Below are 60,948 nucleotides of genomic sequence, written 5' to 3'. Positions count from 1 at the left end.
GTTTTTCTGATCTGAAATGAGTGCAAATACCTTGGTGTCAGGAGGAAATAAGGGTCTCGGGGTTGGAGAGAGATATGGACTCTTTAACAGGGTACACTTAATGATGTGGAATTATAAGTCTTGGTCTCGCTGAAATTTAATAACGGAGATAAGGAGAGGAACAGTTGAGAATGGAGGAGAGGGTTTTCTTTCTTTTATTTTATTTTCGTTTTGTAAAAAGACCGTTGGGAACTGGGATGAAAAGGGGCGGTTCAGGTTGATCAAATTGGTAAAATTTACAGGCACGATAAATACTGTTGCAGAAAGGGAAGGAGGCAGTGGGTATAAAAAAGGGGGCTGTCTTGTTGGTGGGATTACAAATGAGAGGATTGGATGGCGGGGCTCTTTCTTTCTCACAGAGGGAGCGAGAGAGAGAACAGAAGGTTAAGCTAATCAGAAAGGTTTAATGGAGGACCACTTAAATCCTCTAGCTGTGACTCATCTTCTCCAACACACACTGAGGAGCCTATGTATTCATGAGAACTCTCAATGGGTTTATGCTGTCTTTTGGAGAATCTTGCCCCGAAACTACCCACCGCCCAAGTGAGGAAATGACATAACAAGATATACTGTTTCTAGTAAACATACGAAAGTTCAAAGCAGAGATGAAACTAGTGTTGCAAGCGTTGCTTTTGTTTCATTATAAGCTTTTTTATCTGTTTTCCTTCTTTTTGCAGTCTAATTATTATATCTTCCTCTGGCAGATGGGATGCTCCGGGAGGGGCGTTTGACAGGTCAAGAGGGAATAGGAGGAACTGGTATTTGATCTGATTCCCTTGTGCAAATTTTCTTAGTCCTTTTCGTTTGAGATTGTACTGCATTTAGGACCATTTCAATGGTGCGTCAATGCTAGGATACTAGTCTGGGAAGATGGCTTTTGCAATTTTGCTGCATCTTCTGCCGACCATGCCGCCGATATGGATTCCAACCATTGTGAAGGATCAGCAGTTTATGGCAACTGTGAATTCCAACAGCTTAGGGGGCTGCAACCTGAGCTCTTCTTCAAGATGTCCCATGAAATCTATAACTACGGAGAAGGGTGGGTTCGAAGCACTGTATCCACATAAGCAATTATTGTATCTATGATTTTGATGGATTGATTCAATTTGTTTCCCGGAGCAGCTTGATTGGGAAAGTAGCAGCAGATCACAGTCACAAGTGGATATTCATGGAACCCCATGATCATGAAATAAATTTCTTGTCCGCCTGGCACAACCCAGCAGATTCAGTGAGTGATACATACTTCTCTTAAAATTTGGCAAATTTATGTTGCGGTTCCTAAAATACGGTCGGTTACTGATTTCAGCATCCAAGAACATGGGAAGCACAGTTCCAGTCTGGTATACAGGTTCGATGCGAAAATAACTCTTCCGCATGTTCGTTCTTTTCTAATCTCTTAACAGCATTCCCTAATTTCTTAGCTATGAATTCTTTCAGACGATTGCTTTGATTGCTGTTAGAGAAGGTGTCGTTCAGCTGGGAGCTGTTAACAAGGTACTCTTCTCCCTCGTCCATATTTCCTTTTCTTTATGCTTTTTTCTGTTATTCTTCTGCCCCGCTGCTTTCATTTTTCGTTCGGAAACATGCTGCGCACGTTTTAGTAAATTACTTGGCATCTGTAATAGTATTAAATCCGACCGAGGATATGACCCTATCGATTTGATGGGAGATATCGCTCAAGTTGGGATCGATACAGTAGTCTCCCGTTCCATGATTTCGGGGAAATGTTTCAGAAATTGGATTCGTTTCTTCCTGTGATAAATAGAACAAGTATGACGATTGGTTGTCCCTGCTATGTCCGTGTTGTGTAAGAATCTCTCCACGCTCATGATGAGATTCTTTTCTTTCATCTCTCTCTGTCTCTGTTCACTAAATCCTTCGCCTTCCATGATGGAATATGGAGTTGAACAAAACTATAAGGTTCCTGATGAGAGAATACCATCAATGGGAACCTATTGGTACGAAGAAGATTCCCTCTTGGTACGTGCATGCTTTGCGAGTAAAAACAACCGGCGCACAAATCATTGCATCCATTAGTGAAATTCAAGCATTAGCCTAAAAGATCATGACGAAGGTTTACATTTGATTCGGAGCGACAACTGAAGACTACAGTGATTTCTCTGCTACATTTCCATTACGTGTTAGGGATTTATTTCACATAAATTTGCTAATGAGACAATTGCCCTGTTGCTTTCTTTCGATACAAGGTGATGGAAGATTTAAGCTATGTAGTTTTACTGCGGAAAAAGTTCAGCTACTTGGAAAGCATACCCGGCGTCCTACTCCCCCATCCATCGTCTTCAGCATTCCCTTTCAAAATAGACAACTGCAGCACATCAGACAGTTGGACTCTCCCTGCAGCTCTTGCAGGATCAGCCGAATATCACCAATTCGGTCCACCGCCCATGGCCATTACGCCATCAATGACTAGCCTTGAAGCTTTACTATCCAAGCTTCCTTCTGTAGGGCCTTCTCCATCTTCTTCATCATCGGGCTTCTATGAATCACCACCAGCTTACCTATCCGCTCAGCGACCACTGGAGCAGATCGGCTACGGGAAAATTGCTAAGCAGGAGGCAGACGAAGAGTATGGACATGGGGAAAGCGGTAGCTCCATGTCCTCCTATCTTAATGTAACCAAACCTAATAAGGGATTTTAGACTTCGTGTAGATGGGAAGTGATATCTAACTGTAATAGCTTTTTACTACTTAATGAAACTATCTCTTAGGCACTCAGCCCATCCAATCTGAATATTGCGATCTATGTTACTTGCCGTTCATCCACGCTTTACGTTCATTCTAAGATGGTAAGCAGCACTTTTTCGAATCATAGCAACCTTTTTTTCCGTATAACAAGCAGTTTAAATGCCGTGTGGAGATTTCCAGAATTCAGTCAAGCCATCACGAGTCAGAACTAGTGATAGCTAAATAGGTCAAAAAAGATAAAGACTACCTTAATGAAAGCTTTGTTTATACAGAATTTGTCACATATCTATTTCCACTCAACAGTGCATAACGCGAACTATCAGTAGTTACGACAATTGTTGTGCATACTTCACGGGTCTCTCTGTCACGCCTGCACAGCTTCAGTTCTTGTGGTTGTAGTTCTGACCTCGTCAGTTGGGAAACAGCCTCAACATCAAAGGCCAAAAGACAAATTACTTGTAAAAGCAAAATCTGGTTTTGTAAGTTATCGTTAAATCCAGTCAAAAATGACGAATACATAACAAAATCTAATTAAGTCACCCCATGTCAGGGCAATCACCACTTCTGAATCATCAATCATTTGCATTATGCAACTCTTCTCCAAGTCAAGTTTAAAGAATGGGGTCCTTGATGTTCAACGAAAAGCTGCTACTTCTTCTCTTAAATGAGCCAGAAGGTCCTCCATAGTCTTAACAGAATGATCTGCCTTGTCCCTAACACGAACACTCACCTACATACAGACAATTGAAGAATTAAACAGGTCCAGTCCCCCCTTAGATTCGCTTTGGTAAATTTAATAACAATTTTCAAGCAAGTACTATACCAAGCATCTTGTCATGTTATTTTAAAGAAGATCAGCGCAACCAAACTGATAATTGGACAACATAAGAAACACCAGCAATAAGAAATTAATGTACACATAAAATGGAAAGAAGAAATAGCAATTGTCGAGATGATTCATATATTTCTAATACTTGGTTTGGAACTTTATTGGGAGTTCACATTTATAGGAATACAAGTTAAGACTGATATATATGACAAAACAAGAGTTTATTTCATTGAAAGACTACAATCACCAACCCGTCTAACAATTTCTATCATGCTCTAGCTATTTAAAAATTTCTACCATGATCCATTTCAAATAGCAGATCACGAGTTGCAAATTTTCAGGAGGTTTGACATGGGTCACCAAATACATAACATGGCATGTATTAGCTGTATGTTTTGAGGGATTGGAATTCAGGGTACTCGACACAGCTATCCTAATTTCTTGGAGCAATATCTGAAAGAACATTGGCATAACATTAGGGCATAAAAAATGAAAGAATATTATGGAGTCGTTCCCTCCAAATAAACCTAATTCTAGATACTCAATGGATCAAAATCTGTTAAACACCTGCTTATAGAACAGTCTGCGCCAAATGGTTGCCTTAAATTGCATAAAAAGTCACACAAGGGACAAACCTTACTACTTGGGTATTTTCCAGATTATTCACATGCCATGTAATGACATTTTTATGCAAAGGAAATTGAAAAAAAGAAATATATTTGTAATAGAGGGAGGCTAATCGAGCATGCAAGAGAGGCAAATAAAAGAAGTAAAAGAAAAAACTAATCATGGTTATTAGATGAAAAATAAGTGTTTAGCACAACTTTGCTTTAGAATTTACTATTTTACATAATATATAACAGAAAAATAGCCAAATCACTGTGGTATTATAAGAGCAAATCACTGCCATCTTGATCCTCCGCAGGACAGTAATGCCAGGACCGCCACCCATTCAGTTGGTGTGGAAGAGGATCCACGATTTCCACTAGATCAGTGCAACCCCTCCATGCGATCACAGAGCCGGGGTACTATACCTTTTTGTATCCTATTCAAAGACTAGTGCAATAAAGTATGAGAAAAGATTAGTAAACAGACCTGACCGCTCTTAGCTTCCTCCTCACCAACCACCAATATGTAGTTATATTGTGCTAGTTGTGCCTCTCGAACCTGTAACAAGAGTAAGAAGCAACATGAGGACATCTTTGCAGTATTGTAAATATAACTCTTCTCCACTTACTGCCAAAACAATGAAGATGTCTTCTTTATCCTCAATAAGAAGGAACGCAACATGAATCAGACCTCGGAGTACTCAATGAAACCAAGCAGGTTCTAAGCATTTTTTGTTCTTTTTCTTTTTTTTCAGATTACAAACTATAAGCGGGACCTACACTGTGTAAAGACAGTTTAAATCAGGCTACTCAGGTTCTGGAGGTGAATTCAGCTGTTACAAATGCCTGATCCAGTGGCACATAGATTGAGAAAGACAGGTGCGAAAGCCGTTGCTTGTTGGCTCCACTAAAGAGAAAAGAGCTTTCCTGCACTCTTGATCTCAGTGCTATCGGGTATGAAATGTGAAGCCCTTCCATAAAAGAATTCATAACAATAATGCACACAGAGACTTCATAAACATAAAAATAAAATAAGAAAGATCAGAGAAAGAAAATTAAAAGAAATAATCAAAATGTGCTATGAAGACAGCCTCATCACGATCCCCATCATATTTCTCCAACAGCTAAATTTCTTCTCCTTGTTCTTGTACAGGCAGTGATGTACCCACTTGCACTTTCTGTTTCTTAACAGAACTATAGATCATTTGAAAGAAGAAAAGGTTACACTCAAGTTGTTAAATGCTTGTCCACTTTCTGCTTGTTAAATGCTTGTCCATAACAAATCATATATGAAACTCTTGCTTTTACAAATATTGGATCAGCACCTCTCATTTGTTTATTAACATCCAGATAAATGGCTACAGCAAACACTAAGAAACTTAAGGAGATCATACTGTATCTAAACACACTGCTGCATGAACTGTCAAAGTGACCAGCCTTTTTTTCCCCCACATTGTGGGTAGATAAAGCAACAAATGAAGACAAGACTAAAAACTAAGCACCAAGATGCTCCATAAAGACTCTGAAGTTCATATTTGGAAAATTACATAAATTAGATTCTACTCACTTAAGATAATCCTGATAAAGAAAAAGGGAGAATAAGAAGTGAACACAATAAGCTACCTTCTTTTGGATCTTTCTGTCTGTAGTATCAACATCAACATAGTAACCAGCTTGGTGAATCTGATCTCGCACCTATAGAAAGGCAAACCATAAGTACATTCAAACCCTTATATGGAAAGAAAAGAAAACTTCAAATACACCTTCTCTTCTCATATCAGAAAATAAAATAAAATCTTACGCCGACACCCTGTAAATAATTTGAGGCAGAGCAACAGTACGATCTTAAAAGCAACATTTTCTGACATTATGAGTTCGAATACTTCTCACCATAACGGATAACCAGAAATGTGTTGCAGCACTATGTGTACCAGTATTCTCACCAGAGTTCATTAATTTCCCTTGATGTGTCAATCAAAGAATTTATACCCAAGTCAAGGCGTTCTAAACAAGTATTCTGAAGTAATAATTATACATTAACCAAGATAAAGTTGCACAGCATCAGTGTCATGCCATCAATAGTTAACATTGAGGTGACAAAGAAGTGAAATTTACAATATGAAGAAATTTTCATTCAAACCAAACTGAATTTTTTGGTTCAGTGGTGACCAAGACCAACTATGAAACAAATTTTACACATCTTAGATCATAACATTGCATTTTTCAATGGCAAGGTGCATTTAATTTAGAAGTACGCATGATGGCAAGATCACCATTACCATAATCAGAGCCTTGTTCCAAGGACATTCTTGCTGGCACATGAGTTAAACATGAGAACTATTTTACATTGTGATAATGAAATGGATTATTCAACAATTAAGAACATAAGAAATCATCAGAAGCATCTCCAGTATTTTGAACTTATAAGAAGCTGCAAACTAAAAAAGTTCTGAAAAACCTTATAAAAACAAATGCCAAGTTGATAAATTTGCTTCACCACAAGGATTTCAAGGCAAAACTTAGTAGCAAGCTTGAATGACCACTAATATTATTGACAAAATTGAAGACTTGTTGGACATTAGATATTTGACAAAACCATGGTCACTGGTGGATGATAATTGTTAAAGAGCAAGTAAAGACGAGTCTTACATAACTCTCACAACAAGAAGTCTCACAAAGCCAGAATTAATATGGTGGAGTCTTACAAGAATCTCATGGAAAGAGGTCTCACAAAAGAGTCTCAGTTAAAAATGTTTTAGTTATATTAGTGTTCTATTTACGTTCAATTGTTCAATTGTCCAAAGACATATATTTTAGTGATTAACAATGGGTATAACTAGGACAAAGGTAGTTTAATTGTAATTGGATTCCACTAGTTTTTTTATTATAAATAGAGACTCATTATACTCAATTATGAAAAAGTCAGTGAAGTATTTTTCTTTTCCAAAATTTCAACATGGTATCAAAACGAGGTTTTGTGAGTTAATTCAGTCAACCCATAGAGATAATGTGATCTTTTTTCTAATTTATCATCTCTAGTAGTTTAGGTTCATATTCTTTCTTTTTCTTTCTTTCCTATCCCAATACCCGTTGTTTCCTGGGTGTTTGCTCCTTCATATTGAACTTCAAAAAGAATTTTCATGAAAAGAATTTTGGTAATTAGAGTTTTCTACAAAGAGAAATCGGTACATGAAGCAACAAAGGTTAGATTGCTAAAGAGGTTCGAGCAACAGTAAAAAGCTTCCAACTTTCAAGGCGTTTTATCCCATCAAGAATAAGATTTCATATGGAGAATTATATGTCAAAAAGAAATATTTGAAAGTTTATTTTCTAACCTATCAAACAAATCCTAAATATTAAATGGTCATGCAGGCCAAAGAAGAAAGAGTAATCAGTTCGGTTAAATTGTAGATTTTTTCTATCAGATTTTTTTCTCTCAAAAGAAATATATTTCATGAAAAAATAATATACTTGAAGGAAAGATATTGAAGTCTAGTTTCAGAAGGAGTAAGTTTCATGTCAATCTGACATATATGTCAGAAGATAATCTTATCGGAGTCTGGAAGAGTCATGCTACAGAATGAAGCAAATTAAGAGGTCATAAAAGATTCAATAACGAAGTTTTTATGTCAAATTAGGTATCAAATTAAAGCTCTTGACGTCTAGTTTTGTTAGCAACAAATCGTTCATGATTCTAAGTTATATTGTGGGACATATCAATATCAAAAGTACTAAATGATGCAGGACAGCGTGATTTAACGGTGTTGATGGTGAAATTGGGGAAGAATAGAGGAAAATCAAAGAAGGAGAAGGGAACTGAGAAAAAGAAGAAAGAGAAGAGTAGATAAGCAGAAGAGAAAAATTGGAAAAGGGAGAACATAGGATAATTTCAATTCATCAATAATTTGTCCCTCTAATCTGATTACAATCCCATAAATAAAGAAAAAAACTGAAAGTTGGAATTCAAAAAAAGAGATAAATCACTAACTAATAAATCTTGTAAAATCAGAAGAATTAAAAACCAAAAATAAAATAAATAAATTACAAAAATATGGGGGTGGTGGGTCCTATGGAGCCTAACATCTCCGAGTGTAGACACATGTGACTAGAGGCACACTGGTGCCCCCACCACTAAATATCAGTTTTGTCAAAAATCCGTCTTTTTTCCTATTTTCTCTCCTATTATCTCTCCATGCATTGACATGAATTGAGTTTCCTTTTCTCTTAGAGTCCTAGTTTTGTTCAAGGTATCGACATCCTACTTCGATGTTGTTTTTAATTTTTTGCGTTTTTGCTATTTGGTTGTGTATCTTTTGCATTGCTTTTTCCGAAAGATTGTGGTCACCCCCCAAAAGTAACACTTAGTCAAATTTGTTAAGTTATTTCAGTTCTACAATTGTAGTCTCCCCTAGTTTTTTTAAGAAAAAGGGTAGATTCGTTTAAAAGGTTGAGAGTTGCATAATCGCCTTCTTCCGATTAAAGTTGTTTTCCTCTACTATTTCTTCGGTTTATCATATTGTATTGTCATCACTTCAGAACAATGCCTAGACCCACTACCTAAAAAGTATAAGAGTGAATCCAACATCCAGCTTGAGTCAAATCTTTTTATTCTTCCCCCAAGAGATAATTTGTGTTTAAGCTACCCTTAAAAAAAGAATAGTCTCTTTGTTGAGCCCTAAAGTAGAATCGTTTTTCTGCCTTTTAAAATTGAGTAGTGTATTTCAGACTATGACCGTATTGACTGTATATGAGGCTTTGTTGTACGACTAAGAGTGATTTTTTTCTCCTATATTGTGATTTGGTCAATCTAGGTCTCAATGTCCTTTTTATCCCAACTTGAGTGGGAGAAGTAGAAAAAGAAGTATTTCACTTTTTCAGAAATCCAACAATAACTGATATGGAAACTAATAAGGAAGAAGCAACAACTACTTTTAGGTTCCAATGTCCCTATCCATCGATGCTTTATTGGAATTATTATTATTATTTTTTTGAATGGTTGGGATGAGATTTTATTAAAGGGAAGAGTGAATAAAATAAAAACCTCTCGAGGAGGGAGAACAATTATAAACAGAAACTGCTTCTAACAACAAAGAAACAAAAATGCAACAATACAAGGCCTAAAGAATAATTAGTTCGGAATTAGTAAATAAAAAAATAAATAAGAATTCAAAATGAGTATTTTAAATTCAAACAAGTATCTCCAAGATGAAGCCCTAAACAGATATAGCTGAAAGAAGAAAAATATGTACGTCAAAATAGGAAAGCACTTAGAATTACCGACAAAATATCCAGTTAGCAAGAAGCAAAAAGAAATTTTTGCTTATATTAATTAGAGAGGATTCAGAAAAAGCCTGAAAATGTTTCTTCCTTAGCATTTTTTTAACAATATCATTAACCGCTAAAGTGTTTTGCCATAATTAGAAGCATGACACTACCATTTTATTACTTAGTTTTAACTGACTTGCATATTTTATTTGACCTTTCAGTAAGCTTCCTCACAAAAACCAATAACAACTGCATCCAAGACAGTATCAAGTTGGAACCCATTTAAGAGCTAATTCCATTGTTGTTCCTAAATAAATGTTACCAGAATATGTGCCCGCGCACACACACACATATATGTCATATTTAAAAAAGGGTACTGTTATATGGGCTGCCATATAATTTTCAAATACCAGTTACCTGTAAAGCATAGGCTTGAGATCTCTCTGAGACAGGGCAAACAATTGCTTGCCGTGGACTAAGCCAGAATGGCCATTTTCCTTTATAATGTTCTAATAGTATTGCCAGCATTCTCTCAACGGATCCAAGGATAGCCCGGTGTATCATTACAGGTCTCTCCCTCTTTGCTTCATCTTCTGCTGAATACGTTAAGTTGAAACGAGCAGGAAGCTGAAAATCCAGCTGCAACCACAGACTTTAAACTTCAGATCATAAACTAAAACCAAAAGTGAGAAATTCAAGGACCATGCTATGAAATGAATAAAAAACGACAAAAGAAATTAATTCATCCTAATAACCTGTAGGGTTGCACATTGAAACTTCCTCTTGAGTGCATCAAAAACACCGATATCAATCTTAGGCCCATAAAATGCACCATCTCCTTCATTGATCTTAATATGAAGGAATGGACCAAATTAGTTCCAAGTGACTTGGTCCATATGCAGTAAACAATGAAACATGATAATAGATGGTGACGTTGGAGGTGAAGAAGTCAAAATACCTGCCATGGTTTGCCAAACTCATTCAATGCTTCCGAAAGAGCAGCCTCTGCTTTATCCCATGTCTCTATGTCACCCAAGTGCTTCTCTGGTCGCTATTTTCAGCAAAAGAATCCAGTCAGATATGTAATACCTAAACATGTCATTTTTTGCATCTAAATAGAAAGGAAAAAAGCAACTTGCATATCATGATTCATACAAAATTAATTCCAAAAGAATTATTAACAACTTATAGTTCCTTTTTGTCCTACCAAAACTGGAAGAGACAAAAGAAATTGAATTATTAAAAAACTTATTTATGTAGTTCATGTAAAACACAACAAAACAATTATTAGGGGTGCACACTGGGAGGGGAAAGGGTTGGCCCCTTGCTCCACAGGGCAGGAATGGATTGAGGAGAAAATTCCCATGCAGGTTCAGGGCAGGGAACAGATTTCCTGACCTTGACCAGCAGGAACTTATTTCCTGACCTTTCAGATTTTCAGTAACTAACAAGGCTAGGGAAGACAGAAAAGGCCAATGATAACTTATTTCCTAAAATTCATCAAACTCATTAAAGAAAAAACTTCTAACTTTTCACAAATAGCAATATTCACACCATTTCACCATATCTTGGCCTTCTGCATAAGGATTCAGAGATATCAGACTCATTACATGCCTCAAGTAGAGGCCTCTCTTTAGCCTCTTGTTCTTATTGAAGGAGACTCACTAAGCCACTCGGTAGTGTTGGAAGATATTAGTTCGAGTCAATCAGGCTTTGTTAATTTTCCAAGAAAACTATTTATTGTCGAAAAGTTTCCTAAGTATTATGGGGAGAAAGAATATTGATGTAATTTTGAATGTTTTTAAATTATAAATAGGGGAGAGGGGTCTGCAAACCCTAATCTCACCCATCTTTTTCTCTTGAAAATTTCAACATGGTATCAAAGTCAGGTTCATTTAATTGGCCCATTGTTCTCGTTGTCTCATTCCATGGCACTCGTACAATGATTGTTTACCAATGAAGGTGGATTGAATTTTATGATCCGATGGGTATTGGATACTGTCTTGCCCACCAATTAGCTGGAAGAAATTATAGCAGAGAACAAAGGACCGAGCATACAACCATTGAGAAATTGAAGGGGGCAATATTGCAATTGGCAGAAACTCACCAATCATATACATTGTAAGCACAGTCAGAGGGTCATCAGGACTGCACAACTCTGCTTGCCAGGAGACCTCGACACAGAGTAATATGAACGCTCATGTCAGAGGGTCTGCTCTGCCTCATTGGTGACCCTCTTTGGGTCATGAATGTGGTTCTGATAGCCAGACCAGAATGACAAAGAGGAAATTCTTATTTTGGTCTTAATACTCAAGCTGGAGTTCTGAGTTTATTTGTTACTGCAGAATCAAACACGGAACTTAGCATCGCGAAACATTCAAATTATGAAGTTAGAGGTGGCATTTTTTTTTTTTAATGAAAGCTGCAGTAGTTAGCACAATTTCAACAAAAAGGACCCTGCTGGATAAAAGAGTCCAGCACCGCATCTGCTCAAAACTGGTCTTCAAGGTTCAGCAAATTACAAAGGATGGAGAAATTCAAGCATCTACATACTGCTAATTGTACAGTTTTCTGGGCCAATTACTTCAAACACCTCTTCACCTGTTAACATCCATTTAATCTGTTATTAAATATTTGCTCCTTTCATGGATTGATCGATTACTTTGGTGGCCCTATTTCTAAGGTTTCTAAATTTGGAAACTTGGTTTGGTAGTAATGAATGTTGTTGCCTGTACTTACTTCTTCTAAGGTTTCTAAATTTAGAAATTTGGTTTGGAAGTTATGAGGGTTGCTGTCTTTACTTATTTCTTTAAGTTTTGTGACTTCTCTAAATAGTATTTCTTCAATTAGATATATTTTTTATCACTTAAAAATGCCTATAGACCCATTATATGACAAGAACAAGAGTGTGCCCAATATCCAACATGAGTAAAATCAAGTTAGTTTATTCTTTACCCTTAAAAGTGGTGAATTTTGATCTACCCTTACAAAGTGAGTAGCCACTTACAAATATCCTAAAAAATGGGCTGGTCCATTTTTTATATTGAGAGGGGTTCTGTGAGTTTGAACTATTTTTTTATTAGCGCATAGAATCTTGTCATTTGGCTACAAGTGACAATTCTTCTCTTACATTAGTGGTGAACAAATCGAGTCTTTTTGTTTTTTTTTTTAAATGATGCCGAATTTTATTATGAGAGCTCAAACGAGCAGATTACAAGAGGGAAGCCTTCCCAAACAATGAGAAATTGCTGAGAGGTTCCGAATTTTGCCAATTTATCAGTCAAAGAATTGGCTGATCTAGGAACGAGGTTCCAGTTACAATGAATGGATGACACAATGTCAGCAATACAATCAGTGATTGGCCAGTGGCGCCAAGGAGGGGAGCTATCTTTTGAACAGCAGCTGATGACAGTCGTTGAGTCACCTTCATTAATCAGTTTGCCATGAAGCCGTTCTTTAAAGATTTGGAGGCCGAATAGAAGAGCACTCACTTCAGCAGTATTTGAATCAACAATACCCACCTGCCCTGCATAGGACAAAATAGGGTCTCCACTGTTGCCTCTGAAAACACCACCAGCTCCAACCGGCCCAGGACAGCCTAAAGCACTACCATCAAAATTGAGTTTGGTGCAGTCGTAAGGGGGAGGATCCCAAGTGGCCATAACCGGATTCCTACAAGGGCATGCCATGTGCGCGATCAAGCCCCAATTTTCTTGAAGGGAGACGCCCGATAGAGAAGCAAACTCCTTCCTAGAATGTAGCCAACTCGAGATAAGGCCCACTACCTGAGAAGCTATATTATCCGAGTTGATAGCCTTGGAGTTAAATCTTCGGTTGTTTCGCTTAAAAAAAGAAAGAATAATCCCCATCTTGAGGAGTAGAAGTATAAGGAGAAGTATTAAGAAAGAGGTGTTTGGTAGAGCCAACAATGAAGAATTCCATGAGTTGCGATACAAGTTATTGAATGAAGACCAGTGTCAAGTTTTCAAAGGACTTCCATGTAAGGGGGAGAATGGAAGATGAAGAATTTCAGCCAAAGGTATTGAAGACAGAGAAAGATTGAAGATTGCAAACCAAGAATTGTTTTTTGTATTTTCTTTTATGCTTAAAAAATATTTCTAAAGAAAATTGAGAGAAATTTCTTAACAAGTTGAAGCTATATGCTCCAGCTTGAGGGAGATTGCTGGAAATGTTAGTTTGAGTTAATTATACTTGATTTATTTCCTAAGAAAGCTAATTCTTGCAGAAAGTAGTTTCCTAGGTATTATAGGAAGCAAGGACACTGATGTAATTTTGAAATTTTTCAAGTATAAATAAGGGTGATGGGTTTGTAAACCCTAATCTCAGTCATTTTTTTTCTCCTACAAATTTTAACAAGTAGGAAATAGAAGCTTTAATGTGAAGAAATTAATGATTGGAACCCCTGACTGAAGATACAGTTATAAAAAGAAATTAAAATGGTGGGTGAGCTGCTTAAAAAATGTTGCCAATCAGCTCTCGTTTTGCAAACAAATCAGCTTTGGAGTGAGCTGATCTAAGGTGGTGCTCCAAGTGAGGAAAGATTACTGGAAAAATCAAAGAGTTCCTCAAGGAAATCATAGTTCAATTGATTCATTAGTTGTAAAAATTTTCTAACAGCTTATAAAAGATGGTTGAATTAACATAAATCACAACAGATACTATGAAAAAAGATCACTCAGTAATCCTCACCTCAGAAACCTTACCGCCCTAGGGGCCTATTTGGAACCCACAGGAAAGAAAAGAAAATAAAATAAAAAGGGAAAGAAAGTTATTTTCTGTTGTTTGGCAGTAGAGAATCATTGAGAGAAAATCACTTTCTTTCTTAGTTAATAAATTTTCTCTCACAAAATGATGGAATTTGGGGGGGGGGGGGGGCAGAAATAGAAACTTGAGAGAAAATATTAATCATCAAAATTTTAAAATATTGCTAATTTTCTTTTTTTTTCATGTGTATCCAAACAAAAGGACCTATATTTCTTTTTCACTTACTCTCTCATTTTCCATGGGCATCCAAACAAGAAAAAAAAAATTCTTTTCTTTTATATTTCTCTTTATTTTCTCTTTTTTTTCGTTTCTCTCTACTTTCCATGTCCCAAACACAACCTAGAGGTTTCAATAATGTTAATCACAACATAGACTCCCCCCCCCCCCCCCCCCCCCCCATGGGATAGTAGTCAAAAAAGTTGGAATTTCAGTTTATTAGGTTTCAATAATGTCTGTGATTTCCTCTTTTTAATGTTTATTTAATTTTTCTAACATTACTTTCTGTTTACAGTTACTCTTTTCTCTCAAAAATACAACAATGAACAATCCAAATCCAATTTATGATTACCAACACATTGGCATGAGTCCTTGCAACAATGAGAAAGAAGAGGAAATAATTTACTCTCACAATGAATACGAAACATAACTGTAAACAGTGGAAAGTTTTGGCAGAAACAAATTTTCCTTCCCAGTCAATTGGATCACTTCTTGAAGAAGGCTTTCAATTCAGGAAGTTTCACATAATGCCAGAAACCATTCAACAAAGTCCATGCTAGTCACAAAGAGATCACTGGGAAAATAAAAAGTAACCACACATGTAAGTCTCTCCAACTCACTTGGGCAAGCTTGGTTCGCCAAAAAGGGTCGGGACAGGACACTTACCTATTAATGGTGTTTGGCTAATTACTCCCAATACTTGACTGTTAAAACCACCAGTGCAGATCTTGATAGGGCACAGTAGACCATTGCCTGCTGATCGCAGCCCACCAAATTAATTGCTTTACTAAACTCACATAGAGCCACAAGTAAAAATGGCCCCAATACTTTCATTGGTCAAAGAAGGCCAAAATGGTTTCATTTATATCTGTTTCTGCTGACATAACTTCAACTGGTGGAAATTTTTTCAAAGGCTGTATACATTGTCAGTTAGAAAAAGGAGAAGTTCTATTTCTTTTCTATTTTTTTATTTCATTGCAATTCCTTCTTTCTTTTTCATTATGTTGAAAAGAATAAGGAGATGACTTTGCCTAGACATGCTGAAAGAGGAACCTGAAAGAAATTTTCACAATGAGTAGCAATCGATATCTACCTTGACTATGTGCAGAATCTAGAAACTTAAATACAAATGATTACCGTTGACAATTCCAACTCAAATGTGAACCCAAATTTGTCATATGCATAACTAATGAACTCCAAAACACTCTTTACTTCATCTTTGATCTGGACATAAAAAGAAACAAAAGATAATATAAACATTAGGAAAAGAAACACAAAAGATTACTAATAAATAACATCCCATTGACCATTAGAAATCAATCAACTTAAAAGAAGTACTGCAAGTAAATAGAAGTAAAAAAAATACTTGTAATTCTTGTGTTTTTATATATTAAAAACAAAGATACACACAAAAATTTAAGCTAAAGATACACGGGACAGTGGGATTAAGAATACACCAAACTTGACAAAGATTAATTAGCTTTAGGAACAGTTATTTATTATGGTGCAGACTCTTATAAGATAAACTACATCCTTTAGCTTATGAAAGCATCATCTGAGAAGTGACTTGGGTCTTTGGCTCAATGGTAACATGGGGGGTTTTCTAGTGTAAGGTCTTGGGTTCAAATCTCAACAGGGGATAAGGGAGTGTGTGCATATGTAATCAACAGTCCCCCCCCTCCCAAAAAAAATAATAAAAGCATCATCTGAGAAACCTATAATAGACTAGGCAGTACAGTAAAACAATTAAACCTATTCTTGATGAACCCTCATTGATGATAAGGGCAAAAATTCCTACAAATTTGATCAACTAAATTTCTGATGAATGGTGATAAGATTTAAGTATAAGGTTAAAATCAATTCTAAGAACCACAAGAGTATGTTAGTTCAAAAAGTGACTCTTGAAATCCATTCAAGTGGCAGTAACTGTCATGCAGAATACCAGCATTTTAGTACATGACTCAAGATTACAGAAGATTGATTATATAGTCCCTAAAAAAAACTATTATTCACTACCCTATGCAACAATGACTAAGTGCCCAGAACCAACACCAACAACTTTATGATGGAAATTGTTTGCCTACTTCCTTGAGATACTTGGTGGGTAAATAGACATGTCGAGTATGAAATAGGCGAATTTTCTAAGTAAGGTCATAAATACCATTTTCAAGAAAAAGCTCTTAAATACTGTGATAAACAAAAACTTCTATTAGTAAATGTATTGGAGCTTCTATATTTAACCATAGCTAACAAACAGCAAGAATTTCTTTACAAAAAATACAGACTCACCTGGCTCTCCCGACAGAAGATATGGGCATCATCCTGACAAAAAAGAAAAAAGAAACGCAAAAGTTGACAGAAGATCACTGGAGGACAAAGTAAATTCAATTCAACAAGAAAAAAAGGAAAATATGTCAAGTTACTTCTAAGCATGGTTTGGTCCAAAGCAGGTTAGAAAGTTCATAGGACAGTAAGGTCCTCACACTCATAGACTTGGTCTGTCAATAAAACTGCATGACACTCCAAGTCAAAATGGACTGATGCGTCTCCCTCACAAGTGCAACAATATAGATTCTTCAACTTTTCATTTCCAGTCAACCCAGTAGATTTGTTGACATTAAAAGAGAAAAGAAGAAAGATGCATCATTAGGAACAAGAAGAACACCTGCTGAAACCTTCTAACACGAGTTAAGCCAGTAAGTGCACCACTCAGCTCATTCCGATGTAGAACTCCAAAATCAGCTAACCGGAGAGGCAGTTCTGCATTATCATCCTCAAAATCATGAGAAAGATAAAATCCAAGCAGCATGCTTGAAAACATCAACACAGTTAAATCTGAGAGGAATTTTGAATTAAGAAAGGCAAATAGAGAAAACAACTAGAAAACAGGTCTTCGGAATTAAAGAATCGGCCTCGCAAAATAGGCTTGGAAGTTCAACAAGTTAGATTTAACTAATAAAATACACCGCTTGGGATAGTTGGAGAAGCTTCCGTCATAAGCCTATCTCCTTAACCACCTGGAAACCACCCCCTCCCTCCCCTCCCTCCCACTCTAATTGGTGTCTTAAGCTAAATTTTGATGAATGAACCCAGATCCTTCTGGGTATGGTGATCCATGATGACCACAGCTGCATCCTTCTACCCCATTCCGGTTCCCTTGATATTTCAGATTATACCAGCATAGAGGTTTGCTGCTTCTTGACTGGTTTGAAGGCCTATAAGAGACATTTCTCCCAACTGGTGATTGTGGAAAGAGATTCAAAAACTATCATCTCTTGGACCAAAGGAGAAAGCAAATATGTCAGGATACACCAGCTATTTAGTGGGCCCAACACTAAAATAGCAGGTAACAAGCCTGTGTTATAAAAGTATACTGGTTAGCTTACAAGGATATTTTTGTCTTTTTTATTGTCCTTTTTTATGAATTTTGGTGATTTTATTAAGAGAAGAACACAAAGGATTACAAAGCAGCATAACAGAAGACAAATACATAATAAGAAGTGTTAAGTGGGCATAGTCCAACATCAATAAGTGTTAAAAAGTGTTATTGGTTTATAAGGTTGCACAATAGGCCTTCTAAGTGGCCAGTCATTTTTGGATGGAACTAGGCTCAATCCTAACAATAGTATAAAAGTAGGATGTTGCTTGAGCTTAGGCCCAATTTGTGTTACATGTACGTTGTCCATGTCTCAGACTCATTATGTGTAAGCCTGGACGTGACTGAAAATGTTAAGTGGGAGTGTCAAGTGAAAATAATATTACATTTATAAATATTAAAAAGTGTTAATGGTTTGTAAACTTGAGAAATGAAATAGTCCTCCTAACTAGCTAGTCATTTTGGGATGGAATGAGACTCAATTCTAACAAAACGCATACATAACTTATTGGGAAGAGATGGTGTCACTAGACAAATGGGAGAGATTTTTTTTAATGGGTAAGATTCCTTTCATTGTTGTATTTTAGTTATGTTGATAGACGTAAAGAACTGGGTAAAATTGTAATTAGTCAGATATTATAAGCTGCACTTGTCTAAGGTGGAATTAGTTAGTTTGTTTATAAGTTTTTAGTTCGTAGTGGTAAATAAGGAACATTAAAGTCTTCTGATTGTGGCCAATGTAATTAGATACAGAGGGAGTGATGTTTAAGATCCAAATCTCAAGTTCTGGAAATAAAACAATAGCTGGGTCTTCTCTCCCTACTTTGTGTGACTTCTTTCTCTTCCCTAAAACTGAAGAATAGAAGACGGATAGTTACACAATTATGTCTTGGCTATTTAGTAGTCTTTTTTTTTATAACCTCAGATTTTAAAACAAGTGGTCTGCAACAAAACTGCAAAAGGAATCGGGACGTCATCACGAAAGCGTTTTTCTAAAGATGGGAATATGTCTAAGGTTTTTATGAATTGTATCTCAAGGCCTTTACCTTTTAGCAAGGAGATAAGTCCTTAACAGAATATATCTGTGAGGTGGATAATGTATGCCAGGAGCTTCTTTTGTATTATCTTCTCGATTGAAACACATTAGAATTGCAGTGAGAAGAGTTGCAAGTTGTAAGCTTATTGAGAGGTGTTAGACCAGAATTTGATGGAGTCCAATGACAATTATTGGCTAATTCTTCTTTGCAAACATTTGAAGACATATATTCAACTCTCTTGACAGCAGAATCTTCAGAGCCGTCTCCCACTGATTTCTTACCAAATAGCTCAGCTGCCTTAAATGTCTACAATAACCAAATAGGCAGAAGTTATGGTGGAGGTCAATGAGGTCAAGGCTAAAATCGAGGGGGAAGTTGTGGTCGAGGTCGTGGTGAAAGAGTACCATGCGTCCACATTGGAAAGATCAATCACATTTTCGAGACATGTTGGGACAAATATGGCAAACCAAGTGAGAAATGACGGTGGAACCCCAGTCAGGCCAACCAGGATTTAGAATTGATGACAGTAAGTAGAGATTACTTGAACAAACTATTTCAGAAATTTGCTCAATCCAAAAGCATGCAATCCACAATCTCCACTTTTGCAAGTGCTACCTAGCTTAGATAGGTATGTCCTCTAATGCCTGTAATCCTCAGTCTTGGGTCATTGATTCAGGTAGGTCAGCACATATGACAGGTTACTCCAAATTCTTTTCTTCATTATCTAATTGTAAAACCTTTGGGTCTATTTCATTAGCTAATGGATCAGAACCCAAGGTTTGTGGACAAGGTGTAGTTGCTATACATTCTTCCTTATCTTTAAAATTTTCTTTACATGCTCCAAAGTTTATTGTTAGTTGAGTCAATTGACAAAATCAATTAATTGTTTTGTAACCTTCTTTTTCTATGTGTGTCTTTCAGGACCTCTAGACAGGAAAGATGATTGGTAGAGGACATAAATGTGACAGTCTATGTTACTTGGATGGAGTAGAAAATTGGTGAGGTAAAGCCTTAAAAATAGATTCTTCTACATAACAGTGGCATTTCGGTCTCAGTCATCTATCTCCAACCAAGATGCACCATCTCTTTCCTGCATTGAAACTGGAAGTTATGTTTTTTATTTTTTTTTAAATGATGCTGATTTTTATTAAGACAAAAGCTCAAAAGAGCAATTTACAAAAGAGGGAATCTTTCCCATACAATGAGAGATTGCTGAGAAGTTTCGAATTTTGCCAATTTATTAGCCAAAGAGTTGGCTGATCTAGGAATAAGATTCCAATTACAATGCGTAGAAGATATTATGTTAGAGTGTGAGGCTTGTCAACTTGGCAAACATCATACGAGTTCTTTCACGCCAAGAGATTTTGTCTCCTTTTGATCTGATTCAGTCAGATATTTGGAGTCATACTCATGTCAAAGTTTTGTTTGGGCACCAGTATAGATGATTAAGTAGAATCACATGTGTGTTCCTCTTAAAGGAAAGATTAAAGCTCTTGGGTGTATTCAAAAAATTTTATAATGGAATAAAAGTGCCCTTTTCTTTTGATATTTGTGTGCAATGTTCAAAAATATCAAAGAATTTTTTAGTGCTTCATTTAAAAAATTTTGTGCCTTTCATGGTACTATCCAACAAAGGACTTGTGTTTACACTCCACAATAGAATGGAGTGGGGAAAAGGGCAAGTCGAGCATTTACTTGATGTTGTTCGGTCTTTGTTATTTCAGATGAAGGTACTGAACTTCTATTGGGGAGAAGTTGTCCCTACAACTGGTTACTTGATAAATCGAATACCTTTTCTAGGGGGAGACAGAAAATTTTGTGCCCGGATAAGCCCCTTTTGTTGTTGTTTTCAGAGTTTTCAGGTGTGTTTGCTTTACTCGTGTTCTTAAGCTTGGGCTACAAAAATTGTCTCCTCGAGCGATTAAGTGTATCTTTGTTGGTTCTTCTCGAGTAATGTTTTGACCTTATCAATAAGCCATTGTATATCTCTATTGAAGTAACATTATTCGAAAATACTACCTATTTCTAATGTGTCCTTTGATTCCCCTCCATCAGTTCTTATTCCAATTCCAATTGTGCCACTAACAAACCCACATGAAGAGAGAAATCAGAAACCTTTACAAAAAAGAAGGGAAAAGATAATTGTCTAACTAGAAAATGTAGTTGGTGCAAATGATCAAAGTTTCTAGAAGAATAGTGTTTATGATCCTTCTCCAACATCTGACTTGCCTGGAGGTCCTTCCCAACCTGCATTTTCTGACCTCAATCTTCCTAATGCCTTTCGAAAAGTGGTAAGGTCGTGTACTCGGTATTTCATTTTTAAATTTTTGTCATTTGAACTCTTTTTTCCCTCATAAAGGAATTTTATAACCTTGCTACCATCTTCTACTATTCCTATGTCATATCATGAGGCTAGAGACAATCAAAAGTAGGTAAGTACTATGCAAAAAGAAATGGATGCATTGCAATCTCGTAAATCTTGGGAGTTTTGTGATTGTCCTCCAGGGGTAGACCTAATAGGATGTTAATTGTTCTATATCATGCAAATGGTTCCATTCAAAGATACAAGGCATAGCTTGTTTCAAAAGGATATACTCAGACTTTGGGAGTGGATCATTTTGATACATTTTTCCTTGCAATCCAATTGAATTTAATCTCGATGCCTGTTAATGGATGTAGACGGATCTATATCATACGAATGGTTCCATTCATAGATACAAGGCATGGCTTGTTGCAAAGGGAAATACTTTGACTTTTGGAGTGAATTAATTTTATACTTTTTCCCTTATAACCCGATTGAATTCAATTCGAATTTTAATCTCAAGACCTGTTAATTGAGGTTAGAGTTGAGGATTTGCAGGAGAAGGTACATATAGAGCAACCTCCTGGGTTTGTTGCTCAGAGTAAAGAGCAAAAGGTATGTAGATTAAGGAAGGTTATCTATGGATTAAAACAAAGCCTTAGAACGTGGTTTGAAAAATCCAGCAACATTGTTATGGGATTTGATTTTCCATGAAGTCATGCAGATCACTTAGTTTTTGTTCAAAGAGAAGTAATTTTAATTGTCGATGTGGATGATATTGTGATATCTGGAAGTGATCAGGCTGGTATTGAGAGACTAAAAATCATCTCAAGAAGAACTTTTAGACTAAGGATTTGGGCAAGCTAAGATATTTTCTAGAAATAAAAGTTGCACGACGTTTTAATGGGATAATTTGTTTATTTTATCTTATTGCAACAAACAGGTTTGTTGGGATAAAAACCTACAAAAACTCGTAAGGATGTTGGCCAAGATTTGCATGGTGTGGATAGTCCAAACCCGAAAAAATAAGACAGAATATCAACGATTGATGGAGAAATTGTTGTGCACTAAAGTCACACATCTAGACATATCCTTTGTTGTTGGAATGGTCAGCTAGTTCATGCAGCATATAAACATCTTGATATTGTTAAAGATTCAAATCTGGATTATGCAAGTTCTAAACTTGAAAGGAGATTGCCTAGAGGGTACTGCACTTTGTTGATGGAAATTTGGTAACATGGAAAAGCAAAAAACAACATGTAGTAGTTAGATGAGTGCAGAAGTATCAAGACATGGACTATTTCCCAAAAAAATTATCAAGACAAGTCACATACTCCATGTGACTTGATGTGGGAGAAGATGTTCATTGTAGAATTTGGTTTTGTTAAAGAGGAGCCAATGAAGATGTTTTGTGATAATCAAGCTGCCATATTTCTAGTAATCCTGTTTTCCACAAGCAAAAAAAGCATAAAGAAGTGGATTGTCATGTCATCAAAGAAGCTATTATGTCTAGTAAGATTGTGACTCCTTATGTGTAACCATTTGAACAACTCCAAGATTTATTTACCAAGCCTCTTCCGAGGAAGGAATTCACTATTGTGTGTAACAAACTCGGCATGCATGATATATATGCTCCAGCTTGAGGTGGAGTATTGCAAGATGTGACAAAGTGGTAAAATTGTCATTCGTCAGATAATAAAAGCTGGCACTTACGATAGATTAGTTGGTCTATTTTTAAGTTTTTGGTTTTTAGTGGTAGATGAGGTGCATTAAAGTCTTTTGAATGTAACCAGTTTAATTAGACAGAGAGGGCTCAATGTTTAAGACCCTAATCTTGAGTGCTGGAAATAAAATGACATTCAGAACTTCTCTCCCAACTTTGCATGACTTCTTTTTCTTCCCAGGTGTCCAATTTCACAAGTTAAATAGAAAAAAAATATAGTAAAGAGGGCACGTTTAATTTTCTTCGCTTGTCAGAGGGTTTGTATTCTAGGCAATTGATGATATGCTATTTCTAAGCAGTGCCTATAGAAAAGCCTTTCTCAAAGCAAAGACATCTTAACAATTGCAAGGGCTTGATCACATGTCCAATTTCACAAGTTAAAGAGCAAAAACAAATGTTGAAGAGGGCATGTTTAATTTTCTTCACTTGTCAGAGAGTTTGTATTCTAGGCAATTGATGATATGCTATTTCTAAGCGGTGATTGTAGAAAAGCCTTTCTCAAAGCAAAGGCATTCTTGACAATTGCAAGGGCTAGATCACCCCACAGTTCATGTAAACTCACATCAGCATGATTATGCATGAGATAGAAATTAAATATTCCAAAATATACAAGTTCTCTTTCTCTCACTTTGGTAATAGCATACTATTCCACTTCTTAAAAGATGAATATTGAGTACTCTATATCTTCCTGTACATAATAGAAGAATTTTGCCTTCATGGATTCAGGATACTTTGCTCAAGAGTTATAACCTGTCAATCTTTTATGCATATGGCACCTTACCTCTATATGATCGTACTCTATGTTCAAACATTAGACAATGTCCTGGGCAATTCATCGGCTTAAGCCCAAATTCCTGCTTCTCAATCTGCATGAGAAAAGCAAATTGTTGTAGCTAAATTAAAATCCATGTTCTATTTTTTTTAAATGATGATTTTAGTGAGCTGAAGGAATTAATAAAATATTATTACTAAAACTAGGGAAGTAATATTGATAGGACAAAAATTGGAAGGTAATACACTTGATTCTTGCATGCTAATTTTTTTTGCCCCATCAGAAATAAGTTTTCTTATTATAGTTGATAGTATGAAACGTTTCGAACAACATTTAACCTCGAAAACAAACATGTTATCTTTGTAGTTTGCAGCGTGACCGGAAGTTTCCCACAGCTGCATATTGTAAATGTTGGGAGACAAAACCTGCCCAAAGTACATACAAAGATTCAGAAAATAATCAGATGCTGATTATATACATGGATAGAAAGTCAAAGGATGTTCAAATAACCTCTTGATAGCCTCTCTCCCTGTATTGATTCCGTATGAAGTCCATCAACTTGTTGTATATGCGAGTCCCATGTGGCAGAAAGAAACAACTTCCTGGGCTAAAGTGCCAAAAAGAAAAAAAAAACTAGTAGTTGAATCATGAGCGAGGTTCAAAATAATTCTTCAAACAGCGAAGTAAGAAAAGTTTCTCTCACCTGAGGGGATGGAAGAAGAAAAGTTCTTGATTCTGCCCTAGTATTCTGTGATCTCGTTTCTTTGCTTCCTCTAACATATGCAGATATTCCTGCATGATTTTCCGATAAAATAGGTAATAAAAAAAGGAATACAGTACTACTCATGTTTTACTTAAAGCAGTTAAGGTACACCAACTACAGTTTTCACCATGGTCAGTTTTTTTATAAAAAAATATGAGAATGAGGATTTTTATTACGAGAAACACCTGAAGGAGCAAGGTACAAGACCAATCACGTCTACAGCTTATATTTGTTCAGGATGGCTAAACAAGCTTTAAGCCACTTATATTAGATTTAGATTCTATATAATGCTAAATACTTCTATAACTTTTTATTTCAAAAACAAATTTTCCAAGTCTCCAATTTTTAAGTACTCTTCTTGTTAAGGAATGGTCCTACATGGAATAGTGAGTACAAAGATCTTGAGTTTATTAGTTGGAAAAGAGGTTTCCTAAGTTGACTAGTTATTTTGGGATGGGCCTTGGACCCAACTTTACATGGTATCAGAGCTGATACTCATTTGTGGGCTTCCACCCAAATTATCCGCATGTAGAGCCACAAAAGACGGCCTACACGTGAGGGGGAGCTTTAAGGAATGGTCCTACATGGATTATTGAGTACAAAGATCTTGAGTTTATTTGTTGGAAAAGAGGCTTCCTAAGTTGGCTAGTTATTTTGGGATGGGTCTTGGACCCAACTTCACACTTCTAATTCAATAAGAAACTGCACAATGCTTGAACTTTCCTCAACTTATGTTTTACATGGATAGCGTCATTCTTAGGAGAACATAATATACCTGGAGGCGTTTGGCATCTGGGAAAGAGATCCCATACACTCTCTGCAAACTTTCACGGTCTGACTTCCCCCTCCAATAAGACGACGAGGCCTGGAAATTCATAAAGAGTAAAGAATGATAAGTTATTTTTTTCAGAAAACTAAATGAATTTTTAAAGTTATCACTTAAATTGGGAAAAAATAAAGTACAAAATTAAGCTAAAAAAATTACTAAAATAATATTAACTGATCGTATCACATTACCTTCAAACAAGCAAATGCTTTGACAAATGACGTATTTGGAATATGTGGCCCACGACAAAGATCAACTAAAGGACCACATCTATACACAGTGATTGTCTTATCCTCTGGCAACTCATTAATGATTTCAACCTGCATAGGACAGTTACGGATTAGAGAATGGAAAGCTACATCATGTTTAATAGGAAAAGCCAAAAGAACCTCCAATTAAAAATATTGGATAACAAAAAGTGAAGTCTAAAAGCAAATTAGAAGGAAGCTAGCCTTGAAAGGATTTTCGGAGAACATTTCAAGAGCTTGGTCTCTAGTTACTTCAATCCGCTCAAATGGTTGTTTTTCCTGTAAATCAAACAGTTGAACTATTTTAGACAGCCAAATGAGGATGCAACCACTTCATCTAAAACAATGAAAAGTTTGTAAATGCTCAATGGATCATCTCTGCTGTATAAGATAATATGCAGACCTCAAAAATTCGAATCAATATTCATCAAAAGAGACAGGTGATGTTGGAAAACAGATGACAAACAGTTCTTTTAACCCATTCACGAACTGTAATACATTCTTCATTCGTATATGAACTACTTACCATACAAAGAACATATTACAATTGCCTTTTTACAGAAAATATAGAGATCAAATTTCCGGGAGACACCATACCGCAACAGCTTTTTTTGCTCGTGACTTGATTCGCTCAAAATGGTCCTCATTCAATGCCAGGCCATTGTAAAATGCATCATAATAGAAGCCCTATACACAGAGAAAATAATCATTTAACATTATCATCTAATGTGAAGGATGACAACCTATTCACCTCTTTAATCTTTTTAACAGAGAAGAATTTATTTAGAGATTAAAAGGAAATGAAAAGTGACAACAATTACGAGAAAAACAAGAAAGAAAAGGGACACGAGCAATGAAAGAAAAACCATTAAAAACAAGAATGCAGATGCTGTCATTTTCTGGTAAACAGTTTCATTCACAACTAAACTATCTGCCAGAGAATTTGCATCTCTTGGCCAATGATGCCAAGTTATTGAGATGATTCTGGACAGGGTCACCAGGTTCTTGTCAAAAAGAAGGATAAACTCTCGAAGCCGAACTGCTTTCCTAGAGCATCTGGTTGATACTTACCATTTACAAATTGTGATAAACTCTTATTCCCATTGTTCAGGTTTAAAAAAGAAAAAGATGCTCAATGCAGAGTCCCACTCAATGATGAGAGGACAAGAGAAATGATGAAGAAAATTTTCAATTCGTTGAAGAACATAGTGGGCTTTTCCTTCAATACATCAGTACGGGGGGCTTCTGCTTCTTCTCTTTTGCCTTGGGGCGTAAGAAATAGCCCTTTCTCAAAAAATAATAATAATAATAATAACAATACAACACTCCTGAAGAGACTCAAGGTTCCATTTTAGGCTAACTGCACAAGTACAGGACCAAGACGAGCAGGTCTCTAGTTGCTGCTGCAAGAAGAGCACTTGAAATCCTACTTACTGCTCTAAAAAAGATGCCTAATCACTCATAAATGCTACCTAGGCAACCATGTATTATACAAAAGATGCATTGAAAGGCATTTCAACCAACAAATACAAATATGCAACCACCAAACAATTAGGAGTCACTTTCAAATAATAGAAGTTAATAAGACAGGAGGCTAATAGTAGGCACTTTTTTTAAAATCAGAAATTGTAGGGAGTTTTAGTCAAAGCCAGATGAAAGTTCCAAAATATCATCAGAAAGCAGACACCAAATAAATGGTTAAATCTAGCCATTACCTCTCCTCGGGTGGTGCAGGGTCCAATGCATAGCTTGCAACCATACTCCCTCTCAAGAGCCTGCCAATTTAACCCAAAACTAAAAAACTTCAATTAAAAGATCAAACCAAGTTACATCATCACTTTGAATAACTTTAAGTTCACCTCGCCAAGTATATGAGCACTAGAATGCCAAAAGGTATCACGCCCTTCATTGGAGTCAAATTTGAACAACTTGAGTTGACAGTCTCCCTCTAGCGGTCTCAACATGTCACATAGTGTCCCATTTACCTTCACCCAAAGGCAACATTTTGAGCCAAGATCATCAACAAAAAAGATTTCTAGGATCGTCAACATGACTGCAAATCTTAACCTTTTTTCTTCACCAGGAAGAAGAGAGAGAGAGAGAGAGAGAAACAGTATAGATATACAGCAGCTACAAAAGATGTAACAAGGACATGTCACGTGAACAGTAAAATCAGCTTCTTTGACATGTTTGAAAGTCATTAAAGATGTTCATTGAATAGCATCGGCTTTGGGTTTCTTCCAAGGTGTCAACACAAGTACGTTCTCAAGAAGCACTTATTTGCAGGGTAGCCGTCCAAAAACCAATGCTACCTAGAGATGGATTTTAAGGAGAGCCTAATTCTGGCTTAGAAGACTCTAACACCAAGAGCATTTGCAGCTCAAAAAATTGAGCACCCCCACAAAGAAGAGGCCCATATGATATTGGTATCAGAATGAGAACGTTGTTCAAATGAAGCAAGGATTCTACCATACTAAACTCTCCCATGTCATGACAGCTTCCAACTATTTTAAATTGCTTGTGGTTTTTATAGTGAAAGTTGAATTGAAACAGGGTTCCTCCACATCCATTTTGCCACACCCATGATCAATGCCTTTCGATGATCTACTTTAATTATCTTCATATGCAGTGGGCATTTTTCTTGTTTCAATCACGGTTGTCAAAAGATAAAAAAGACTCATAATCTTTTCTTACTAAATTGAAAAGAGTCATTCTTTACATAGCTTAAATGAGAAGCAAGACATTTCCTAGCTAATGATCGTGTATTTCTACTGTAAAAAAGACAACAGAAAATGGTTGCTGCTTAGAAATTTGAAGCAAGGAAAAATTGACAGGTGTTCAGATTGGTCATCTCTCAACAGTCAACATGACCCTTCACAGCAGCCAAGTAACACCAAAAAATCAAGAAAGTAGCCCCAAATTGAAAGAAGAGAGCCAGCTAAAGAAATGATAGCAAATCATGTTTTGTCTCCTTCCATGAGCTGCTCAATAACATTGTTTTCATTAAGGAATCATATAGTGACTATCCAGAAGATTACAGGCCTCAAAGACATCTAGGAGTACAAAAGATATCCACAACATCAAGATAAAACTACTTTAAACAGTGAACACACCCATTAAATCCAAACTTTATACAATGAAACGCCCATTTAGTTGAACAGTACTTGGGAAACCATGGTGGGCCAAAGTCCATTAGTGGTTTGTTTCAGATTCCAGACCCTCACCAAAAATGTAAGACATATTCTCAGACATAGGGAAAATTAGTTATTTCAATGGTAAATACAAAACACCAAGAGTCACCACAGAAAAATAAGTATCCAACAACGTGAAAATGTATAACAGGGGGAACGGTGGAATCATCTTTTCTAAGGCCCAATATGCACCTGGTCCTTAAACAAATAAGACAGCCTTAACCCATGTGGTCCATACCCTTTCTCGGGTCTCTTGGTGATCAATATGTAATAACTCCAAGACAACATATATGTTTCACACATTCTGACTGTGGTAGCAAGGCTAAACAACAGCAATGGGAGCGAATCAGCTCACAGATTCCGAAAAACTTAAGTTATCTGTTGACATTAATAAGCAGTCCAGAAAGTTTAAGAAAAAACAAAAAATTGGATTCAAATATCAAAATTTTGATGAACTTCTAAAAAGAAGCGAACTGCACAAGTTTACTAATAACTTTCAAAAGTAATAAGACATAACAAAATCTTAAGAACTGTCATATAAAGGGAATATGAGAGGAATCGGCACCAACCTCAGCTATTAAGGCGTCTGCAGCCAGACTCTTTGAGATGGCCTTAGCAATGTCAAAAGGTGATGTAATCCACTTTTTTCCTTCCTTGACAGAGCCATCAGGCATAGTTACCCTGAAGAGAAAGCATTAACATAAATAAAAGAGAAGCTCCAGACATAGAGATACGACAACTTCTGTAACTCCAACTCATCAACATTTTTTTTTCCTTTAAAAGAGTAAAACAAACCCCTCAAGTTACCAATTTTGCTGGGCAGCATTTTACGTATATTGCTTTTTTTCCTCCCATCTACATGATAGCTTTATCTGAGACTTGATCTATACAGCCACTTCTTCATTTTTTTCCGAATGGCCCTTTTATTATATACTATCATTATGAATTAATTATGAAAAAAGTTACAATCAACATTCTAATAAACATGTAACCAAGAAATAATTATTTGTTGTCACGTACTAAAACTGCCAAGTTCTACTGGGATGATGAAAAGAATCTAATATGTTGCAGCCTTATCCCTGTAAAAAGCAGAAAACCCTGAAGTGCTAAATTAAAAACCACTTCAATAGGAAATAGACTATGGCATGGGAAACTATCGAGGTGTAAGATTATTGTCCCTTTGTTTTCACCTTGGTTTGTAATAAATAAAGCATCATAAGTTTGTGTTATATTTTTATGTCATGCACTTCCACTGAAAACTTCAAGGATCACATACGAAGTTTTGGACGCAATGCAAAGGAAATAGATAGAATTCTCTTTACTGATTTCCTGGTGCATCATTGCAGGATCAGAGCTTACTTTACCTCCCATATGGTAAATGAACAACTCTGAAATCCACGCCGCATCTATTTCAGTTCTCTTGTGAACAAATTGTGTTTGAGAACATCACAGAAGTCCCCGCAACTAACTTGGTGGCTATGCTAACATTAATGATAGTAAATTCTCTCCTAAGGTAAAGACACAACTAGTACACAGAAAATAAATAAATAAATAAGTGATTGAAGGATCCAAGTACCCATTTACAACTACAAAAAGGTTCTAAGTTCCTTAAAATCTATCGTTTTCACGAATCTTTTTATGTGTACAAATACGCTCACGAGTAAGTGGTAACGTTAGATTCAGAAAAAAAGGATGGGTTGAGCCCAGAAGGCCCCAAAAGCTAAAGAAAACAAATGCCATTGACTCTACTAATTTTGGAAAGGGCTTGTAGCTTCTCAAGTGCTAGTGGTGTCTCAGGTGAGCCTTCAAAAGCTACAAGATGAAGCTGAGAAGCCTACCACAGGAAACATCTATGAGACATCCAAGTAGCAAAAGTTGAAAGAGTATTCAAAAGGTAGAATAAAGAGATATTACACAGCAGACAAAAGTCAAATTATATTTTCCAAATATTAGAACCTCACAAGTCAAGTCAAGCACTGCAAATGTAGTTGTTGTCAGCCGCTTATACCTTAAAGAAAAATTTTAAGACACAGAAATAAAATCTAAAGACCTATCTGAGGGAGCCATATAGCTCAAGCCTAGCACAGTAAGTAGAAAAACATTTTAATTTTGTTTATAAAATCATGTTTGATGTCATTTCTTCTTTGTACTTTATTACTCTCTTTTTTGTACTTTAGTACTCTGGTGCAATTAAACTAGCCAATTAATGGATGCATTTTGGTGTGGAGGCTAAGGAGTCAAAGCACTAATCGGTGCCAATGCCAAGGTTACATGTTGGCATGATTGGAACTGGGAAGCTGTGACCTTTAACTGAAACAAACATGAAATGGATATAACAGCAAAACGAAGGACCGCAAACTAGTTTTTTCTGTTTTTCTAATGAGAAACTCTTTTTTTTCTGATATGTAATTTCTAAGTTCTATTTTGTGTTTAGTTCAAGGGCTCAGGCTTTTCAAGTACTGTTCCTCGTTCTGCATTTGAGAAGAAGCATAAACCTTGTAACTGCCCAAGTACTTCTGGACAGGTCACGTCTCCCACGTTAATTACATGAGCGGAGGGAGTAATATAAGTTCACCCTCTTAATGCACTGGCTTAGTGCTGAGAATCAACAGGTAAATATAGTCCAACTGCAAGGTACAATACAAGCTACCATAACAAGAGATTTTCACCTATGTTGTTTCGTAATGCTTAGAGAAAGAAAATGCTAAAAGTCTCACATTAACAAACAAATCTCTAAAAATTCATGTAGCGGTTCTCAAAACAAACAAGATTTCACTCTTACTTGATGGTATCTCCACCAATTTTCTCCCGCAACGCGATCTGCTCCACTTGGATGCTTTGGAATAGACGAATGCGTTTCTCAGTGACAGCACTGAGATATGCCTGGTCCACGGCCATTGATGGAGAAAATGAGCAACAGGTGGGGGATAAGAGAGGAGCGGCAGCCCACAAACTGAACCAGATCTGGAAATGGACTTCTGATATGTATTACAAGTCGAACCTGCATAATATTTCAAAAAGGGCTGTTTTGATTAATTATAAAGATATATCAAGATTAGGGTTTTCACAAATTACATGAGCGGATTCTTTGAGCTATTCTCCATTTCAAATATCATTTTGAAAACGTTTTGTAAAGAAATATGGGAACGGAATTTGACGTCTTACTTGTCAGAAAATGAATAAATTGTATACTAGGTTGACAGTCCGTGACCTAGGAGCTTTTTCGGTTGTTTCTCGAGTCGCTTCCGATCATCGTTTACAGTTCACGAAATACAGTAAAAGCTGGTGGAGATACGGGTCGAGTTTTCAAGGAAATGTACGAACGAGGTTTCCAGGAGGCTATCAGGGGAATGAGAGAGCTTCGGGTTTGCAGGAGACGATGTTGGAGTTTACTTCTGTTTTTGCAGGGGAGATTCTGGAAGAGCCGACGGTCAGGGACTTTCCTTCTGGCATGGAGCGATGCACAGCAGCACTGAGGTTACTTCCGGCAGTGAGAGCGCGATTTCTTAGATGCTTTGTCACTGGGAGAGAGAAAACCTAAAATGAACGAATAAGAATAAACCTCGAGACCCATTGGGTTTTACACTTTTACCCTAAATCGACCGGTTTACCAACGGATTTCGTAAAGCGTAACCCGATGGTATCGCCAATGTTGGATATTGGCCCATACCATACTATTCGGATTTCGGATAAGGTAACGAATTACGCCCGCTGCAACTCCGGCCCGTTAGATCCGGAGTAACATTGATTTGATAAATATAATATAAATTATATATTATACTTTAAACTTAAAATAAATCTGATTATTATTACTAACCTACTCTATGCGAGAATGGTATATTGGGCGACATAAGTTATTAACCATGATCCATTAAGAAGAGTTAAATTTGTAATTTAATATATTAATTATCTAGAAAAATATAGAAGGTACTTATAGGTGACAAAATTAATTACATCGAAATTAATTAAAGTATTAAAAATTTCATGTGTATTTTGTATTGAAAAACACAATTTTACTTTTCAGACTTTACTGACTATATGAATTCAGAAATCTTAACTCAATACACCATTTAACACACTCGGACTGAACAAACAAAGATTTTTAGAACTCTAGCGTTTAAAATCCAAACTCAAAACACTTCAACTCAAGCTAAAACTCAAGACGATTATATGGGGAACTATGAGAAGGGAAGGCAGAACTAGCAATTAGTGAAAGAACAAGCATCATCTAACTTAAGAAGGACAAGATTTTTCATTTCCAAAAATCAAAAGAAAAGGAATACAAAATCAAAAGGGTTGAAGAGAAGGGGAAGGGGATGACACAATTTCGGACTTACTCTTTCTTGTTTCTCCTTTTCTCTTGAAATCGAATGAACCCTCTCAAGCCTTTCTTTTTTTTGGACAAATATTGATAATTTTATCTTATGATATTTGTTTTTATTTTGTAAAAATAGTCTATTTTATTTTGTATGAGATACCTTTTTCATTTGTTTAAAAATTTAGCTGATAATTGTAAATTTGAAAAAATTACAATTCAATTATACCACTTCATTGAACACAACGATGTTGATTTATTTGTTTCGCGCATGAGGCTTCCACAAACATAAAAAAATCAAAAGATTTCTTGAAATAGTGATGCAGGTGAGAATATCTTATGCGGGTACACATTCGGATTCTTAATCAGATTGGAGCAAAAATAGTCGGGCCCTTAATCGAATCTTTAGTCGGAGTCAAATCCATAGTCAGATCTTTAGTCAAATCCTTAATTGGATATTTTGTATTGAACCTGGGTTGGACCATAATTCATAGGGTTCGGATTTGTTTTATTTTGAGCTACAGCCCGGGCTTGTCAGGAGCATTGAGTTTGTTTAAAAGGTTGTTTAAGGTTTAGGGATGGATAGTTGAATGATATTGATATTTTAAATTGATTTAGAGAAGATTTCTCTACGATTTCAGGGTGGATTTCTTGCGTTCCACCCGTGATTCTCAATTTGATCCCTTACAGGATAATCACTATCTTGTCCGACGTCAAATAGTCTCTCATCTGAGGCTAATCCCCAACTCTATCGCCCCAGAGTGCAATTGACATGCCATGCCTGACATATGTTGGTTGTCCTCGTTCATTTCATAAGCCATTGACGGCCTGTGGCCATAATATATATTCACAAATATTCATATCTGCAGGACATGTTTCGTAAAAGAGGCTTGAAGTAAACGAAGTAGGTCATATAAATGATTGACCATATAATGAAATATTGACTAAGACTGGATGCCTCCAAATCACCGAATAACATGGGTTAAAAGGCTTTTATTTCCAACTTCCTTTTTGTATTTGGTCAACACAAAAGCAACTGTAGAATTTGTCCGTCTCTGGTCTCCTAGGATCGTCTAAGGAGACCGTCTAAGTCGTGAATCATATCAATGCTCTGCTCTAATTCTATTTCAAATCAAGATGTGTACAACTTTCATGCATGAAACCAAGGGTTTGACTCATAGACAAATTATTTCTGTTGTATAAACAGTGATATTTATGTACGATAATATCAGCCAGAGCCGCACAAACTTTTAATAGTCGACTCTCGATGTTAAGAATTAGAAGGCGCCTCATTTTGCCTTCGAGAAAGTTATCAAATTGTTTTTCTTTGTGAAACTGGATTTTAACCGTAATCAAACCATGTTAGACGCTAAAGATCAAAATAATAAATAGGCAGCAACTGATTTAAACAACAAATCATGATCAAGTGCGGTAAACGAGCCATCCATGAAGAAGAAAACAAAAAAACAGAAAAGAAAAGAAAATGGAAAGAAAAATATGAAAAAAAAGGTGGAAAAGAAAAGAATTCCAAAGAACAATCATCTACGTCAATAGGCCAAGGAGAACTAATTAAACACGTATGCCGAGAACTAACAACAGAGTATATAGGAGGCAGAAAGGGCAAAAAGGAAAAGACATATTTCTATAGCGACGCCTTCGTCTCATGGCTTATACAAATCTGAAAGAGCTTGCAAGGCATTCACTTGTAACCTCAGGAGCAAGATATAATCGGCGGTTTGGACAAACAGCCGATCTGGTTGGAGACCCTGCCCGCCCGGTACCAGCTGCCTGAGCTTCTGAACCTTCATTCGAACCGAACGGTCTACAAATCTTCTCGCCGTCCGTTTCAAGGTCCGCCCGGGCACATTGTCTCTTTCACGATTCCGTCCAATCTCGCGACGGTCATTAGATGCATCAGTCGACAAGTCTCCCATGTCTTAGCCGCACACCGCGCGATACGTTCAGAAAGAAAAAAGATTGAAGACGACCGACGAGTGCGAATCTTTGGAGAAAGACTGAAAGAAGGAAGTAGGAGGCGGCGAGGAGAAAGAGAAGGCGAAGTTAGATATAAAGATCTGAAAGAAGAAGGTAGAGAAAAGGCAGCGGAGTTACAGAGATAAGAAGAGGTGGGAAGGCAAAGGGTTATATAGAAGCGAAGGAAAGCGGGAAGGGAGAGCAATCGAGAAGGTCCATGTGCGCCAACCTGACTGTGTTAAGAGGGAAAATTCTCAACACGCCCCAATCATTTGTCGTTTTGTGATACATGGGTCGTCTACAAACAGTGTTCAACGCCACTGCACGTGTCTGACAGCTCTGGCACGGCGAACGCCAGCGCGTTCCTATTTATTAATTTTATTTCCCATCACTTAATTTTCCAAAAACCCGACTCCGCCTTTCCATTCCAGTGGATCCGTTTCCATTAGTCGGATCTTCATCGAAATGGCAGTCGAGTAAGTCAACTTCTGTTTACAAATTAGAAGTAGAACCAAATTAGGCGGTTCATTGACGAGCTTTTTTAAGGTTATGGATATCCGACAAATAAAGAACACGTGGAGGCCGTTGATTCAGTTGTTTTATATAAAGAAATTGACTAGTTATAGACCGTCAACTGGCAGCTTTTCTTAATAGGGACCATGCCGTCGCAGAAATGTAAAAATTGAGACAATAGGGATTTCGTATATCAGAATAACATGACCATGCTCTCAAAATGCGTGACAGATGTCCTCAAGTGTAGGACGCTTCTGATCCAACTCGGCAGATCCGACGGCAACGATCGTGCCTTCCACGTTCTCTTTTATGGCTCGTGTACTTAAATAAGGATTGCCGTCTGGGTGAGCTTAAGGAGAACTTTTTAATGCTAGGGTGACCGAATTATATAAATAACACATGGAAACGGGATCATAGCACGTTAATATTCTGATTAATGTCTTTATTTTTTATTATGCAGTTAATGCTCATTTAACTATAAATTTGCTCTAATATAGAGATAATCTCCATGCACTATTATTTTTATTTATTTATTTATTTATTTATCATTACTGTTTCTAGAGGAGCTAATAATGCATGACGTGGATATTACGAGTCTATTTTAAAATCTAAAATTTGATAAAACAATTTTAGACGGAGAAGAACCATTAACATGGCTTAAGTGAGAATCAAATAATACCTTTTTGACGGTTATGTGAAGTGGGAGGAACGGCCCCCATAAGTTGGAGACTTTTTTTGGCTTTATTCTTAAAAAAAAAAAAAAAAATAAATAAAATAATCTGTGTGGGAAGGCAGAGGTCAAATAAAATCATTCTGCCTTGCTGTTGGGACTTGGGAGTCGGCAGCACACATGCCAAGTATGATAAAAAAAACACGAAAACGCTATATTATATTGATATATAACTGCCTCTGTTGCCGATTCATCATCAGCTCTTACGAAAGCCACCTTTTTTTACTATTTTTTTCACTAAACTCGTTGTAGATTATCTTAATCACCTCCCATTTGTAATTAAGAAAATAATATCAAATAAACAACTTTGATATTTTTTTTTATATTAGGCTTTGAAAGAGAGGTCGGACGAGTCAACACTTGTCAACTCCTGTATGGTTTGGAGAGTCTATATTAGAACATGTAGTGACCAACACAACAGCTATAGTGCCTACACCTGTACACACTTGCGTGTGGTCCCAACCCTCCGGAAACTTCAACAACGTACTCGTGTGGGAGAATTATGTGGCACAGAGCGATTCTCATGTGCCTTGTCTCGATGGCAACTCGCGGGTCACGGTCCGTCAGACCGTGTCATTGGTAAATTAACTACCACAGTGAAAACTGCGACACGAAGATGGTGTTAAATATCAACATCATCTTCGTCGGTTAGCGGTGAACCGGAAGGGGTGGGGTGGGGTCGCGAGCCAGGTCAAAGTTACGAAACATTAATTGGTGTGCTCCTCAGCAGACTACAGGGGGGGTCAGAGGGGGACCTCGGCCACGGTTGGGGAGGTGACGGTGCTGGAGAGAAAGCATAAAGGGGTGTTTGAGTGAGGATGGGGACGGGGCCGCTGATGGGAACGGAATGCACATGCTACCACATGACGCTTTTGGCTGGAGACGGGGTCCACTGTTCATCACTAACGGCCTCCCTAAAAGGAGGGCGGATGCCCCCCCCCCCCCGGAGGTTCACCCGGTTTCTTCGATGGACTTCTTTGCCTGGCAATCTCGAACTAAATGGGCCATCATGCGAGATGTCACTAAACCCGGTGTTTCGGTGGCAACCATGTGCTTTGTTGGGGCGGACCGTTTGGGTTTTCCCTCTTAACATAGCAGGGTTTTCGTCACTAAATATCTAACTTCCCACTTGGTGGGGTCGGTAGAACAACTTGCCGTAGTTCTTCATAATTGGTTCCATGGACAGATAACGTCCAATCAAAATTATTTCGAGGATTAAGACCATCTATACTGCCGAGTCATTTCATAACCAATCTGCCTACCCTTGTTTCCATTTTTTTTTTTTAATAAATTGCCAGGATGAAATGGCTAAGTATGAGGCATTAATGTAGTTTTCGCTTCTAATGCAAGAACTCACCTATGGTGTCCAAATAAGATTCCTTCTACTTCCCACTCAACTTTGATAGAGCTGAGTTTGATCCCAAATAAGATTCCAACATATGGGGTCCATTGGATCCAATTCTCATGAAGTAATAAATAATTATCTTAAAATAATTATTTATAAAACCATGTATGAGAATTAGAAGATCCATATTTTTTGAGTCTAATGAATAACTTTTTGGTTTTATTGATTTCTCTATAAATTAAGATTTTGCCCATAGGTAGAAAATATGACTTCTCCAAGGTAGCTAGATGTATCAAATAAATGATTTATATGATATTTTCCACTCCAAAAGAAATTCGTATTTAAAAATAAAAAAGTTAGGCCTATTCTTATGATTAAATGAAATAAGATTAGAAGGTGTTTGGTTCATGGGCTTAAGACTCAATTACCTTATCAAGTGGTCACATGTCCTATGTTTTAGAAAAACACAATATTGTATGGTGATGTGACATACAGTTAGTGCGTGTACCTACGTCTAACACCCATACGGTATTATCTAAACATACAAAGGTATACATCAAATTGTTTCAATTTTTACTATTATCGACCCAAAACAAAATTTTATGTACTTTGGTTATATGGCACAATGTCGATATGACACCCACCTACTAAGGTCAATTTGCTAAAGGGATCAAATTCCACAAAATTAAATAATTATATATAATTTATTATAGAATATAATAATTTGTATAAAATATTCTCAATAGGGCCACAGAAAACACTAATAATCTCCCACTTGACTTGATGAAAATAAAAAATAATTAATTACAATGCTCATATTTTTCACACCATAAACAAACATTTGACACTCAATCCCTGAGTCATAGGATTAATAAATATCGATGCAAAATTCATTCTTTCAAGTTTCAACCATCAACTGTATTTTTTTTTTTTTTTTGCATTCAATCTACGATGAAATGATAGTTTTTATCAAAGAACTTCACCCTCAAATAAAAATTGAGAATCTTTGGTTAGACTTTGAGCAGTCTCCTTATCACAATATAAAGTGATTGCATCCTTAACAAAATTCACAATGTATAACTCTCGCATGAAGTTTCTAATCGAGATTGCTTCTTGAGCTGCTAAGCTGCAAACAATGCACTCTACCTCCATTATGGAAATTACAACATAATTTTTCTTTTCACTCTTCCATGATAGATTTATGATAATCTAGATTAACTTGGTAATTTGAGTTGGTGTAACCTTCCACGGTAAGTAAAGATGACGAAAGCACATAGCTGAACTATCCCCGTTCCTTTGAGGTATTGAAAAACTTGATTACCCCTTTAGAATGACTTGGACCAGGATCCGCCTAATCAAGACTATGCATGTTAACAAGGAAACAAATATAAGATTCTATACAAGTCATGAGATACATTGACTCCCAATGGAAGAAGCATAAATCGATTTTGTTTTGTCCATCTTTGTTCTCACCATTTTGTTTCATGTGCATTGTAATTTAATAGATGTCCCCTTTTAAAATAAGACCTATAGTACTTTTACACTCACATTGCCTACTTGAGACAGAGTAAACATTCTATCTTTTATGTTTTGTTCAATCTTAATCCAAGGAACATAAGAAGCTAAAATATTTCATTTCAAAGTGCTCTTGTATCCAACTCTTGGTGTATTTAATATTTTGATCGTTATTGCTTATGATGAGAATATCATCCATATATACCATCGAGAAGACTATTTGACTGTTGGATTTCTTGACATATGCAAAAGGATATTCTAAATTACTTTCAAAGTCAAATGCTTTGATTGCTTGGTCGAATTTAATATACCATTGCCTAGTTGCTTGTTTAAGATCATATATTGCTCGTGTCAATCTCTAAGCCTTGGATATATAAAAAACAAAATCGTCATGTTTCATGTACAAGTTTTCTTCTAACTCCCCATTCAAGAAAAAAAAGTTTTCACATCCATTTGAAATAAATTAAAATTAAAATATGAAATAATTGATAGAATTATTCCAATGAATGTAATCTTTGCCAAAGGTGATGTTGAATAACAGGTATGCAAATAGATCACAACAAAATAAAAATTTTAGAGTTTATCGATGCAAAAAATTGAAAACTATAATAAATGTATGCGAAGAAAATTATTTCACACACTAAAAATGAACACCAAAGTTTTGTTATCCATGTGTGGGTAATTTCACTAGTACAACCCCTAATAGCTTGGTGGAATTTTATAAGAAAGATATTTCTAATTGATCCTATGTATGTATAATTTTAAATAGAGTTTATGTACAGTATTTATGTATAATTTTATACAAGATGTCATGCACAATTTTGTTTAAATTTTTTGCGTAATTTTATTTATAATTTTATTTGATATATATTTTGTACAAAATTTTAAATGTAGGTTGGAACTCGAACCTCACCCAAGCTCAAGCTCAAGCTCTATTAAAATTCTTGGACTCCAGCTTGATTCCAATTTTATTCTCGATGTTGAGCTCGAACTTGAACTCGAGTTTAAAGTATCTAGATCAAGTCAAACTCGAACATATGGAGGTTTAAACTTGGCTCGGGTTGATCACATCCCTACTGCTAAACATATCTGACTCCAGCAAGGATTCCTGCTTTATCTTCTCTCCCCACTCAAACTCAAAATCTAGTTAGCTAGTTAATGCATCCCTCAACAATTGAGTTTGATCACAAATCGGAATCCCAACATGTTGGATCTACTAAGCCCAATTTTTATAAAATATTAAATAAAAATATTATTAACAAGTATTTTTATTTAATAATTATTTATAAAATAATTTATGGAATTTGATATTTCAAGTTAATTAATTTCTTTCAAAATTATGATTTTACCTTAGTTGAGATATTATAATTTCTCTTGGTTTATTAGAGTGCTTAAATGCATTAAATGAGCAATTTATGCAATCATTTCCACTCCAAAAGAATCATGTATCTCATATAGAAGTTGGTAAATTCCTAAAATCAAAGAAAGTGAAGTTAGGAGGTGATCAGTTCATGCGTTCAAGGCCCAATTACTCAATAAAGTGGTCACTACTCAATGTGTTATATATATATATATATATATATATATATATATATAATAATATATGTTGATATGTCATCAAGTCGATGCATGGTCCTACGCCCAACCTAGATCACATATGCGGCCATTTTAAGGCAAATGTGTTGTCCTAATTTTTCAATATTACATAACAAGTTAAAAATTTTGAGCACTAGACTCAGGATAGCATTTGATGAGGTTTCACAAGGAACCCCACCCAAGTCGACCTAAAATCCTTGCGTTTGGGTTTCAAGTTTTACCCCATGAGTCAGGCAAAAAAAACCTTTGGGTTTCGAGTCATGAAGTTTCTCCAAACCGACTTGCGGGGATGAAGTGGGAATAGAAAAGGGATAGAGATGGGGTGAGGATGGGGTAGGGATGGGTCGGATGAGGAAAAAATTGGCGGTATGTTATGGTCTTGGGTTAAGTACCTATGTCTTCTGCTTCTAACAAGCAAGTTTTTTGGGTAGTATTGGCTAGGTGCTTAACATTTGGTATCAGAGCGGGCTCCCACGTCATGAGTTCGAATCCCGGAGGGGGCGGCCTAGCGGAGGGGGTGACCTAGAGGCCAGATTAAAATTACTAGTAGGCCGTAGGAACTTAACCCAGGTCTGGCCAGTGTCGCTAGAGTGGGCCGCCGTGGTCGTCGGCTCGCGAAGTTGGGGTGTGATAGTATGGTCCTGGGTTAAGTACCAATGTCTTCTGCTCCTAACAGGCCGGTCTTTTGGATAGTATTGGCTAAGTGCTTAACACAGTAGTTGGGTTTACTGGAATGGGGTGGGGATAGGGTTATGGGGATGGTGATCTAGTTGGGGTCGGGTTTGAGGTTTTGGCTCGGGTTTGGGAAACCTGGCCCGATCAAATATTATTATTTTTAAATGTAATAAATGTATGCAATTGTTTGAAGTATGGTCATAGTAAAAACACTAAAACTCGACAACTTGTAGAGCATAACAGAGAAAGGGTATGATGGGGGGGTGGGGGGCATGACCTCTGTCTCTTGCCATTGTCATCTTGTTGTTGGAAAAAGATGATGATGACACGGAGGAGTGGGTAGGTCCTCCCTACGCCCCTTCCCATTTTCATCTATTGCTAATGAAGAAAGAAAACAAAATGTTGGAGAAGAAGAAGAAGCAAATGATCGAAGGAAAGTGAAATTTCATCTTGAGAGGTTGACATAGAAAGGGGGGGGGGGGGGCTTCTCTTGCCGTTGTCATCTTGTTATTGGAACAAGAAGATGATAACACGGAGGAGTGGGTAGGTCCTCCCTGTGCCCCTTCCTATTTTCATCTTTTGTCAATGAAGAAAGAAAACAAAATGTTGGAAAAGAAGGAAGAACAAGCAAATGATTGAAGGAAAGTGAAATTTCATCTTGAGAGGTGGAATTCTACTTTCCCTCATTTTATAAGTAATATGGTAGTGAAGAAGAGACAAAAAATATAAACTAATTACATCACTGATACCCTAATTACATCATATCTTCCAATACTCATTTTATGAAGTAACAAGGTAATCTAGATTCTCTTGTTGAAGTGAATTCATTATGTCTTTCTGTATGCATTATCATAATTTTGTCACTAAATTAATCTGGTCACTCTTCTCCACACATTAAAGTGAAGTGGGGAGGGGGGAGGGGGTAGTGGGGAAGGGGAAGTGGGGAGGGGGAAGTGGAAAGGGCATAGCCCTTATCAATTTCTTAAGGTGCATCCAGCGGGTGCATAACACAACAAGCTTTTTATGCATTTTAGTTGCGCTGAATTACAAATGTCAGGTTAATTAGCACAAAATAGTATCTCCTAAGCTAGTATAAGACTACAGGTCATTTTTTACCAAATGAAAGATTGTGAAGAATTTTCCCTTTTCTTCCCCTTTCATTTTGGGTGCAGGTTTTCGGTTCGAGTGGAAAGCTCTTAACGTCCCTTCTTCTCCCTTGATCTTTTTGTCATTTGGGAGTAAGTACCCGTTCTCCAATTGCGTCGCAAACTAAATCTGACGCAGAGGAAGCTGACCAAGTCACTACTGTCCATGATGAATCAGATGATTTCAGGATGAAACCGAGTTTTTGGAAGTAGTCTGTTGACAGAATGCCCTTTCCGCCAAACAGCTGCCGGCACAGGGTAATTCTTTCTCACGTTTTCGAGTTCCGATCCTACGCAGTGGACTTATTTTGTCGGATACTCACACCGTTTTCCCAACAGTTCATAAGATCTGATCCATTGTGGGATTTTACAGGAGACTGATTAGCTCACAATCGTGTAGCAACAAAGGGAAATTAGGGTCCTCTAGGTGGAATTTAACAGCTAGTTCTTCGGAATAAATTGCACTTCCTGCATGGGCGATTCCTTTTAACTTCCAAGCCTAGAATATTCCGCAGCTAGATGTTTACAGTTTTCATGGTTCTGTTTTATGTGCAGAAGGTTTTGTGGCAATCTGTAAAACTAGAATATATAATCCAGTTTCATCTGCCTCGCTTGATTAAGCATACAGCTTTCAAGTGATGTAACGAAAGAGACACCAGAGCTTCGACCGTTTCCCCTCGCCGGCGTCCAAATATTCCAATCTGTTGTCCTTGTTATTTAATAGGCATCGGCGCCAAAGCCAGCAACGATGCTACAAACCCCACATTGGAAAATCAGACACTTGTAGCACCCCCGCATTATAATTTGTTCTCATTTGACCTTTCTCCTTGTTTTCCGAAAACTTGCTTCATATTTTCACTGGGTCGCTCAATCGGTGAAGCTCTCTCTGTCTTCTGCAGCACCAAAGTCTCTCATTTCCACCGCCCCATCAATCATGGGCAAATTCCCAATCTGGGTCTTTTTGCTTTCGCTTACCCTCCTCTTCTACTCGTCAGTCTCGGTAGAGGATGTTAAACAATCTCTTTTGAAGTTCTTCGATGAGTTGTCTGGAGGAGTTCGCCCAGCTGACCCAGCTTTCGGGTGGAATGCTACGTCGGATCCCTGCACCGGCAACTGGACCGGCGTGGACTGCACCAAACAGCTGGCCGTGAAAAGAGTCGCACTGGAAGGTCTCGGCCTTGCTGGGACCCTCGACATGGAAATCATTTGTTCACTGGAATCAATTTCGGTGTTGAGTATTCAGAAAAACAGCGTTGCTGGAGAGATCCCGGATGTGTTTTCGAACTGTAAGCAAATGACTCATTTGTATTTCGCTAGTAATAAGCTCTCTGGGAAGCTCCCCAGCTCGCTTTCCAGCTTGAATAATCTGAAAAAGCTCGATATCTCCAGCAATAATTTCTCCGGGGAGTTGCCAGATTTGCCCAGGATTTCAGGTTTGCTCATGCTCCTCGTGGAAAACAATAATTTGTCGGGGCAGATACCGCAGTTCGATTTCGCCAATCTTCAACAATTTAACCTCTCATTTAACAACTTCAGCGGGCCAGTTCCCAACCTCGATGGACGTTTCGATGAGACCAGCGTCATGGGTAATCCTCAGTTGTGTGGAAAACCGTTAAAGAACGCATGTCCACCTTCAAAACACTCCAAATCAAAGTCCAAGACTGGAGAAATTATTTTAATGTATTTGGGGTATATTCTTCTGGCCGCGGTGTTCCTATCCTTCTTCCTTTTCAAGCTACTTAGTCGAAAGAAGACGGATGGTCAAAAGCTTCCCTTGGAGAACAAAAAGACCGATTCTGTGAAGGAGGCAAAGACAACGAAGATAAGTAGTGGTTCTTCTATAGATCACAAGATCGCGAGTAGATCAGAGTATTCGATCCATTCACCAAACGACTTGAGCGTGAGCATGGTTTCACAATCGCTGGTTATTCTTACCAGATCGTCGGAGAAAGGGTTAAGATTCGAGGATTTACTCAAAGCACCGGCGGAGTTGCTTGGAAGAGGAAGATACGGTAGTCTTTACAGGGTTATGTTCGGAAATGGTTCTGACCTCGCCGTGAAAAGGATCAAGGATTGGGCCATTTCGAAGGAAGAGTTCCAGAGTCGGATGGAGAAGATTGACCAGACAAAGCATCCCAACGTGATGGCACCGGTGGCCTTTTACTGTTCAAAGGAGGAGAAACTAGTGGTTTATGAATTTCAGCAAAATGGGAGTCTGTTCAAGCTTCTTCACGGTACTTTATATCCATACTCGTTTCAGTTTATTAGCTTGTCTGGATTAGCACTCAGCTTTCTCATTTCTTATACGTATGCAATCTTGTCCATACAAATTTCATCACTAATTAACAAAATTTACTTTTCTGCCTATAAACCCTCCATTAATACCTATCTCAGGAAGTGATCAAAATGATCGGACATTTGACTGGGGTAGTAGGCTGAGCGTTGCATCGACCATCGCGGAAGCCCTGGCCTACATGCACAATGAGCTCTACGAGGAAGGTATTGTTCATGGCAATCTAAAATCGAGCAACATCATTTTTAACAGCAACATGGATGCGTGCATAAGCGAGTACGGCTTAATGGTGACCGATGACAAGTCGTCATCAGGGCACATACCCATGGACCAGGGCAGGGTGCAGCCGAACGATACATTGAAGTCAGATGTATATAACTTTGGGTTCATTCTTCTAGAGCTGTTGACAGGGAAATTGGTGCAGAACAATGGGCTCGATTTGGCACGCTGGGTTCACTCCGTGGTTAGAGAAGAATGGACGGTTGAAGTCTTTGAAAAGGCTTTGATCGTGGAAGGAGCGAGCGAAGAACGGATGGTGAACTTGTTACAGGTGGCTCTCAAGTGCATAAACCCTTCTCCAGCAGCAAGGCCGCCCATGAACCAGGTAGCCAATATGATCAACAATATAAAAGAAGAAGAGGAGAGGTCTATGGTCTCAGAAGCTTGAGAAGAATCCTCAAATAGCGACGGATAAAGCTCCATACCGGCAGCAAACTTTCTGGGGAGGCTTTTTTTTTTTGTTGTTGAAGAGCAGTTAATTGTTATTGTTTGTTCCAGTCTTAATGCTCTGCTATAGGAGAAAGTCTATTTAATGGAGTTCAGAACCATTTATCTATGTTAATAATATTTACGAATTTCGTTTATTTCTAAATCTGTATTCTCTCCTGCATTTTTGAAAATCGACATCTTTCTTTTGTTCTTAATCAAAAGAACAAAGAAACATCTTCAGAGACACCGATATGACTTAACTACCATTCACATGCCAAGCTCTTCGCCAGTTCATTCTCCGCCCCTATATATATATATATGCAAGAAGAATATAAATTTACAAAAGAAGCGTTTCATATATAAATATAGATCAAATTGAGTTGATAACAAAGCAGGACCTTTAAATGACCCATTAAGTCCCAATGTGGAAAATGATACGAGTCCGGCAATGGAGGAGATGAATACTATGCTTCCCTGTCCTGAAGCCTTGAGAAGAGGATGGGCGAGTTGGCTTAAATGGAAGGTGGAGTTGAAGTTGGTAGACTCTAGAGATGAGTATTCTTCCGCTGAAATCTCCAATATTGGTTTAACCAGGACTCTCGCAGCGTTATTGATCTGGAAATATATACAAGTAGGGGTGGCTTCGAACCGAGCCGGCTCGCGAGCGGCTCGTGTTCGGCTCGGTTCGACTCGTTATATTTCGAGCTCGAGCCGAACTCGAACTCAGAAATGGGCTCGTTTAGGTTAACGAGCCGAGCTCGAGCAGAGCCAGGTTCGGCTCGTCGGCTCGCGAGCCGACTCTTTAATTTAACGAGCGGCGGGATTAGGCAAATTTTCGGGAGTCTCGCACGCTCTCTCTCCCGAAAATTGTTTTTTCGGTCTCTCTCCCACCCTCGCTCTCTTCTCTCCCGAAATTCTTTTTCGGTCTCTCTCTCTCGCCCTCGCTCTCTTCGTCTCACGCTCTCTCTCCCAAAAATTGTTTTTTCGGTCTCTCTCTCACCCTCGCTCTCTTCGTCTCCTCCTTCCCTTCTCTCTTCTTCCTCCGAAATTCTCTCTCTCGACCTCCATCTCCCTTCTCCCTCTCGCCGCCGGTGCCCCTTCCGCCGCCGCCGCACCTATTCCTTCCCCCCGCTCATCGCCTTCTCTGCCTCTCATCGTCGTCGCTGTCGACTCCCGTAGTGTCGCCCTCACCTCGTCGTACCCCAACTAGGGCGGCTGCTCTGGACCCTCTCCCGTCGTCATCACCCCCTACCACCGCTTGTTGCCGCCGTCAAATCAGTCGGCCATCGCTCTTGCCGGAACGGGAACCCCAGGATAACTAAAGTTCGGAGACCTAAGCTGAGGGGGGGAGATTATTTTCCCCCCTCGACGCTCCGTCCCGCATAGCGTGCGAACTCGCACGTGTAGTTCACACATGCGAGCTTCACACGTGTGGTTTATATATTAAAAAAAAAACTTGCAAATCCTATTCTCGGCCTATTTTTCTTCTGGACGATGCAATAATACGTAAAAATATAGTGTGTTAAAGTTAGCATTTGATCAAATTTTCCTGTTTAATTTTTTATTTTTTTATTAATCATGTACACAGTTAATTGGCTCACGTAATTATTGTATTAATGTATAATAAACTGCAATTATTAAATAATATATTAATTAATTAAATAAATAATATATTAATTATACATTAAATTACTTATTTGTGTTGTAATCATGTTTGTTTTACCTAATTTGGGGTTTAAATATTATGTTTTAATTAAGTATACTATTATAAGTTACTCATTTTCTTATTTTTTATGTTTTTCTTATTTTGGGGCACTAACACTGGAAACTGTTTTCCAATGTATATGAACTTGTCCACATTAACACCAAGTTTGAAATTGAATTTCATGTAGAGGAATTAAGGGGGGGTTAGTCAACAAATTGGAAATTTGATCTTCATCTTCATCTTCATCTTATGCATCTACATGATTTTCATCTTCGAAATAGGTGTTAGTGTGGACAAGTTCATCTTCGAAATCTTCGAAATAGGGTGTTAGTGTGGACAAGTTCATCTTCATCTTCATCTTCGAAATTTAAAACCATTGATTTTATTAATTATAAAAATAAGTTAATTAAACCAAGTGTTGAGTTAACAATATTTTAATTACCACTATTAAATTACTAATAAAATAGAGTAAATAAAAAATAAATATGATTAATGAATAAAAAAATATTATATTAATAACATAAGATAGATTGTTTACATGGTATTAATTAATAATATACTTTGACAAAATTAAAAGTAATTAATTAATCAAATGCATAATTTAATTATATTTTATTTACCAGAGACTTAAATATGAAGTTTAATATAGTAATAAAATTGAACAAAATAATAAATAAATACATATACAACTTTATTAATAACCTAAAAAAAGATTATTCTAATAACGAGTTCGTGCCTTTAATATTAAAATCATCAAGTTACAAGTTTATTACATATAAATGACGCGTGTTCAAAAGTAATAAGATACAACCATCATTTATAGTTCCACATGGAAGTCGATATGGCATCTCGAAATTGTGCGACTCTTGTGGATTCTAATGCACTCTGCCTCCGAAAGCATGTTACTTGGCTACCTCTACATAAAATTAGGCATAACCTATATATATAATATATATATAAGATTGGGCATAACCTTTTCTTAAAATTGAGCATAATCTATGTATATAATACTTGTATAAAATTCGGCATGACCTCTACTTAAAATTGGGCATAATCAATATACATAATACCTGCATAAATACTCCATAAAATTGTCTATACATTCCATAAACACTCCATGGAATTGTTTATATACACTCCATAAAATAGTCTAAACACTCCATACACTGCATAACACTATAAATAAACTCCATACAATAATCAAGCACAACAAAATTAAATGAAATATCACTATCAATTTACAATCGCCCAAATAAAAACTATAAATCCATTATAAATTTACAAACTATAATTGTTTCTCTTCATGCTAGTTGTTCCTCGCCCATTTTCCCCTATGAACTGATCTCCAAATCTTCCCCTTGATTGATCTTTCTCTCGTAGAGGAGGCAACTCCTTCAATACAGCAATTCTTACATCATCCGCATTGCCTTGGCATGCAAGTAAGAACATCTAGAATAAATCCGTGATTATGGTAAAAAAAAAAGGGCCAATTCTTTACTAGTTTACTTTTAATAATCTAAAAATTTTGAATAGGGATATAAATATTGCCCTGATGAGACATTCTCAATCAGGCCTCCGGACTCAAAAGTCTCCTACTCCAAAAATATAAGATTGAAAAGCAAAATCTTAGAACAATGGTTGAAATGGCATTGGTCAACAAGTTCTCGACAATATCAAAAGTAGGATATATCAATCACAAGTAATTGTCTATAAGGCAAATCAAATACAACACTAAATTAATAAAAAAAATAGAGTTTAGACTTACCTTATGAAATTTGAGAAAAATCAAAGCCAAAGGGTTAAATTGAAACCACAAAAAAAAGAAAATACCATGTGGGGGATATGTATAACACCCGAATCTCCTCACCACATGGCAAAAACATTCCATAGTACTTCAAAAATCCTCAACAACATTCTAAAACATTTCAAAATTAATTAAACTATTTACACTACTGCATATACACTAAACAATGAGAAAACACACACATCAAGTCCAAATTCACCGAACACCCCTGGTAGAGCCCCATATAACTGCGCAGTCACTACGAACTGTAGCTTGTCAGTGATGGGGGTCAAGTTCGGTTGGCTAATGGACGCTCGTGTAGGCGACTCAGCCTTGTTTGAATTGGACTAAAAAACCCCTAATAAAACATAAACCATAAACCATCAAACCCTAAAGTCAATCACCTACTAACCTCTAAACCCTAAACACTAATTCCATAACACAGTACCCTAAACCTTAGAAGCCCTAAACCCTAAACCCTACACCATAATTCCAAACTCTAAACCCAAAAAACCCTAGAGCTTAAAAACACAAAACCCCCCAAAACCTTAAAAACCCTATCACCTACTAAACTCTAAACCCCAAACACTAATTCCATAACTTAATACAACAAAAGCCCTAAACCCTACACCCTAATTCCAAACCCTAAACCCAAAAAACCTTATAGCTTAAAAACACAAAACTCCCAAAACCTTAAAAACCCTAAACCCCCTAAACCTTAAAAGCCTTAATCCCTAAAATACCCTAAACCCTTAGCCTAAACCCTAAACCGAAACACAAACCATAAAAAAAATACCATGTGGTGGATATGTATAATACCCGAATCTCCTCACCACATGGCAAAAACATTTCATAGCACTTCAAAAATTCTCAACAACATTTTCACACATTTCAAAATTAATTAAATTATTTTCACTAATGCATATGCACTAAACAATGAAAATACACACACATCAAATCCAAATTCACCGAAGACCCCTGGTAGAGCCCCATATAACTTCGCAGTCACTATACCTAGTTAGTGATGGGGGTCGGGTTTCGTTAGCTAATGGACGCCCGTGTAGGCGACTCAACCTTGTTTGAATTGGACTAAAAACCCCTAAACACTAATTCCAGAACTTTATACCTTAAAAGCCCAAAACCCCCGAAATCTTAAAAACCATAAACCCCTAAACACTAATTCCAGAACTTTATACCTTAAAAGCCCAAAACCCCCGAAATCTTAAAAACCATAAACCCCTAAACCTTAAAAATCTTAATCCCTAAAAAACCCTAAACCCTTAGCCTAAACCGTAAACCCGAAACACAAACCTTAAAAAAAATACCATGTGGTGGATATGTATAATACCCGAATCACCTCACCACATGACAAAAACATTTCATAGCACTTCAAAAATTCTCAACAACATTCTCACACATTTCAAAATTAATTAAATTATTTTCACTAATGCATATGCACTAAACAATGAAAACACACACACATCAAATCCAAATTCACCGAAGACCCCTGGTAGAGCCCCATATAACTTCGCAGTCACTTTGAACTGTACCTCGTCACTGATGGGGGTCGGGTTTCGTTGGCTAATGGACGCCCGTGTAGGCGACTCAACCTTGTTTGAATTGGACTAAAAACCCCTAAACACTAATTCCAGAACTTAATACCTTAAAAGCCCAAAACCCTAAACCCCCCCCCCCCCCCCCCCCCAAAACCTAAAAAAACCTTGAGCTTAAAAACACAAAACCCCCAAAACCTTAAAAACCATAAACCCCCTAAACCTTAAAAATTCTAATCCCTAAAATACCATAAACCCTTAGCCTAAACCCTAAACCCGAAACACAAACCATAAAAAAAAAACTAAACCATCAAACCCTAAACCCTATCACCTACTAAACTCTAAACCCTAAAAACAAATTCCAGGACTTAATACATTAAAAGCCCTAAACCCTAAACCCTACACCCTAATTCCAAACCCTAAACCCAAAAAACCTTATAGCTTAAAAACCCTAAACCCCCTAAACCTTAAAAACCCTAATCCCTAAAATACCCTAAACCATATACCCTAATTACGCACTAAACCCTAAACCCTAATTTAGACTATAAACCGTAACCCTAAATCCCAAAATAATGCACAAATAACCCCCAATTACGCACTGAAAATAAATTTAAATCAAATAAAACACTAATTTAATGAAAACAAAAATTCGGGTTTAGGCATACCTTCTGAAATTTGGGGAAATCCAAAGCTGAAGGGTGAAGCCGAAGAGTGAAATCGAAGGGGGAAATCCGAAGCCGAAGGGTGAAATCGATGCCTAATCGAGACTAGCCAGAGAGAGAAGGAAGTGGGAGGCCGAAAGGGAGAAGAGAGGGAGAAGACAGAGAAGAAAGGGAGGTCGGGAGGGAATAGAGAGAGAGAAGCGAGAGAGAGCTTGTCCGAGAGAAGAGAGGGAGTCACGGAGACGAGAGACGGGGTGCGACAGAGAGGGCGAGGCCGAGAGAAGACCGAGAGTTGAGGCCAGAGATGAGAGGGAATTGAGATGGTGGCCGAGATCAACGTCGGGGACGCAGGGAGACGAAGGACGAGATCAATGTCGGGGGCGCAGGGAGACGAGAGAGGTAAGGGAGTGCGGGAGAAAGGAAGAAAAAAGAAAAATGACGACGCGCGATGGGGGGGGGGGGGGTGCGAGGAGAGAGAGCGAGGCCGAGAGCGTCGCCCGTCCTTCAATTCGAAGAAGATAAAAAAGGGCCTTCTTCCACATGATTGAAATTAAACCATGGAGATGAAGGGCCCCTTCATCCCCTGCATCGAGATGAAGTTTCATCTGCGCTCCACTAATGACTTCAAGTGTTGAAAGGGCGTTATGTGGTTGAAGATCATCTTGTCCTTCAAGTTGACTACCCCCCCCCCCCCCCCCCCCCCCCCCCCCCCCCCCCTAAATGAATTTGAAGCAGGAGATGAAGATGAACTTCAAATTTTAAGTTTGTTGACTAACCCCCCTTATAATTCTCATATCCACAGTAGCTTCGGAGTCATTATTTAGTGTTGGTGGTAGTGTAATAGACTCGTATAGTTCTTCCTTGGTACCAAATACATTTCAAACTTTGATTTGTGGGACTGGTTGGGTTCGGACTCTTCACGGTATAAAGAAAAATCAAAAGGTGAATTTCTTTGATTACTTATTTATTGCGATATTTTTTAGTTTTATTTATTAAAATTTTGTTTTATGATTACAGCTTGAGAAGAAGAGTGCAGAGATAATGCTACTAGCTACATGATTTTTCATGTTTTTCTCATCATGGTAATTTTAATATTTTTAAGGACATTAAGTAATAGTGGAAGAGTATTTTTTTATCTGAAAATAACTAATTTTATTTTTTTGTTTTTGTTATAGGTGGAGATTTTGCTCAAGCAATGACGTATATTATTTTCTAGCATAAAGAGAAATAACTATAGTTTGTAAATTTATAATGGATTTATAGTTTTTATTTGGGTGATTGTAGATTGATAGTGATGTTTCATTTAATTTTGTTGTGTTTGATTATTGTATGGAATTTATTTATAATATTATGCAGAGTATGGAGTGTTTAGACTATTTTATGGAATGTATAAACAATTTCATGAAGTATTTATGCAGGTATTATGTATGTTGATTATGCCCAATTTTAAATAGAGGTCATGTCGAATTTTATACAGGTATTATATATATATAGATTATGCTTAATTTTAAGTAGAGGTTATGTCCAATCTTATACATGTATTATATATATAGGTTATGCCCAATTTTATGTAAAATGTATGCATAATTTTATATATATTTTATTTGGTATATATTTTTTGAAAAATTTTAAATGTATGTTGAGGCTCGAGTTCGACTCGAACTCGGTGGGCTCGAGCTCGATAACAATTTTAGGCTCGAGATGAGGCTCGGCTCGAAGCTCAGCTAGAAATATTTAAATCAAGCTTGGCTCGAACATAGGCAGGTTCGGGCTCGGCTCGGCTCGGCTCGTTGCCACCCCTATATACAAGTGAGAATCCAATCAAAGAATTAAACCAGAGAGGATAAGCCCTAAACTTGCCTACAGAGATTTTCCCATCCCCAAAATTTTTGTTTTGGAAATCTTTTCTGGTGGAAGTACTTTCTGCTAGGAATTACTATGTTTATCAACTCAAAATTTCTTCATCTGTAAATGGCTTTTTATTTTCCTCGTTCACCCTTATCTCTTCTTTTCTATGATCAAGTTTTATTTTTTACTTTTTTAATGTGTGAGATGAATGATGGAGATAGATTGGTGAGTGCGATTTGACCTCAACCTTCACCGAACTTGACATTGATAATAAATTATAGTAATAATAACAATAAAATACGGATATTATGAGCATAACAATAACATACGAACCAAAGACTTGAACATAATATGAGGACAATAAATCGTTATAGAGAGATTCACAATCATAATCATGGTCACATCCATAAATTGAATTATTATGGTGTTGCTGTTTGAGTGAAAAAGAAGGTTGATAGATTTAGGGCGAGACTACGTTCTGTCTTTAGCTGCTGCAGTAATCTACTATGAAGATGAAATAGTTTACAAAGAGAAATCGTACATACTTACAAGTATTTTTCTCTAACTTCTCTCGGGCTGCAACTTATGATGCTCCTTGGATGATGATAAAACCCTAATAGTGAAGCCTCCTTAATTATAAAGAGAAAATTAGGACAACACCCTATGCCGAGTAAGTTTTTTTGGAGAAGATAAGGGAGTACATGAGCTAACTCCAATATTCACCCAATTCCTTTTTCTCTTGCCTGTGACCAAAATTGTTTTCCCTCATATACCATCTCTTATTTACTTTTCCATTTCTTCTTCTCCTCTGTTTTCTCTCTGTGCCCTCTGCGGTGATCGCCACTTCCATTAGTAGGCAAAGTGCCCGAAAGGAAGAGTTATGTGGTTGTCGATAGAATGGATACCGAATAAAAATGATTAAGTATTAGCATAATTATTTTAACAAATTATTTGATCGTATTTGATAATAAAATATAACTCGAGTTTCTTTTTAAAATTTTATATATTTTTTAATTTGTATGCATTAAAATGACATTGTTATTAGACACTGTTTATACAACTATTCAATTTTGTTAATTTTCAGATTGGGATCTCAGTAGGGCTAGGGTGGGCCGTGGTCTTCACTTCAACATAGTATTATATTAGGCTCACTTGAGTCACCATTGATTCCAAGGAGGTCACTTTTGGGTTTTTTTTCCAGGGAGGGAGTTATACACAATTTTAAATAGAAAATCGCCTACATAACCTGTGGCCCATACAAATGTATGGGTCCACATACACAATTAGGCTCCTTCCCCTTTTTGGCACGAGTGAAATAAAATATAAAAATAATTCGAATAACTCATTAAATTATGAATTTATTTATTAATAATATTTTCACCCCACTAATTAACTTATTATATAAACTAATTTATTTTCATGCAAAAAAAATTAATATATAATATATTATTCATGTTGTCTAAGTGATATGTCTATGTTATTTCTAATTTTTTTTACATAAATTATTAATAACTATTTCAAACTGAATTGAATAAAAATATTTTAGCAAAAAGCACAACTTAAGGGCATCATCGTCATTTGATTTATTTTACATAATGATTATTTTTATAATTAAAAAGTTCTAATATGAGGTCAATTGAGCCAAGCTGGTGTAATTGAATTAGGAGCAAGCACCTAATAGAATTTCAAACAAGAATGTCATGGGTGTACTTGGATATCCATGTGGGTGTGTGGCACACTAGTTGAATATGACAAAAATAAGTCTAGTGGTGGCATACTGATACTAGCATCCAATTGAGCCAAGCTCTAACATGCATATGCTCGAGTTTGGTTTCATTTGAATACTTGAACTTGAGCTAGAGCTCAAGGCACAAATTTTTAACGAGTTTGAGCTCTAACCTATTTTTTATAACTAAAAAAGTTAAAAATTACAATATATATATATATAGTGATGAACTTAGTACCATTGATCTATAAGTTATGAGCAAACACCTTCATCAATAATCTTTATTCCAATGACAAACAACTAACATTAGATGTCGAGGGACCCAAAAAAGTTAAACGATCAATCGTCTTTGAGGTTTGAGGTAATAAGATCAACTATCAACCAACTAAAGAGGGAATTGATGAGTATAATTAGATTAAAGAATAATTTTGTAAAAAAAATTATGCTAAGGAGTTAGGTCACGAACTAATAAGTAAAACTTGAAAAATCTCAAAATTGGTTTGCGTATAGTAGCCTTATTTTTAGTTTAAGCTCCAACGGACTTGTTTGGCCTAAAATCACCGCAGCAAAGAATAGCAAGGAAGGGGCTTTGTTTCCGCCTGAGACTACGCAGTTCCTCGTGACAGGGACAGTCGAGAGTAGAGACCGAAGAAACGGTTACTGTCAGCACGCCTTGTGCGTCCTCCTCCCCCCGGCTCCTGTATCACCCTGCAGTTAACGATACCCTGTTTGGCTGTTTCAATCGTCTGGAACGTCTTCATCGATCAGCTCCACGGATACGACACCACCCAAAAGTTATAGAGTGGCTCTCCAAAACTAAAGCAGTTTCAGCAGTAGAATGAGTTATCGGTTAGTGGACTGAAATTAATGGAGGGAGAATGAATTTGAACATTTCCGTGAAATTTCAGCCGGATAAAGGTGGGAGACAACGCGCCCCAATGATAGAAGGAGCCATGGCAACTCTATAAAAGCCAAAGACGGTAGGAGGCTGGTACAAGTGAAGGATCTGGTGGAGGGTCCCGCCACTCTTAAGCACTAAGGTGAGATTTCACATTGAGATTGAAAAATGAAAACCATTACTTTTGTTCAATTAACTTTTTTTGGTTGAAGAAGCTGACAATTGCTTTAAGTGTAACAAAGAAAAGATAATACTAAAAGCCCTTTAACAGAGAATCGCATCACAGCTATCCAATGATTCCTTATCATTTTTAAACGGGAAACTAATCGAGATTGTTGAGAGAGAGAAGGGCTGTATACAGTAAGCCTGAACTGTAATTACAGTTTTCTGGTTAAAAGAGAGCGAAAAATGACCGAACTGGTCTTTTACCTTCTTTTTCCCCAGTCCCAGAGTCCCAGGCTCCACAGCCCCACCTTTTGCAGCTACTACAAGGCACTAGTTGTCTTCTTCATTAGCTACTTCCCCCATTCTTTATTGTGGCTTCAACTGTAAACCCCTCAAGAAACCCGGCCTTTTAGGGTTTCCTGCGGCAGGGCTGACCGGGACAAGAGCCACGGAACAAATAGAATGAGATCCATTAATGGCGGATTCTACGAAACAGAGGTAGGTGACATAACATCACCTAACTTACCTTCCTTTTCTTGCTGAGATATCACAGCGTTCTTTTCTCTAACGTCCGTTTCAGACGTTCAAAAAAAAAAAAAAAAGCTGTTATTTTCTTTTGCATAATCATCCGATGTAAAGAAGCTACTATCATCTCATAGGCGGGAAAAACTTATGATTTTTTTAAGCATTATTCGTCAGATGGAATAATGGATTTTGGTTTAAATCTGGAGTACGGTAGTTATTCTGGGAAACCCACTTAGTGTGATTGCTTGGATTTCATGTCAGTCCGGTGAAAGGTGGTTTTCTTGGCTTGTTAAATCTACGAAAGCTTTAAGTTCTAGTCCAAGATAGGGAATAAGGTCAGATATTTCAAGTAATTTTTTTCTGGAGCGGAAAAAAGAGTGATTGTTTTAGACTTGCGAACCGAATCTTGGGGAAAGTTGGAACTTTACGAGCTATCCTTCTAATGAAATTGATAGGTGGCTGTTCAATTGTCGGGTTTTGTTCGAATCCAGAGAGGAGCTGCGATAATTACCTTCTATAGAGGAAATGATTGGTTTTTGTTGAAACGGGAGAGAAAGATGATGTGAGAGCGAAGGAAAAGTTCTCACCGTTCTTGCCACTCCGTCTCTATTTTCATGCCGCGGGAGAAAAGAAGTATGGTTTTGGTAGCGTATCCATCTCCAGAGATGTACAGGGTTTTGGCTGAATTCAAGGAAAATAACAGATTATTAGCATATCCGCCTTCCCCTTCTTCTCTTTCTGCTTCCTTACAGCCACCTTACAGCAACATTTATCCTAAAGAGTCATCTACATCGCCACCATCATCATCAGGCAATAGAATCAGCCCTGCAGTTCTTTTTATCATTGTAATTTTAGCTGTGATCTTCTTTATCTCTGGTCTCCTTCACCTCTTGGTCAGGTTCCTTATAAAACAGCCATCACCATCTTCAACTTCTCAATCCCACAGATACCCAGATATCTCTGGTTCTGATGCTCTTCAAAGACAGCTCCAACAGCTTTTCCACCTTCATGACTCAGGCCTAGATCAAGCGTTCATAGATGCCCTCCCTGTCTTTCTCTACAAAGAAATTGTGGGTCTCAAAGAGCCGTTTGATTGTGCTGTTTGTTTATGTGAGTTTTCTGAAGAAGATAAGCTTAGATTGCTTCCAATATGTAGTCATGCCTTTCACCTGCACTGCATAGACACATGGCTACTCTCAAATTCGACATGCCCTCTTTGTAGGGGGACCCTGTTTTCACCTGGCCTTGCTATTGAGAATCCAATCTTCGAGTTCAACGATTCAAGGGAAGAAGACAGGGGTTCTAATGAGGGAGAAGATGGGTTCACCACTAATCAGAAATTTACAGAAGTAGAGGAAATGGTTGTTGAGAAAAGGGTCTTTCCTGTGAGACTTGGCAAGTTCAGAAGCTTGACAGATGGAGAAGAAGGACAAGCTGCAGGAGAAACGAGTAGTAGCAATTTGGATGCAAGAAGATGTTATTCAATGGGTTCTTACCAGTATGTTCTGGGTGACTCACATCTACAGGTGGCTCTGAGCCAAGACACTGATGAAAGACCACATTCAAGGAGAAGTTCCATAAGTGCGAATACTTCACTACAGGGGGATATGGAGGGGAAGAAGCTCTCAGTCGGAAAGAAAGGTGAGAGTTTCTCTGTCTCTAAGATCTGGTTGTGGTCCAAAAAGGGTAAATTCGCCAGTTCATCTGATAATGATTCAGGTATTTTGTCAGACCCTCATCAAATTCCTGTATGGATTAGTAGAACACAAGATACATGATTACATTTGTTTCCCATGTCTTTTGTTAAATCCATCAATTAATCTGTGATTCCCTGAGCAATATTGCTCATCCTTCTCATTTATTTGTGTTTCTTTCCAGTTCTCTTCCTGTAGGTGTGTGCCTTTTTTTTTTTCTTTTTTCTTTTTTATAGCTTTTCACGTTCAGAATTTGACCCTGAGAGTGAATTTGAGTTATGGCCTGAAGCCTCAGGAATTCACTTTCGAAGGTAACCAAAGTAAAAGTGAAAGATTTTGTTATCTCATTCTCGCTAAGGTCTCCTTTTCATCTTTCTTTTCTGGTGAGAATTGCCTTTTTTTTAGTTGTTCTTTTTCTTCAATCTTTCATCTTTTTCTTTTCTTAAAGGCAAAATCAGTGTTTCTTTCTGGGTTATGGGCATCTTCTCTGATCTGAAACTGGAGTGGGTTCACCCCACATTCCTCCGTCCTTTTCTTTAGTTCTTCTCTTTTTCTTTTGGAGAATGAAGGATGGATCCAGGTAAAAGCAGCGTGGAGGAATGTTGTGGTCAGTAGCTATTATCATTTGAAACGGAACGCCAACGTGGGCAGTTCATGTGGTTTGATTTCTGTTCTCTTTTCTTTTGATTCTTTCCTGCTTTTCCCAAAGTGGGTCGGCAATCACTGATCTGCGGAATACATGATCCCAACACAATCATCCCCTGCAGCAACAATTCGCAAGTAAAAAATATGGTAGAATAATGCGCCTTTGGACTACTGTTGTGATCTCAAGGTATTATTCCAAATCCAAGCTAGTTTGAGAGGAGGGACGCCCATGTTACAATTCTATCTGCTCTCTACAGTCCAGACGAATAAAATAAAATTGCTTTCAGTTTTACCACATAAAGGAGATTACTAGTACATCATCACAGATTCATGAATGGCACCATCAGATATAAATGCGGTAGAGAGCCAGGAATTGACCACAACGCGCTTCTTCTCAATTGTCAATCGAGTTTTTTAATTATGAAAACCCTTCTCTTTGACGAGGGTTGTCTTTTAGGAATCCGTGGCTCCTTCGCTTGCAGAGGGGACCATGAGAGTTGTTAATGTTTAGAAAAAGGGAGCTTATCGGGGTGATATTTTTACTCTCCAGGAGGAGAAGTCTTCATTGAATCCAACAATCAAATCCTGCAGATTATGAGTTACAACAACTAACGCTGTTTGAATAAGACTGGAGTTAATACAATAATGCGCTGGTTTTGATCAGTTGGTTGAATTGGGTTGATCTTTGATTGTAATGAGACGGCTATGATAAAGTTTAAAACTGTCGGTGGCAAAAAAGCCAAAGAGAACATCTGAATCATTCAAACAATCAAGCCTGTTATATAATAAGCTAACAGATCGTTAAATCTTCTTTATTGTCGCCATGGGAGCTGCTGCACTTGCGTCCTTCGATATCGGTTCTCTTGTCATATTCAGTACTCGCCATGCAGTAAGTGAAACGGACATCTCCACGTATTCTTGGATACCGAGATTGGTAAAAGGCCAGATTGGTTAAACGCATTAAATGATGTCTGGCAAGCAAGTACGCAAGAAGAACATAACTTTGAAAGGGCAAATATTTGAGTGGTCATAACATTTTCACTCGAGGCCTATCAAATCCTGTGACGGGTAATGCATTTGGTACTTCATTTTTTATAGGGGTTCTATCACATGGTCTCTTATCAGTTAGCACAAAAAAAATTTAGTGTTATTTTATCAAGAAAACTTATGTATCTTACAAGAATAGGTTAATATATGTCAATTCTTTCTTTAATTGGTTGATAGTTTATTTGATCGATTGTTCATTTCTTTTGGGTTCCTCAACATCTAATGGAGGTGTTTGCTATTTCTTTTAGGTCTATTAAGTTGGTTATTATATATTAGTATGTTTCGTTACAAAGTCATAGACTCCTCTGTGATACTTTGTAGTTCAATGGTACCAAATTTATCACAATATTTTTTTTTTAATTTTTAATTTTTAAAATTTTAAATGTATGTTAGAGCTCGAACCTTGCTCGAGTTCAGGCTCAAACTTGGTTTAAATTTTTAGGTTCAAGTTTGATTCCAATTTTAAGTTCGAGGCTGAACTCAAGGTAGAGGTCGAATTCATAATATTCAATTCAAGCCAAACTCAAACGTATATAGGTTCGAGTTTGGCTCCGCTCGATGCCACCCCTAATCATAATTATCTACCATTGTCTTGTTATACTTAATAAATAATATAATTAGAAATTGAATTAGTACTCTATCTTAGTTCCAAATTTATATTATATAACTTAAAATATATTCATTAATTTAGTAGAACTATATGTTTTTTAATAATTTAAATAAAATTCGAATTTATATTGAAAATATTTTATATCTTGAGTAACCAATAATTACATAAATGTCCCATTTCTTCTAGGTATCATATGTATTAATAAATTATCTATAAATTCTTTCTCTTTCCCCTATGTTTTTGGTTAAAATTTTCATTACTCAACAACCATCACATGCAAAGATTACAAGATATGGCTTTTGGATTGCACCTTTAGTGGGTGTTATACAAAAAGTACAAAAAAAAAAAAAACAAAGGCATTTATCATCCCCGCTAATATGTCGAATAGATTAGTCAGACATTGAGCTCAAAATATGTTTGGCATGGAGGTGAATATGTTTACCACAATATGTTTGGCATGGAGGTGAATATGTTTACCACATGATCTTGCCTGGGTGTGCAAGGAAATTGCCATTTTTTACATCCCTGCTAATTAAACAAATGCTTACTTTTATATTATTAAATTTATAATCAATTTATAATTTTTTAATAT

General features: G+C 37.1%; 4 protein-coding genes across 4 annotated transcripts; 3 read left to right on the top strand and 1 right to left on the bottom strand.

Moving 5' to 3' along the window:
• Positions 1 to 221: 221 nt before the first annotated feature.
• Positions 222 to 2,771, top strand: LOC137941082 (protein RICE SALT SENSITIVE 3-like). The gene is made up of 7 exons (XM_068786334.1): positions 222 to 582; positions 744 to 797; positions 893 to 1,078; positions 1,162 to 1,267; positions 1,346 to 1,387; positions 1,477 to 1,533; positions 2,247 to 2,771. Exons 1-7 carry the CDS (start codon positions 446 to 448, stop codon positions 2,697 to 2,699), a joined length of 1,035 nt encoding a protein of 344 aa, XP_068642435.1. The 5' UTR covers positions 222 to 445; the 3' UTR covers positions 2,700 to 2,771.
• Positions 2,772 to 2,970: 199 nt separating this feature from the next.
• LOC137940019 (threonine--tRNA ligase, mitochondrial 1) lies at positions 2,971 to 32,197 on the bottom strand. The gene is made up of 22 exons (XM_068784914.1): positions 31,852 to 32,197; positions 31,469 to 31,687; positions 29,256 to 29,367; positions 27,355 to 27,480; positions 27,211 to 27,270; positions 26,093 to 26,182; positions 25,700 to 25,774; positions 25,439 to 25,567; positions 25,197 to 25,286; positions 24,362 to 24,450; positions 24,169 to 24,265; positions 23,997 to 24,083; positions 23,668 to 23,752; positions 17,114 to 17,208; positions 16,738 to 16,770; positions 15,586 to 15,672; positions 10,406 to 10,498; positions 10,203 to 10,295; positions 9,865 to 10,086; positions 5,806 to 5,877; positions 4,670 to 4,741; positions 2,971 to 3,475 (listed from the first exon to the last, which is right to left on the bottom strand). The coding sequence occupies exons 2-22, from the start codon at positions 31,582 to 31,584 to the stop codon at positions 3,380 to 3,382; spliced, it is 2,019 nt and encodes a 672-aa protein (XP_068641015.1). The 5' UTR covers positions 31,585 to 31,687; positions 31,852 to 32,197; the 3' UTR covers positions 2,971 to 3,379.
• An 11,231-nt stretch (positions 32,198 to 43,428) lies between these two features.
• On the top strand, positions 43,429 to 45,454 carry LOC137940817 (probable inactive receptor kinase At2g26730). Its single transcript, XM_068785942.1, has 2 exons — positions 43,429 to 44,728; positions 44,889 to 45,454. Exons 1-2 carry the CDS (start codon positions 43,429 to 43,431, stop codon positions 45,452 to 45,454), a joined length of 1,866 nt encoding a protein of 621 aa, XP_068642043.1.
• A 10,757-nt stretch (positions 45,455 to 56,211) lies between these two features.
• LOC137941046 (RING-H2 finger protein ATL46-like) lies at positions 56,212 to 58,712 on the top strand. The gene has a single exon (XM_068786276.1). It carries the CDS (start codon positions 56,975 to 56,977, stop codon positions 58,136 to 58,138), a length of 1,164 nt encoding a protein of 387 aa, XP_068642377.1. The 5' UTR covers positions 56,212 to 56,974; the 3' UTR covers positions 58,139 to 58,712.
• Positions 58,713 to 60,948: the final 2,236 nt, after the last annotated feature.

The sequence above is a fragment of the Aristolochia californica genome, unplaced genomic scaffold, assembly GCF_029961685.1.
Source record: "Aristolochia californica isolate CCGP_79_NKW_82.1479 unplaced genomic scaffold, dmAriCali1.0.hap1 SCAF_9, whole genome shotgun sequence".
NCBI classification, from domain to species: Eukaryota; Viridiplantae; Streptophyta; class Magnoliopsida; order Piperales; family Aristolochiaceae; genus Aristolochia; species Aristolochia californica.
The sequence above is the reverse complement of the archived record's forward strand: the minus strand, read 5'-3'. Positions and strand labels throughout refer to the sequence as shown.

Coding starts and splice junctions, on each gene's coding strand:
- LOC137941082 (XM_068786334.1), top strand. CDS start 446: ATGGAGGACCACTTAAATCCTCTAGCTGTGACTCATCTTCTCCAACAC. Junction 798..892: donor AGAGGGAATAGGAGGAACTG/GTATTTGATCTG, acceptor CGTCAATGCTAG/GATACTAGTCTGGGAAGATG. Junction 1,079..1,161: donor ATCTATAACTACGGAGAAGG/GTGGGTTCGAAG, acceptor TTCCCGGAGCAG/CTTGATTGGGAAAGTAGCAG.
- LOC137940019 (XM_068784914.1), bottom strand. CDS start 31,584: ATGGCCGTGGACCAGGCATATCTCAGTGCTGTCACTGAGAAACGCATT. Junction 26,183..27,210: donor CCTGCACCACCCGAGGAGAG/GTAATGGCTAGA, acceptor CTCTGTGTATAG/GGCTTCTATTATGATGCATT. Junction 23,753..23,996: donor ATAACATGTTTGTTTTCGAG/GTTAAATGTTGT, acceptor TTTCTCATGCAG/ATTGAGAAGCAGGAATTTGG.
- LOC137940817 (XM_068785942.1), top strand. CDS start 43,429: ATGGGCAAATTCCCAATCTGGGTCTTTTTGCTTTCGCTTACCCTCCTC. Junction 44,729..44,888: donor TCTGTTCAAGCTTCTTCACG/GTACTTTATATC, acceptor TACCTATCTCAG/GAAGTGATCAAAATGATCGG.
- LOC137941046 (XM_068786276.1), top strand. CDS start 56,975: ATGCCGCGGGAGAAAAGAAGTATGGTTTTGGTAGCGTATCCATCTCCA.